At 44.7% G+C, this 72,089-nt stretch overlaps 1 pseudogene; it reads right to left on the bottom strand.

The window, feature by feature from the left end:
• Positions 1–45,194: 45,194 nt before the first annotated feature.
• Positions 45,195–54,571, bottom strand: LOC141580150 (serine/threonine-protein kinase PAK 4-like; annotated as a pseudogene).
• Positions 54,572–72,089: the final 17,518 nt, after the last annotated feature.

Raw genomic sequence — 72,089 nt, 5'->3', positions numbered from 1 at the left:
GGGGAGGCTGAGGCAAGAGAATGGCTTGAACCCAGGAGACAGAGGTTGCAATGAGCTGAGATCCTGCCACTGCACTCCAGCCTGGGTAACAGAGCAAGACACTGTCTCAGAACAATAGAAAAAGATGAGTCATAATTGTGTGTGTCAGTTTCATCAATTTTTCTGTAGCCACCTATGCTTTTATGTAAAGCAAATGAAAAAGCAGCCCCTAAAATATGTCAGAGTGAAGAAAATCACTGTTTTGTGTGTTCACTTGGAAGTGTTTGTAGTCATCCAAGGCTGCTTTCACAGTCTCAGTTTTGATATTGGAGCCGTTTCTCAGGTTTACGGGCAAGTGACTGTAGCTATTCCACTTGGTGGACAAAGCAGAATGCATTATCAGGCCATCTTCGGTGCCGCTCACAGAATTGTCACCCGTGCCTGGCAAGTGGCTGAGTTCTAGCCGAGCCTCCCTGCCGTTCTGCTGCCTCACAGAGACTCCTCTAAGAAGTTATGCAGTTTTGTTCAGGGCTGTGCTAGATCCCACTTCCTCTGGAGTTGGTTATTCAGTTTTCAGAATTGCCCAGGCTTTGCATTTTACCATTTTACTTTGTTTTTCTTTGGCCATTTGGGTATTGGTGATGGAACAGAGAGATAAAACATGCACATAGAGTGAATTCCTGTTGGGTTCCTGCCACCTTTACAATCTCACTCCAGTCACAAAAGATGTTTATGGAGTAACTAATACAGCTATTTAGTGTTGGACAAATGCATGATTGATTAAAGTAGTTCTCTCTGTCCCAAGCTCACAACCACTAACCTGATATTTATAGTCTGTCTCCAAAACTCCTCCTTCATCTTTTTAAAATTACTGTAATAAGTATGGACTCTTAAATGCCTGCTATATGTTTTTGCAGATTTGGTCACAGATTTATTTTCTTTTATTTACCTTTTTTTTTTTTTTTTTGAGATGAAATCTTACTCTGTCACCCAGTCTAGAGTGCAGTGGTGCATGATCTCGGCTCACTGCAACCTCTGCCTCCCAGGTTTAAATGATTCTCCTGTCTCAGCTTCCTGAGTAGCTGGGATTGCAGGCGCGTGCCACCATGCCTGACTAATTATTATTATTATTATTATTATTTAGTTTTTAGTAGACATGAAGTTTCACGATGTTTACCAGGGTAGTCTAGAACTGATCCCAAGTGATCCACTTACCTTGGCCTCCCAAAGTGCTGAGATTACAGATGTGAGCTGCTGCACCCGGCCTGATCCACATTTTTTTTCATTTGTTAAATAATGTGTTAAATATCATAAAGAAAATAGATGTTTAATCCATATGGCCATAAATAAAATACCTATATATTTATAGACATACAAGATGTATTTTTTCTTAGTATCATAAGATCTCACTAACCAAGAAAACCAATGTGAATTAGGGAAAAGATACAATTACAGAATTCCTATTTTATTACCTACACATCAGCTTTTTTTTTTAATTTGTTGCATTTTAGGTTTTGGGGTACATGTGAAGAGCATGCCAGATTATTGCATAGGTACATACATGGCAGTGTGGTTTGCTGCCTTCCTTTCCATTATCTATATCTGGCATTTCTCTGCAATGTTAACATGTTTTTAAAAGTTGGTTAATGTCACATAAAATTGGAATTTGGGGCTTAAAAAATCAGAAAATCTGGCAGCATTCCCAGTGACTAACGGCTGTCTCCTTTAGACAAGATAGTAGATTGTCTCCAAATACACATCACCCCCCATACCCACCTTTTTTGACATACAACTTGCTGCCTACACTAATTGCCATTACCTGCTTGGCTCTTTGGGCACTGAGGTTGTAATTCCTGCTTCATTACTCAGCTGTCCACTTCTGCTGTGCTCTTATGCAATTTGTGTTTTTTGTTGTTGTCGTCTTGTTTTTTTCCTGAGATAGAGTCTTGCTCTGTTGCCCATGCTGGAGAGTGTAGTGGTGCAGACCCTCACTTTGTCGCCCAGGCTGGAGTGTACCCGTAGTGGTGCAGTCTTGGCTTACTGTACCTTCTGCCTTCTGGGTTCAAGTGGTTTTCATGCCTCAGCCTCCCAAGTAGCCGAGATTATAGGTGCATGCCACCATGCCTGGCAAATTTTTTATTTTTATTTTTTGAGACAGAGGTTTGTTACCCAGGCTGAAGGGCAGTAGTGTGATCTCAACTCACTGAAACCCCAGCCTTCTGGGTTCAAGCATTTCTCTTGCCTCATACTCCAAAGTAGCTGGGATTACAGGCACACACCACCACATCTAACTGATTTTTGTATGTTTACTGTAGATGGGGTTTCTCTATGTTGGCCAGGATGGTCTTGAACTCCTGACCTCATGATCTGCCCACCTTGGCCTCTCAAAGTGCTGGGATTACAGGTGTGAGCCACTGTGCCCGGCCTAATTTTGGTATTGTTACAGAGATGGAGTTTTACCATGTTGGCCAGGATGGTTTTGAACTCCCGACCTCAGGAGATCCTCCTGTCTCTTCCTCCCAAAATGCTGGGATTACAGGTGTGAGTCACTGTGCCTGGCCTCCTACTGTGCTCTTTAGAACAGGATGCTGACAACCTTCTTTGAGGTGGAATGGGCTATGAGTCCGTGGAGATGCCACTGAAAAACCTATGGTCTGAAGCTTCTCCCCATCTTTTAAAATGAAAAATTTAGGTAAGCAATTTTTCAACATATTTTCACATGTATTTTGCAATAGGTGTCTTATAAGGTAACCACATTTGGATTTATGTGCTATTTGGAAGCCTTAGGGCTTTCTTTACTTCTGCTAGGAAAGGTGTTTTTTTCTGTTTGTTTGTTTGTTTGTTTTGTTTGTTTGTTTGTTTGTTTTTTAAATAATTTCAGTGAAAGACTGGACTTTTCCTGTGGTCCTTCAGAGGTGGTCACAGTCCTCTCGTGGCCGAGTTTGCAGTATTGAACCCTGGGCACAGCTTTGCCATGAAAGGTCATTGAGAAACCATCAGATCCTATAATTGGTGAGTGGTGGAGCCAGCATTTGGTTGGAGAACTTTGGATTCCAGTGTAGCATTGTGTTATTCTGATACTGGGTTACCCTTTCAGATTGAAATTCGTCATTCCATTTTACTGTTTGCTGGGTGAGTGCAGTAGTGACATGATTTTCAAAAGTGTACTAATTGTCTATTCTTTGTCTCAAAAAAAAACCTTTTTGTAGTATTTGATGGACATGGCCATCTTTTTCTTTTTGAGAAATTATCTGGGCATGGTAGTGTCACTCTGTTGCCTAGGCTGGAGTGCAGTGGCACAGTCATGGCTCACTGCAACCTCAACGTCCTGGGCTCAACCTATCCTCCTTCCTCAGCTGACTGAGTAGCTGGGACCTCTCTGACAGGTGCTACAACACTGGCCAATTTTTTAAATTTTTAGTAGAGATGAAGTCTCTCTCTTTGTTGCCAGGATGGTCTCAACCTCCTGGTCTCAAGTGATCTTCCTGCCTCAGCCTCCCAAAGTGCCGGTATTACAGGCATCATTTTTATGTACTTTAGAAAAAGCTTATTCTCTGTTTTTCAGTACATTTTATAGTTTTATAAAGTTTGATTGAGTCTTCTCTTTTGTCTTCCTAGTTTTAATCCTTTAGACTTTCTTCATTTACAGATATCTTTTGTTGTTTTAATTGCTTCAAGCTTATATCATCTCTTTTTATTTTTAGGTGACATAACCAAATTACATATGTGTATTTCGATAATAAATGTGACCATATTCCAGCCACCCCCTCACACACCCCGGGTTCTGAAATGCATCTCTGATGTGGCCACAGTGATGTTTTGTTTTACCGACTTAGGTTTGCACTCCAGTGTTTAAGGAACTGCCTACCATAATGCTTCCTTGAATATGGTATCCCACACAGTACTGTTTTATGTGATGTAAATACGGTAAATAAACAATATTCCATGGTTAAATGATTTTTGGAAAATGCGGAGTTCAGCAAAGTTAAACAGGTTTCCTTTTGGGTGCCTTTGGGGGTGCCTGTTAGCACTGTGACTGTCTAAGAGCCATAGTAAAAGAGGCCAAAGTTTTTTGACCACGGCATCTGCTAGGACTAATATGACTTTTCTTTTCTTTTCTTTTCTTTTCTTTTCTTTTCTTTTCTTTTCTTTTCTTTCTCTTCTCTTCTCTTCCCTCTTCCCTTTTCCTTTCTTTCTTTCTTTTCTTTCTTTCCTTTTTTTTTTTTTTTTTTTTTTTTTTTGATGGAGTCTGGCTTTGTCGCCCAGTCTAGAGTGCAGTGGTGGGATCTCTGCTCACCACAACCTCCTCCTCCTGGGTTCAAGAGATTCTCCTGCCTCAGCCTCCTGAGTAGCTGAGATTACCGGCACCCACTACCATGCCCAGATAATTTTTGTATTCTTAGTAGAGATGGGGTTTCACCATGTTGGTTAGGTGGGTCTCAAACTCCTCACCTCGTGATCCATCTGCTGTGGCCTCCCAAAGTGCTGGGATTACAGGCATGAGTCACTGTGCCTGGCCTAGGACTGACATTGCATTGGAAATATTTTGGAAGAAATTGAGCTACTATGATTTTCACATCATTTCTTTGTATAGGTAGAAATGGTTCATTATTTCTCAAGGTTTCTAACATGGCATGTTGCTGCATTGTTCCATTCAGTTTTGCAGAGACTAAGTGTAGAGAGAGTCCAGGATGTCCTGGTTGAGACATTGAAGACTTAGGAATGCATTGATTGATTGCTTGGTTGACTGAGACAGGGTCTTGATGTCACCCAGGCAGGAGTGCAGTGGCTCACTTCAGCCTTGACCTCCTGGGCTCAGTTGATTCTCCCACGTCAACCTTCCATGTAGCTGGGATTACAGGTGTGAGGGACCACACCTGGCTAATTTTTAATTTTTTTTGTAGAGACATGGTCTCACTGTGTTGCACAGGTTGGTCTTGAATTCCTGGACTCAAGTGATTCTCCTACCTTGGCCTCCCAAAGTGTTGGGATTACAAGCCTGAGCCACTGTGCCTTGCCTAGGAGTGCTGTTAAGTCACTGTCTGATTCCTGATAGGAGGAAGATACTATCACTGATTAAAGGGAATATCCCTGACAAAGTTTTCAGTTATACCTGTGTGCTCAAATCATGGTGCAATTGTGAGTTATTTCAGAAAACAGTTGCAGGGTACGTAGAGGAATGGGGCAGGACAGGCTCCATCTGGGTAATTGATGTGAAAGGAGAAAGGGGCCAGGGAGACGTGGACTCCCAGGCCTAGGACTCCATTCAGTCTACTGAAGGTCAGGTGAGTTATGAATATTGCTCACGTGCCTGCTGAACACGTGTGGGAGAGTTTTATTCAAGGGAGACAGAATCTAGGAGGAGACTTTTGTTTGCGAACCTGGGCTGGTATGCAGACCTTCTGCTGAAACCTGATGGAGTTAAGCTTTGAACAGTTCGGCAGATTCTAACTTGTCATTGTGGGGCTTGTTTGTAGCTGGGGTTTGGCGACTGTTTTTACACTAAATCATTCCTGTCATGGCTCTCAAGTGAAGCAGTCTCAAGTATAAGCCTTGCTGGTATTTGTGTAGAGTGGCTGTGCCCCTGGTGGGAAGGATGTAGCAGCTTCACCTGTCTGCCACTCCTGAACCTCAGATCTTTGTTGACAGTGATGCTCAGAGAAGAGGATGATATGTTGTATTTTATTTTATTTTATTTTATTTTATTTTATTTTTTTTTTTTGAGACAGAGTTTCGTTCATTACCCAGGCTGGAGTGCAATGGTGCAATCTCGGCTCACCGCAACCTCCTTTCAAAAGGAAGGTCCAGAGTCAGATAGATTTAGGTTAATCATTACCACCTACTTCAAGCTAGGAGCATTTATTTTTTTTATTTGTTCATTTGGAAATAACATTACTTATTTTATAGGATTGCTTAGAATAAATATAGCATGGAAGTGTATATAGTGTAATGAGATAGTATATGGTGTAACTCTTCACCTTCATAACTAGGTGCATTTTTGGTCTAAATATATGAGACAGACCTGGTACTCTTCGGAAGAGCCTTTGTGGAGCCTGTTCTTGGAGTCAGCAAGCCAGTTTAATAGTAGAGAACAAGAATTGTGGAAATAATTCTGAAGCAATGAGATTTACCTCTCTCTGTTGGTTATACTTAATATTTGCACAACTGTTTAATTGAAATTATATGACTTTTTATTTTAACAAAAGAAATGATTTTTCAGCATTATGGCAGCCTTGCCTTGCCGAGAAGAAACTGCTGCAAATATGTTATTTGCCCATTAAAGGCGAGAACGTCAGTAGTGAATTTATACACATTTAATTAAGTATTACTTCTCAAATGCTTGAATTGATTTTGGGAGACTTTCCAGTAAGATTTGCTAGAGAATAGTGGTGATATTTATTACATCAGTTGTAAGAATTAAGTTTTATTGGGCCGGGCGTGGTGGCTCAAGCCTGTAATCCCAGCACTTTGGGAGGCCGAGGTTGGTGGATCACGAGGCTGAGAGATCGAGACCATCCTGGTCAACATGGTGAAACCCATTCTCTACCAAAAATACAAAAAATTAGCTGGGCATGGTGGCACGTGCCTGTAATCCCAGCTACTCAGGAGGCTGAGGCAGGAGAATTGCCTGAACCCAGGAGGCGGAGGTTATGGTGAGTCGAGATTGTGCCATTTTGTGCCATTGCACTCCAGCCTGGGTAACAAGAGCGAAACTCTGTCTAAAAAAAAAAAAAAAAAAAAAAAAAAAAATGCGTTTAAAACTGAAGACATCGGTTCTTACAAACTGATCTGCTGTGTGTTGGTTCCTTTTGGTAGTTGCATCTATATTTAGATTCACCAAGTTAGAAACATGCTTCTTCTAAAAGCTGCGTTTGGACATTCCAGAGTGGATGGGAGAACAGGCTGTAATGTGAAATATCTGGCTCTAAAACAAAAACGGAGCTATCCAGCAAAATGGTTGTCAATGTGTGCATTCAACTTACAGAGTTAAACTGTTTTGTTTTTCAGCAGTTCAGAAACCCTTTCTTTGGAGAATGCAGAAACAGTCATTTCCAGCCCTAGAGACGTATATAAGACTTAGCAGTAAGAATGCGTTTAAAACACAGAAGACCCGCTTCTTACAAACTGACCTGCTGTGTGTTGGTTCCTTTTAGGAAGTTGCAACTATGTTTCGATGCAGCGAGTTAGAAACAGATTTCTTCTAAAAGCTAGGTTTGGACATTCCAGAGTGGATGGGAGTACAGGATGTAAAGAGAAATATCTGACTCTTAAACAAAAACGAAGTTATGCAGCAGAATGGTTGTCAATGTGTGCATTCAACTTACAGAGTTAAACTGATTGGTATTTCACCAGTTCAGAAACCCTTTCTTTGTAGAATGTAGCAACAGTCATTTCCAGCCCTCTACTGGCATATAAGAGTTAGCAGTAAGAATGCGTTTAAAACACAGAAGACCCGCTTCTTACAAACTGATCCGCTGTGTGTTGGTTCCTTTTAGGAAGTTGCAACTATGTTTAGATTCAGTGAGTTAGAAACAAATTTCTTCTAAAAGGTGAGTTTGGAGCACTTTTTCTCAACACGTAAACTGCAAGAACAACAAACTTTTAAAAAAATTCTTCTTGGCATTTTCCCTTATTACCCAATTTCCAAGTGACCTGCATATTTCTGATGGCTCTCCTTTTCCTTTCTCATTTTTTTCTCTTAAGCCTTGCCACTGAGAGATAATACATCAGTTTTTTAGAAAATTGTCAGCAGCAGCAAAGTTTCTGTTTATCATATGTTGCTTTAGTTTTGTTTGAGTTTTAAGAGAAAACTTATTTTCAGGGCACATTTTCATTCCTGTGTTGTTTTACGTTAATTAGAAAAAAAAAAAACCAACCCCGTATTTTAAAAAAAAGTTGAAAAGCTTTTACCTTTAGCATGGGGAGAAATGCCAGATATAGGGGAGGGGAAGGAAGGCAGCAAATCACACTGCCATGTGTGTACCTATGCAACAATCTTGCATGTTCTTCACATGTACCCCCAAACCTAAAATGCAATTTAAAAAAAAGATGTCTAGAAATAAGCTGATAAAAAAAAGAAATTCACAAATATTTTCCAAAGAGTATTTTAAAAAGCTGTTCTCTGTATTGCTTCTAAGTATCAATATTTAAAATACGATTTTAGACCATTATTTCAGAATTATTAATTTGCTTGCATTCGGGGAATGTTTGAGCTTCTGAATATAAAAGTTGACTCTTACCTATGTTAAGGTTAAAAGAAATGTTTTGAAAAGAAAGTTAATTGATCTGTACCTTGTCCAGTGCTTCGATACTTACATCACAAAAAAGTAGTTTTTCTGCCAGTAATATAGTCTCATTATATACAGCATAATCGGCAGAATGATGGTAAAAGTCTCTTCCCGGCAATGTGCAGCCTTTCCATATTAGATCAAGAAATAGAGTGTAAATTCTAACAATTCAAAATACACATTCCACAGGTTTCACTAACTACTTATATTTAAAGAAGATAAATTTATTTTAATTCTATGTATAAAAATCAAACCCATGTCATGCTGAAAGAGTTGGCTACTATACGCCTGTATCAAAGGCATGCTGATTTGTTTGTCACAAATGTCAACCTGGCATCTTCTGTTTGCCACGAGAGTGACCGGTTCCACACAGCCACTAGCAAAGGTCAAATGTAGAGCAGCAGTTCTACGAGAGTAAGAGGACTTTTTAGAAAATTGTAGTGCAATATCTCAAAACATACAGTTATTCCCATGATTGTAAACATTGAATAGCATATTTTTCCTCTTCCTTCAAAACAAAAACTTCATTTTTTCTGAAGAAAGTACAGTATTTGCTAGTTCTTATTGCTCACTACTGTAATGAAAACAGCAGCCTATTTGAATAGAAAGAGCTTGGTCTTTGGATTCAGTTCAAGTAGGGCTTGAGTTGTACTTTAAACTCTGCTATTGCTTACCCTTTCTGTGCCTCTGTGGGCAGCAATAGCCGCCATTTTGTGATCTGTTGAGGTTTGCACAAGCTAAGTTTCAGTTCCTGTTTTCCTGTTGACAAGTTTCAGTCTTTGCTTCCTCACTGATAAGTTTCAGTAATGTTTCTGTTTCTCCTCTGAATGTTTCAGTTTCAGTTCCTGTTTCTCCACTGAATGTTTCAGTTTCTGTTTCTCCGCTGAATGTTTCAGTTTCAGTTCCTGTTTCTCCACTGAATGTTTCAGTTTCTGTTTCCTGCTGGTAAGTTTCAGTTTTTGAAACTTAGGAAGGCCGGAATTTCCCAACTGCAAGCTTCCTTTGCCCCGCCTCCCTGCCTGGCCTATTTAAGCTGTGAGCTCAGCAACAATAAACGAGACTTGATTAGACTCCTGTCTTGTCTCCATTCTTCGCGTCTCCTGCCCATCCATCCCCACTCCTTCCCTTCGAGCTCCTGTTGTTGTCCTGCAGGTCGGGACAGTCTGGCGCCCAACGTGGGGCTCGAAGTAAGAGGGACACAGTGAGGGACGTCATCGAAGCTGGCCGGATTGAAGGAAGAAATCCAGAGGAGGAGTCACCGCAGGAACCTGCTGCGGCCTTGCTCTCTGGTAAGTGGACGACGATTTTATGGGTCAGGAAATTAGTAAGCATGAGTTGTTTGTAGAAGAACTCAGCATAGCATTAAAGGCACGAGGAGTAAAGGTGAAAGTAAACCGGTTAATTAAATATTTTGATTATATTAAGGACGTTTGTCCCTGGTTCCCTCAAGAAGGAACCATAGATCAAAGATGTTGGAAAAGAGTAGGGGATGCCCTAAAAGATTATTATGATGCTTTCGGGCTTCAAAAGGTCCCTGTAATTGCTTTCTCATACTAGAATCCAATAAATGAGGTCATTACCCGAAAACATGACGATCCAGTCATTGCTAATCTCATAACCCAGGGGGAAACTTGCCTGAGAGACTCATGTAAAATTTGTCCGATAAAAGTCCCCCCTTTAAAGAAAATTCGTTAGTTTTGGAAAAACCAGAACCCAAAGAGGGCAAGGAGAAAAAGTCAGGGGAAGCTGACTTAATGTCATTTAATAGCAACTCTGGTAAAGAGAAACAGAAACCCGCGGAGAGCGGTGGGTCTGTGTGTTCCTTAGAGAAATTTGCTTAACGTGTAGCCGCAGGCCTTAAACAAAAATTAGCTAATCCAAAATATTGAAAGAGGATTGTATGGCTAGCCAGTCGAGCCAATAATTCAGAGGACGAAGGCATTGATTGGGATGATCTTGAGGATGAAGCGGCTCGATACCAAAATTCTGTGATCTGAGTTGGATATATTTGAAGGTATTTTGAAAGTTACGTTCAAGGCTAACACCTGAACTTTGTGTAATGTATATAAGACCTTGTGTTTATGAACCTTTCAGCTAGTTTGCTTTTTTTTTTCCCCTCACATGCCAAGTAATGTTCAGGTTTTGAATGTTTTTGTATCAGTTTTTTCCTTTGTAAATGGCATTAACATTGTTCTTGAGGTCTTGCTTAATCACTTTTGTTGTCCTGAGAACTTGAATTTACAGTGCATCAGATTTGTTGCTAATTTTGTCTGTAGATAGTCTAGCTTCAGCTGTTTATGGTGATGCTACATTTTCGTTTATAAATATGTTTGTGGTATAAAAAAAATGAATGAGTATAACCAAGTTTGGCTGGAATTAATATCCCTGGGCACCCTGGAACAGGGTGGTGTATATTTGTGTACAACCCGGCCTCCCTTCCCCTGTAGCCATACCTCTGGGATTCTACAAAGTTATTGTAGACCTAAAACACTGTTTCTTTACTATTCCTCTCCATCCAGAGGATTGTAAGTGTTTCACTTTCAGCCTTCCCGCAATTAACTTTAAAGAGCCTATGAAGAGATATCAATGGAAGGTTTTGCCTCAGGGCATGGCCAACAGTCCCACCTTATGTCAGTCATATGTGGCCATCGCCATTGCTGAAGTTAGAAAAGATTGGAAGGATGTATACATCATCCATTATATGGATGACATACTTTTAGCAGCAGCAAAAGAGGAAGTGGTCTTGTCTTGTTTCAAAAGTCTACAAACTGCCCTTACTGCTAGTGGATTAGTCATCGCCCCAGAGAAGGTGCAACTTACTGATCCCTACACTTACCTAGGATTTCAGTTAAGTGGAACTCGCCTATTGACTCAAAAGGTGCAACTCAGGCTAGACTGTTTAAAAACCCTCAATGATTTTCAAAAATTATTAGGAGACATAAACTGGCTGTTACCTTATCTAAAATTATGCAAAGCTGATCTCAAGCCCCTATACGATACATTGGTAGGGGATCCCAGTCCTACTTCTTTAAGACAACTCACCCCTGAAGCAAAATCAGCTATCGATTTAGTTAACCAAGCTATCAATAACCAAACCATCACCTTTTTCGATATTGACAAACCACTCCAATTTATTATACGTCATACCTCATTATCTCCCACAGCTGTGTTCTGGCAAACTGCTCCACTTATGTGGATCCATCTTCCTAATATGCCCACTAAAGTCATTGAACCTCACTACCTTATGATAGCCAGTCTAATTACCAAAGGAAGAACCCTAGGCAAGGAATATTTCGGACAGGAACGTAACAACATTGTCCAACCTTATACCAAACAGCAGATCCATTGGCTCATGCAAAATACTGAAGCATGGTCCATTGCACTTGCCTCTTATACTGGCAAACTCGATAATCATTATCCTCCCAATAAGCTTCTAGATTTTGCCAACAGACATGATTTCGTTTTTCCTAAAAATACCAGACTTCATCCCCTTCCAAATGGAATTACCATTTTCACTGACGGGTCATCCACAGGGCTTGCAGCCTTTGTTACCCCAAACCAAACTATCAGCTTTCAATCCCAATCTTCGTCTGCCCAATTAGCAGAGCTACATGCAGTTATAGCTGCATTTTCCATGTTTCCCAATGATCCTCTCAATGTTTATACAGACAGTGCATACATTGCTACCTCTGTCCCAAAGTTAGAAACAGCCCCATTCATAAAACACACCTCAACTGCTGCAAAACTATTTTCTCAACTACAAAAGCTATTAATTTCCAGAACACAACCTTTCTACATTGGGCATTTACGTGCTCATTCAGGCTTACCCGGTCCAATAGCCTCTGGAAATGCCAAGGCAGACCTAGCCACCCGTGTGTTCTGTTAGTTCAACTCCCTAACACCCCTCTAGCTCAAGCACAACATTCGCACAACTTGCATCATCTTAATGCTCAATCCTTAAGACTACTCCATCACATAACTAGAGAACAAGCCCGATAAATAGTAAAGTCCTGCACACAATGTGCACCTCACTTACCGGTCCCACATCTTGGAGTTAACCCTCGAGGCCTCCTACCTAATGCCCTTTGGCAAATGGATGTCACCCACATCCCAGAATTTGGAAATCTTAAATACGTTCATGTCTGCATTGATACTTGCAGTGGATATATCTTTGCCACTTTACAAACTGGAGAAGCCACAAACCATGTTATTGCTCATCTTTTAACTGCCTTTGCATCCCTGGGGTGTCCACGTAAAATCAAAACTGACAACGGGCCTGGTTATGTCAGTACAGCCTTCACTCAATTCTGTACTCACCTAAACATTCAACATGTTACAGGCATCCCGTACAACCCCCAGTGACAAGGCATAGTAGAAAGAGCTCATCTCACCATAAAAACCACTCTAAATAAAATTAAAAAGGGGGAATGGTACCCCCATAAGGGATCACCAAAAAACCTTTTATCACACTCCTTATTTATTTTAAATTTTTTAACAATGGGTCAAGAAGGACACTCCGCTGCCGATCGACACTGGCATTTTGAATCCAAAAGCCATTATGCATTGGTAATGTGGAAAGATCCCATGACGGGTGCATGGCATGGCCCGGACCCGGTCCTGATTTGGGGTCGAGGATCGGTGTGCATTTATGCCAAGGAAGCCGATTCGGCCAGGTGGCTTCCCGAGAGACTTGTAAAGCAAGTAGATACCAAAAAATCCGAAAAACCAACTCCACCCAGGGACGACATCGAGCCCTGAGGATCTTCTATCTTTTCCCTTTTTAGGAGTCAACAACATGGTATTATATATCCTGATTGCTTTCCCTCCTTGTCTTACTGTCTATCGGTCCTGTTATACTCAGCAAACTCAGGAGCTTCTCAAGATCACAAATTGAGGCCATAAAGATGCAGCCCATTCAGGTCCATTACCACAGGCTGGAGATGGCAGACTTAGAGATGGAGCTTGATACCTTTCCTCTCAGGTCACCTGGTGAGCTGAACCGGTTAGCCAATGATGGGCAACTGAGGAGCATGAGTAAGGACACTCCGCCTAAGATAGAGAGGAAAATGTTTTTCCCCTCCCCATGACGGATAAGGAGTCAATGTTCTCTCATGTGGGGTCCTCTGACCTAAGACAGGCACGGTTCCCACGGGCATAACTACCACTCAACCTAATTTCTAAATAAAATAAAAAAGGGGGACCTGTGGGCAGCAATAGCCGCCATTTTGTGATCTGCTGAGGTTTGCACAAGTTAAGTTTCAGTTCCTGTTTTCCTGTTGACAAGTTTCAGTGTTTGTTTCCTCACTGATAAGTTTCAGTAATGTTTCTGTTTCTCCGTTGAATGTTTCAGTTTCAGTTCCTGTTTCTCCGCTGAATGTTTCAGTTTCTCCCTTGAATGTTTCAGTTTCTGTTTCTCCGCTGAATGTTTCAGTTTCAGTTCCTGTTTCTCCACTGAATGTTTCAGTTTCTGTTTCCTGCTGGTAAGTTTCAGTTTTTGAAACTTAGGAAGGCCGGAATTTCCCAACTGCAAGCTTCCTTTGCCCCGCCTCCCTGCCTGGCCTATTTAAGCTGTGAGCTCAGCAACAATAAACGAGACTTGATCAGACTCCTGTCTTGTCTCCATTCTTCGAGTCTCCTGCCCATCCATCCCCACTCCCTCCCTTCGAGCTCCTGTTGTTGTCCTGCAGGTCGAGACATGCCTCAACTTCTTCATGAATAAAGACAACGATAATAGCTATCTCATAGGACATCATGATGCTTAAATGAAAAACTATGTAGTCTTTAGAATAGTTGCTACAGCAACAACTTAAAAATCATTAGATTTTTTTGTGTTTTGAGAGAAGGTCTCCCTCTTTGTTCAGGCTGGAGTGCAATGGTGTAATCATACCACGCTGTAGCCTGGAACTCCTTGGTTCAAGCTGTCCTCCATTCCCAGCCTCCTGAGTAGTTGAGACTACAGATGTGCAGCAGCATGTCCAGCTGCTAATTTAAATTTATACGTAGAGTAAGAATCTCACTTTGTTGCTCAGGCTGGTCTCAAACTCCTGGCAGTAAGTGATCCTCCCACCTTAACCTCCCAGAGTTCTGAGATTACAGGTGTGAGCCACTGCACTCAGCTAGATGTTATAATTCTTACTATTACTACTACTTATCAATGACATTTTAATTAAGTAAAATAATACAATTATACCTACTTTGTAGGGTGACTTAAATAGGTGACATTTTAACACCTCCAATATTATAATGCCACCTATAATTCGTGATTTATTACAACTATAATTGGCAGTATTTTAAAAATTATTTTATTGATATATAAAATAATGGGGCATCACACAATCCATGAGACCTTACGTTTAGTAGAATATGGTCGATTCAGCAGGTCTAGGGCAGTTCTAGGCAATAAGTGGCACTTAAATACATTTTAGTTCTTAAAGATCACTGAAATAACAATAACACATTTTCTAAACAATTTAATTATTTGATTTTCAAATAACTTGAAGTCAAAGGAATCTCCTGATTCCAATGAATAGGTATGACTCATATTTACAGAATATATGCAGATCAGACTTTCCATTAATTAATATTAGTATTTTTAAATGATAAACTTTTGAAAGGGCAGTTAAAGGTTATCTTCTATTTTCTAACTTCAGAAATTCATTTGTTTGAAAGGTGGGAGATAAAGTTTAAATGAGAATAAGTATCCCCATTTTAAATCTCTCAGCTTGTGCAGGCAGGGCAGGTAAACATAAAGTTTGAAGGATGGAAGGGTCCTGACAGACAGTAGAATATGTCTGCTATATAATAGGTACTCAGGTTACATTCGATGAATAAATGGAATGAAAGAACGGATAAACACAGATGGGGAATTCAATATTTTAAAATAATATACATTTAACAAAAATATATTTCCTATAAAGCAGCATTTTTGCAATAGCAATTACTTATATTTTTTATTTTTATTTTTAAAGAATACAAGTAAAATGAAATGATTAATCTATCATTGTTTACAATAATGGAATAAATCTATATATGTGAAAAATATATGTACATATTATATACATAAAATCTGGAAACACAAATAAAAACATTCCCTTTTTATTTCTGAAGAGGAAAAGTGTTCAAATATGACACACAATAATGACAAAAAATATAAAGTGAGAAATTATTTTTATCTGTACAAGATTCATATTCCTCTCTCCCCAAGGATGATTCCATTAATAATTAACTTTTACTAAAAGTGTTATACATGCTCACTGTAGCAATTATAGATAAGAAAAAGAAAAAAAAAACTTTACTTAAAATAGAAAGCCCGAGAAATTACAAATTTTATATTTTGTCCACTTTTTTGCTAACACAAGACCATGATATGTTGTGTGTATGTGTAATCAAACTGATTTTTTTTTCCTTGCTGGCTATAACAAAATACATCTTCGCACATTAACATTATTCTGTATCTATTGACACATTCAGTGGCCACCTATTATTCCATCCTATGGATGCAACAGAAATTTATTTATAGAATTTATTCTATGGGTTCTTTTTAAAATAAGTGCTGCAAAAAACAAAGTGCATGTATCTGTACTTCCTAAGGGTGTTTTAGTATAATGGAATACTGAGTACCAGCTCAGCCATAGAGACCCCCATCCAGGTGGCGCTGAAGGAATTGAGAAGCAGACATCCAGATAGAACAACTAAGTGAGCTATCCAAGGGACCACCAGCCTTCCAAGCTGACAGCCTCAGGGGGCTGACAGCATTCGAGGCTGTGGGCCTCAAGCAGACTCTGACCCATGCAATTATTCTCTCTGAACAGGTGATGATTATGAACAAACAGATGTTCAGTCGTTTCTCATAACACAAAAATATACCACGCAGGCAGCTGGTACCCACTTACCACTGATCACAGACAAACTGAAAGTATTCTCCACGAGGAAGCCATGGGGCAGGGTCAGATGTTCCATACTTAAAGAAGTGTTTTAACCAGTGTATGACATTTATATATTGTCCTGCCACTTTTGAATGCCCCAAGTCATTTTCTACTCAAAGTGGGGAAGGCAAAAAGGTTTTCCTTGCCATCTTTCTTCCCATCAAACAATAGGTTCTATCATACACTCGGCATTTTGCAATATTCATGCACTTAGCATTTCACAACAACTTAACATTTGTCAACAATGGAATTGATGGGTAAAGGGTATACACATTTTTAAAATGTAGTATTTGCCACCAATTATCTATTTGAAAAGTAATAGGTAACTTAAACTGTAAGCAGCAGTACAAAACCCTCACACATACTGAACAGAAAACAGTTTCATTCCTCTTTTAATTTAAATCCTTATACCAGGGACACAAAGGATTTTTTCCTATGTACATAAGTAACTTATAGATCTACAAAAAAGTACTTTGCCCACTTTGAGAGTTTTATTTGATTTGAAAAATATTCCCTGTAAAATGAAGATGCTCTTTTTATCTAATGTGTGTGTATATATAAATTTTTATCTAATTTGTATATATAACTGATATAACATTTTATCTGTAATATATGTTATATATATCAGTACTCTCTAGGTATGATATATAAGGAATTCCCTGTAAAATGAAAACACACTTTTCCTCGGAATATATATAATACAGTAAACACTTTCCAAGTATATATATTTTTTTCTGATGTGCAGGCAGTTTTAATTTTTAGTTTGCTAAATCAACCTTCGGAATGCCTGTCTGTGAGGTAATTCTTAGGAAGGTCTTTGTCAACATAAAATGTACCTGTAAAATAAGCATTTGTGTTTTCTTCTGGTACTTTTGTAACTTGCATATGTAAAAATTTCAACCTGCATTCCATCAGGAACTCATGTTTGTGACAGAAAATTTTATTAGTCTTCAAAAAGCAGGCATGTTTTCATAAGTAATCAATCCTTTCCCATTCATAACTGTTATGATCAATTCTTACATATATCTTATATAATTTCAGCGTTTCTGGATTTCCTGTACTATTCCATGCATTTATCTGTCTTTCCAGCTGTTAGTAAACAATTGAAGAAATTAGTAGCACATTTTCGTATCTAGAGAAGCAAGTGTTTTTTTCACTCAATTATGACATTTTTTAAAATGTCATCAGAATACTACAAGACAGCAGGTGTCATGCAACAATGTTAAAACCCCGATATTTTCATTCGGTTTATGTAAAATTGATAAACACAGAAAGGGCTCACATTTTGAGAAAAACGTGTCTTTCCATCGAAGAACACAGAACCCACTCCCACTTCCAAGTCTCCCTCTGAGAACCTTCAGTAAAGAACCGATCGACACAGGTGGATTTCGATGTCAAACGGGCAGTTTTACCTGAGAACTCTTCCCTTACTGAAAATGACTCCCGGGATTTTTGAGAGGGGAGTGAGTTCTCTCATTAGGAACCTCCTATAATGTATAAAGCACCGTGTTTTCAACGTGAACGTTAAGAACAGCAACAACAAAACACTGCATCTGCTTCACTTAATGAGTTCCATCTTCCGCCTTCTCCACCAAGTGCTGCGGCCGGGAATTAGGAGGGACGGAAAGCAGCCGAGGCTCCGTTGGGCTCCGCTGCTCCGAGGGGTCCCCAGGGCTGCGGGGAAGCCGCGCCTCGGGACCCTCCCAGCCCGGGCTGAGCGCCGGTACCTGAGCGGCTTGTCCGGGCGGCTCCACCTCTGCAGCGTCGCCCCTGACAGCCGCCCTGCGGATCCTCCGCGGTTCCGCGTCCCGGATTCGGTGCGTGGACGCAGTGTAGACCAGGTCTAGGAAGCCCAGGACCGCCTGGCCCCTGCGGCTCCGAGGCGAGGAACTTCATGGCGGTGACTTCTCAGATCCCCAACCACCCGCTCCTGGGCAGCAGCGGGTCCCTGTCACCTTTTCACCGCCCACACCCCAGCCCCAAATCCCCGATCCAACCCCCGATCCGCAAAGCTGATTTCTAGTCCAGAATCCGCGATCCAGCCGGGTCCACCACAGCCGTCAGCAGCGAGCTTGCAGCCTCCGACCTCTCGGACCGAGCGAGCGGGGCGAAGCCTTTAGGCGCGCGCCCGCGCCTCGGTGGCCCCCAGGCTCCGAAGTCACTCCGGTGCACGCGCAGGCGGGTGGGGCTGCAGCTCCGGGCAGGCGCCGCTGGGCCCCGGGGTCTCCTGGGCTCGCCCGGGCGGCCCCAGGACCGCAGGCGCAAGATCGCAGGCGCGCAGCCCGCCCGGCCCTAGGAGGATGCCCCGTCTCACGGCGCGGCGCCCCACTCCCCCTCGGAAGGGAGATTGGGTCTGGCATGGGCACTCCAGGCCACGGAACGGCTTAGCGGATGGCTTGGCTTCAGCCCTGAGGCTCTGGCCCCGGGTTCTGCCTGGCAGGTGTCCGGCAGCGAAGAGAGTCAGCGGTTGCTCCTTCCCCGACCCGCCCTCACCGCTGCCCACGTCGTACGCGCAGGTTGCAGGTGCAGCTCTGGCACTGGCGCGGGATGGCGTCAGGGTCGCGGAGTGCACAGCCCAAATGGCCTGAGGGTGAGCTTCTCTTGGAAACCTCTCCGGGTCCTGGGCCCCTGCGCTGGGCACTCTGAATCCACACCAATGAGACTGAGTGGCTGCTGGCGGGGCGACTGCCTGACTTTGCCGCCTGGGCGCCTGGCCGCAGGATCCCTGCTGCTGGGGGGCTCGCCTGATCTGGGGTGCCCAGCCACTTGCTGCCGGCGCCAGGTCTAGGCTGCAGGGGCAGCTCCGGCGTGGGCGGGGGCTGGCGGGCCTGGTACCTGATCTCCTCAGGGTCGAGTGCATTGCCTGCTATCTGAGGGTCTGCTCTGCCTTGGCCTCCTCCAAGAGCTCACGGTTTACTGGGCAGCAATTTAGGAATGCCTAAATGGAAGGAAATATTCTTTCTCTGTCTTTGAGAAATAAGTGGTGTGTGTGTGTGTGTGTGTGTGTGTGTGTGTGTGCGCGCGCGCGTGTGTGTATTCATAAAGCAAATAAAATATTACTTTTGTTCCTGACCCCTCAGGGGGGAAAAATTTAAGAATCGGTGTCACATTTACAACCTGAGGTGTTGTCTCAAGTAAATCCTGAGGTTTGGGCCTCACAGGCTCTGGGAAACACACTAAAGACCACCCCGATTCAAATCCAACTTCAGCCTCATGCTCCTCACCTTCGGAAAAGACAATACACTTTAAGGCAGGGAGCAGGAGAGGAAATTCAACCCCTTATTGCCAAATTCTTGCCATTTGACTTATTAAGACCATGAGAGTTTCCTTACGATCCCATGTTACCAGATCAAAAGCCTACAGATTTGTCAGAAACAGAGCATTAATAAATGCAGTTGTTGTCTCCACACACCCCATCGTCCCCAATTCTTACCCAAGTCTCGGGGGATGCAAGCTGGTTTACATTCTTAGATATGAAAGACACATTTTTCTGCATCCCAATGCATCCAGATTCACCATATGTTTGCCTTTGAATGGACTGATCCAGATATTCTTTTAGCCTCCAAACTAACCTGGGCAGTCCTCTCTGAAGAGTTCTGGGTTAGCCCCAATTATTTGAAAATGTTCTGGCTAAGGACTTAAGAAATTCACAAGTGCAAAGGGGCACAGTTATTCAGTATGTAGATGACTTGCTCATTGCTAACCTGACTAAAAAAGACTCAGATAATAATACTGTTAAATGGATAAATTTCCTGGGAAATGGCAGCTATAGGGTATCACCATACAAGGCTCAGATTATGACTCAAAGACCCAAATATTTGGAATCAGTCTTAACCTCTGGAACCGATCAACATCCCTTGAAGGAAAAAAAAGTTTTTTTAGTCATCCAAGAGTCCCAGTCCAACAAATGACTGTGGGCCTTATTAGGGGACAGTTGGGTGCTGCAGCTTATGGGTGCCCAGATTTGGACATCTAGCCAAGCCTTTATATAACACTCAAAGGAAAATATTAGAGCTCCTTGAATGTAATTAGAACCGCAAGCTAACCTTCAATACTCACAAAGAGAAATGAGGCTCTGCTGCAGCCTTGGGTGTCCATAAGTGAGATGAACCATTTTTCTTTATGTGGCCAAAAAGCAAGGCATAGGCCTTGGGTAATCTTGTCCCAAAACTGGGGAACATTCCAAGGCCAGTAGCCAACTTTTCTGAGCAGATAGACTGGGTGGGCTCAGGGTGTCCTAGATTTCTTAGCGCTGTTGCTGCTACAACTTTTCTAGTAGGCAAGGCTAATAAGCATTAGGACAGCACCTAAAGGTTTTTTGACCCCATACCAAGGGAAGGTGGTTCTAGAAGCTAAGGGCACCAGTGGATGATAGGAGAACATTTATTAAAGTCTCAGTTCTTATTGCTAGACACTCCAGACATAACCCTTGAAGTCTGACAAACTCTAAACCCAGCTACTTATCTGCTAAAGCACACAGGTGCTCCCAGCCTTCCCAGCATACAGGTTGTATTAATCTGTTCTCATGCTGCTAGTAAAGACATATATGAGGCTGGGTAATTCATAAATAAAAGAGGTTTATTGGACTCACAGTTCCACATGGCTGGGGGAGCCTCACCATCATGGCATAAGGCAAATGAGGAGCAAAGTTACATCTCTTACATGGCAGCAGGCAAAAGAGCTTGTGTAGAAAAACTCCCCTTTATAAAGGGGAGTAATCCCAACACTTTGGGAGGCCAAGGCAGCAGGTGGGTCACCTGAAGTCAGGAGTTTGAGACCAGCCTGGCCAATATGGTGAAACCACGTCTCTACTGAAAATACAAAAATTAGCCAGGCATGGTGGTGGGTGCCTGTAATCCCAGCTACTCAAGTGGAGACAGGAATATCCCTTGAGCCCAAGAGACAGATGCTGCAGTGAGCTGACATCATGCCACTGCACTCCAGCTTGGGCAACAGAGCAAAAATATGTCTCAAAAAATAAAATAAAAATAAAAATAAAAATAAAATAATCATATCTCATGAGGCTTATTCACTGTCACAAGAACAGTGTGTGAAAGACTCGCTTCACTCCCCGATTCAATTACCTCCAACTGGGTCCTTCCCAAGACACATGGGAATTATGAGAGCTGTAATTGATAAGATTTGACTGGAGACACAGCCAAACCATGTCACAGGTTATGAAACAAATTTATTCTATCAGGCCAGACTTGAAATGAGCTCCTTGACAATCCCAAGGAAGAGTGGTTAACAGATGCAAGTTGTTTTATGAATCAGGAAAACAGGATGGCTAATGCTGTGATTAGTCAGCACAAGTTAATCAAGTCACATGCCTTGCTGACCTCGACCTCAGCTCAAAAAGCTGAGTTAATTGAACTTACCAGAGCCCTGTAGTCAAGGAAAAATTTAAAAGTTAACATTTACACTAAGTATGACTTTTGAGTGCTTCATGCTTATGCTGCAATTTGGAATGGGTAGGGACTCTTGACCACAAAGGGCTTTTCCGGACAACATCACTCAGATTTTGAGCTTGTTAGAGTGCTGCTTGGCTGCCAGAGAAAAGTGACTATAATTGATTGCAGAGGACATCAAAAGAGAGATTGACCATGTGAAAGAAACTGTCCTTGCAGATGTGATAGTCAAGGTCACTACACTGAAGCCGACGGGCATGCTGGTCAGCGTACCTGGAGCTGAGACAGAATGCTCCAAAGAAGAACAAAAATGGGCCAGGGATTCCAGTTTAGTCCAGAACCCCTCTGGCTGGCTGACTCATGGTAATACATTACTAATGCAAAGTACTAATCATAGGAAAATAGTTAAACACTTCCATGATTATTTTCACCTTAGAAGGGATTCTTTGTTTCAGTTAATGTCTCATTGGTTTTTGGGGATAAATCTTTTCAAGACACTAACACGGGTGACTCTGCCCTGAGCTCTGTGCCTGAAATAACACAAACAGCCAGCAATTGTCTCCTCCTCTAGTTTAACCTGTTCAACACTAAGAAACCTCTCCAGGTGAGGACTGAAAACTCTAATTTACTCAGGCACCTTTCTATAGGAAATTAAAATATTTGCTAATGCTTACCGATACCGTCACTGGGTTAGATCAAGGCATTCCCCATCCTATCTGAAAAGTGTTTACAAGAAGATATAATTCCTCAGTTCGTATCATCTAAAAGCGTGCAAAGTGACAATGGCCCATCTTTCACAGCAGGCATATCCCAATACCTATTCTCAGTGTCAGGAATCAAATATCACCTTCACTCTGTGTGGAGATTGCAGTCCTCTGGAAAGGTGGAAGAACGAATCAAACTCTAAAGAAGGCTAATGAAATCAGAAGCCTGGCTATCTCTAACACCCATAGCTTACTATGGGTTTGAGCTGCTCCAAAGGAAAACTTATAATTAGATCCTGTTGAGTTAGCACACAGAAAGCCTTTTCGAATCACAGATCTCCTAAGAGATGAAAGGACTCATCCATTACAAAAGTATGTCATCAATCCAGGACACATGCAAAGGCACTCTGTGAATGTGGAAACGAAAGTCTTCCCCTCCACATGGGAGGAAAATTCAGTTTCAGCTCAGCTAGGGATTTAGTCTCACTAAAGACATGGGAGGAAGTTCTTCAGCTGCCCAGCTCTCCCCAGCGTGGAAAGGACCACAGCAAGGCCACCTGAGCTCTCCAGTAGACATTAACCTCCAAGGGAGTCACAGGCGGGCACACCCGTGTAAAAGTCAAGCGGTTTCTTATTCTGGGAGCCCAATTCAAGGCTGGGGGAGGAGGGTGTGGGGCTGTTTAAGCATTGGCAGACTGCGGACTGAGTCGTTGTGCGTTTAATCCTCCTCTTCACCTTTCTTTTGCTGGCCTAGCGGGAGATTGGCCTTGGCCATGCGGGAGATTGTGTTTACCCAACTCGGAAAGTGCAGGAACCAGATCGGCACAAAGGTTGGCAGCTAGGGCTCTGAGGGCCCAGCTCGGGCCTGCAGGGTGGTCGGTGAAGATGTTGGCAGTGGAAGGGGTGGTGCCTCTGCATTGCAGGCTGCCGGGGTGAACACCAAGGGACCCAGTGGCCTGAGGAAGGGGGATGGAAGTGGGAGAAGGACTGGGACAACTCCCGCTTCCTGAGCTCCATGACTCAGCCCTGGGCTGTCTGGCCTCTTGCATCTCTCGCAGTTCTGGGAGGTGATCTCTGATGAACATGGCATTGACTCTGCTGGCACTTACCACAGGGACAGTGACCTGCAGCTGGAACTCATCAATGTGTACTACAACGAGGCCAGCGGTGAGACCCCAGTCTGTTCCTGACTGCCCTCCTGGGAATACCAACCCTCTCCTCACCCATTCCCTTCTGTTAAGGTGGCAGGTATGTGGCCCGTGCTGTGCTCGTGGATCTGGAGCCAGGCACCATGGACACAGTGCGTTCAGGGCCCTTCAGGCAGATCTTCAGGCCAGACAACTTCGTCTTTGGTGAGCTGTGGATGAGGACTTGGGTGTGGCTCCTTAGCCAGGGCAACTCAAAGTCAGCAAGTGCCCCAAGGTCATCTCTGTGGGAACTGTGTAACTGGGGCCCCTGAACACCCTCCCATACTCTGAGTCATGCAATCCCCCTCTCCTAAAAGGGATATGGGAAGAATATCCAGCTGTCTCCTCAAAGTGAGTAGCTGCTGATGCAATCTCCCTGCAGGGAGCTGAGGTGGGAAAGTGACTATGGCCTTTTCTGGGACCGGGCAGGAGCCACCTGCAGCGAGTCTGTTGTTAGGCCGTCTCAGGTTTGGCTCCTGATCTAGGTTCTAACAGGCAAGGCTGCTGTCTTGTGACTTTAGGGGAGAGGGTTTCATTCGCTCCACCTGCCGGGTGAATGGTGCTTTTTGCCTTGTGGCGACCACTGATGACCACATACCTGGCCATCAAGTGACTGACTACTACCTTACAGGTCAGCGCGGGGCCTCAAACAACGGGGCCAAGGGTACTACACAGAAGGCGTGGAACTGATGGAGTCGGTGATGGATGTTGTGAGAAAAGAAGCTGAGAGCTGTGATTGCCTGCAGGGTTTCCAGGTGATCCACTCCCTGGGTGGGGGGACTGGGTCTGGGGTGGGTCGCCTTCTCATGGACATAATTCGGGAGGAGTACCCAGACAGGATCATAAACACATTCAGCATCCTGCCCTCACCCAGGGTGTCAGACGGCGTAGTGGAGCCCTACAATGCCACCTTCTCCATCCACCAGCTCATACAAAATGCAGACGAGACGTTCTGCATTGATAATGAAGCACTCTACAACATCTGTTTCAGGACCTGAAAACTGACCACACCCACCTATGGTGACCTGAATCACCTGGTGTCTGCTACCATGAGTGGGGTCACCACGTGCCTGCGCTTCCCAGGCCGGCTGAACGCCGACCTGCAGAAGCTGGCCATGAACATGGTTCCATTTCCCCGGCTGCACTTAAACTGATTTGTATTTCACTGGTTCAGAAACCTTTTCTTTGTAGAATGTAGCAAGAGTCATTTCCAGCCCCATAGTGGCATATAAGAGTTAACAGTAAGAATGCGTTTAAAACACAGAAGACCCGCTTCTTACAAACTGATCTGCTGTGTGTTGGTTCCTTTTAGGAAGTTGCAACTATGTTTTGATTCAGAGAGTTAGAAACACATTTCTTCTAAAAGCTGCCTTTGGACATTCCAGACTGGATGGGAGTACAGGATGTAAAGAGAAATATCTGGCTCTAAAACAAAAATGGAGCTATCCAGCAGAATGGTTGTCAATGTGTGCATTCAACTTACAGAGATAAACTGATTTGTATTTCAACAGTTCAGAAACCCTTTCTTTGGAGAATGTAGAAACAGTCATTTCCAGCCTTATACTGGCATATAAGAGTTAGCAGTAAGAATGCGTTTAAAACACAGAAGACCCACTTCTTGCAAACTGTTCTGCTGTGTGTTGGTTCCTTTAGGAAGTTGCAACTATGTTTAGATTCAGCCAATTAGAAACAGGTTTCTTCACTGGGTGCCGTGGCTCACTCCTGTAATCCCAGCACTTTGGGAGGCCGAGGCAGGTGGATCACGAGGTCGAGAGATCAAGACCATCCTGGTCAACATGGTGAAACCCCGTCTCTACTAAAAATACAAAAAATTAGCTGGGCATGGTGGCACGTGCCTGTAATCCCAGCTACTCAGGAGGCTGAGGCAGGAGAATTGCCTGAACCCAGGAGGCGGAGGTTGCGGTGAGCCGAGATCGCGCCATTGCACTCCAGCCTGGGTAACAAAAGCGAAACTCTGTCTCAAAAAAAAAAAAAAGAAACTGGTTTCTTCTAAAAGCTAGGTTTGGACATTCCAGAGTGGATGAGAGTACAGGATGTAAAGAGAAATATCTGACTCTAAAACAAAAACGGAGCTATCCAGCAGAATACTTGTCAATGTGTGCATTCAACTTACAGAGTTAAACGGATTTGTATTTCAGCAGTTCAGAAACCCTTTCTTTGGAGAATGTAGGATCAGCCATTTCCAGCCTTATAGTGGCATATAATTGTTAGCAGTACGAATGCATTTAAAACACAGAAGACCTGCTTCCTACAAACTGATCTGCTGTGTGTTGGTTCCTTTTAGGAAGTTGCAACTATGTTTAGATTCAGCGAGTTAGTAACACAGTTCTTCTAAAAGCTGCGTTTGGACATTCCAGAGTGGATGGGAGTATAGGCTGTAATGAGAAATATCTGGCTCTAAAACAAAAAAGGAGCTATCTAGCAGAATGGTTTTCTTTATTCCTTTATTATTTTTTTGAGAGGGAGTTTCGCTCTTGTTACCCAGGCTGGAGTGCAATGGCGCGATCTCGGCTCACCGAAACCTCCGCCTCCTGGGTTCAGGCAATTCTCCTGCCTCAGCCTCCTGAGTAGCTGGGATTATAGGCACGCACCACCATGCCCAGCTAATTTTTTGTATTTTTAGTAGAGACGGGGTTTCACCATGTTGACCAGGTTGGTCTCGATCTCTCGACCTCGTGATCCACCCGCCTCGGCCTCCCAAAGTGCTGGGATTACAGACTTGAGCCACCGCGCCTGGCCAGCAGAATGATTTTCAATGTGTGCATTCAACTTACAGAGTTAAACGACACCTCCGGGACAGATGAATATGGTGGGTGCAAGTTCGGCGGTGAGGCGGGTACTTTGCTAGAGCCGAGGAGTTCAAGACCAACCCAGGCAACAGGCTGCAGTGCATTCATCCGGCCAAGGCCCATGGCAGCCTCCACTTCCCGACCTCAGGCAATCCTCCAACCTCGGGCTCCAAAAAAGCTAGGACTACAGGCGCCTGCCGTCACGATGCCTGGCGAACTTTTTTTTTTTTTTTGAGACGGAGTTTCTCTCTTGTTACCCAGGCTGGAGTGCAATGGCGCGATCTCGGCTCACCTCAACCTCCGCCTCCTGGGTTCAGGCAATTCTCCTGCCTCAGCCTCCTGAGTAGCTGGGATTACAGGCACGTGCCACCATGCCCAGCTAATTTTTTGTATTTTTAGTAGAGACGGGGTTTCACCTTGTTGACCAGGGTGGTCTAGATCTCTCGACCTTGTGATCCACCCGCCTCGACCTCCCAAAGTGCTGGGATTACATATTTTTAGTTTTTATTTTCTGTAAAGTCGGGGTTTCACCGTGTCGGTCAGGCTGGTACTGAACTCCCGAGCTGAGGTGATCCACCCGCCTTGGGCTCCAAAGTGCTTGGATTACAGGCCTGAGCCACTACCTCAGGCCTTCCTATTGTTTTTAAATTCTCCTCTGTTGTGTCCTTCCTAAGTCAGTTAAAGTAGATTGAATTTTTTTCCCTTCTCATCATGCATCTCAGTTTTCTGTGTCTCCGCATTCCTAATATTATTTGATTTGGTGTTAGACATTGCCCGCTGTAACTCACTGAGCACTGGGCTTTTGGCATTTTGTGTTAAAATTGTTTTAGACTCGTTTGATATTCAATAAAATGACTTAAAAACAAGTGGCTTCTTTTCAAGCTGGCTTTTTAATTTTTTGAAGCAGGATAAGAGCAGCTATTAGTCAGTGGCTATTTTTTTCCACTATGGTTGTAATATGCCTTTTTTTTTCTTTTGAGACTGAGTTTCACTCTTTTTACCCAGGCTGGAGTGCATTGGCACGATCTCGGCTCACCGAAACTTCCGCATTCTGGTTTCGGGCAGTTCTCCTGCCACAGCCTTCTGAGTAGCTGCGATTACAGGCACGTGGCACCATGCCCAGCTAATTTTTTGTGTTTTCAGTAGAGACGGCTTCTTACCATGTCACCAGTTTGGTCTCGATCTCTTGACCTCGTGATCCACTCACCTCAGTCTCCCAAAGTGCTGAGATGACAGGCGTGATCCACTGTCCCTGGCCTGAAATATGCGTTTTTAAATAATAAGTCTTATTTTTTAGAGTTGTTTCAGATTAATGGCAAAATTTGAACAGGAAGTACAAAAGGTTTTCACATACCACTTGCCTCTATGCATGCCTAGCCTGCTAGACTATCCATGTCTCTCTCCAGAAAGGCACATTTATTACCATTGATGAACTTACATGCTATTATTACGCATAGTTCATGGTTTACACTGGGGACGATACTCTTTTGCCTATTGTAAGCCAGTGGTCTCCGACAGTTTTGACTCCAGGGACTTGTCACCCAGAAGACAGTTTTTCCACAGATGAGGTACGAGTAGACGCTTGGGTTCAGGGTGATGGTTTCAGTATGAAACTGTTTCACGTCCGATCATCAGGCATTAGCTAGAGTCCCATAAGGAGCATGCAACCTAAATCTGTAGTGTAACCTAGACCTCTTGCATGTACAGGTCACAACAGGGTTTGTGCTCTAATGAGAATCTAATGCCATCGCTGACCTGACAGGAGGTGGAGCTCAGGCGGTAATGCTTTCTCGCTGCTGCTCACCTGCTGTGTATGGCCGGGTTCCTAACAGGTCACGGAGCATCGTTGGGGTTTGGGGACCCCTGTTATAAGCAATGCTCCCTTTATTAAAAGGGTTTTTCCCTTTAGCTGATGGAAACACCAGGTGTTGCAAGCTCTGCGTGAGCTACAGAGATGATTTCTTTGGAGAAGTTCTTCTCCCTGCTTTGCATCATTTCCTCAAATACATGTACTAATCAGCACTTTCCTGAAGATTAAAGACAGGAATCCAAGGCATTCTCTGTGTGCAGCAATGTTCTCTAGTCTGTCCTGTGATGTCACCACCCTGACTTTTTCAAACTTACTACAGGCTCTGCCTGGGTCCTCCCCCACTGCTTTGCAGTTCAAAATCTCAGGTGATAAACTGGAGTAATCTTGGGGCTCACCTCTTTTATTTTCTCTCTCCCAGGGATCTCTCTACTGTACCGCACTATATGCAGTGTGGAAGCTATAGTTGAAAATCGTGTTTCCAGTTTTCCAGTTGCTTAAGGTGGAGGACAAATCTGGTCTCTATTACTCCAATTTGGCCAGAAGCAGAAGACTCCGTTCAATCTTTGTGGTCAGAAAGAAGAGTATGGCAGAAGGCAGCTTGTTAGAATGGAAGGTCCCTGGGCTAAGAATCAGAATTACCTGGGCTCTAGTCTCAGCACTGCATTGACTACCTTTGTGCAAGTGATTGATCCTTCTTGAATTTCTGTTTCTTCATTTGTAAAGTGGGTCAAATAATCATTCCACAGCTGTTGTAGAGATCAGTTGAAATAGTATCCTGCCGGGTGCGGTGGCTCAAGCCTGTAATCCCAGCACTTTGGGAGGTCGAGGCAGGTGGATCACGAGGTCAAGAGATCGAGACCATCCTGGTCAACATGGTGAAACCCCGTCTCTACCAAAAATACAAAAAAATTAGCTGGGCATGGTGGCACGTGCCTGTAATCCCAGCTACTCAGGAAGCTGAGGCAGGAGAATTGCCTGAACCCAGGAGGCGGAGGTTGAGATGGGCCGAGATCGCGCCATTGCACTCCAGCCCGGGTAACAAGAGTGAAACTCCGTCTCAAAAAAAAAAAAAAGAAAGAAAGAAAGAAAGAAAGAAAGAAAGAAAGAAAGAAAGAAAGAAAGAAAGAAAGAAAGAAAGAAAGAAAGAAAGAGTATCCTAACGTTTATAAGTGTATTTCTCTTTCAGGGTTATTTATCTATTTATTTTCAGGTCCCAATATACTGTCGAAATCTTTTCGGGTTACTTTAGGCACTGGACATAGTAGAAACTTACTGGAAAGCTGATTTATACTAGAATTTTTTTGTTTTTTGTTTTTTGAGATGGAGTTTCGCTCTTGTTACCCAGGCTGGAGTGCAATGGCATGATCTCGGCTCACCGCAACCTCCGCCTCCTGGGTTCAGGCAATTCTCCTGCCTCAGCCTCCTGAGTAGCTGGGATTACAGGCGCTCGCCACCATGCCCAGCTAATTTTTTTTTTGTGTATTTTTAGTAGAGACAGGGTTTCACCATGTTGACCAGGATGATCTCGATCTCTTGGCCTCATGATCCACCCGCCTCAGCCTCCCAAAGTGCTGGGATGACAGGCTTGAGCCACCAGGCCCGGCTTATACTAGAATATTTTTTATAGAATTATCCCTAATTCTCATGAAAAAACTGAAAATAAAAAAGAATTACTCCCAAGAACATCTGAGGAAATACAAGGCACAGTAGGGACACACTTCAAGGCGCCCTGGCAGTTCTCTGGTTTGGAGCAGAGGTGGGACAGGGTGTTTGTTCCCTCAGAGACTGGAGTATTTTCTGTGTGAGAGTAGCAATGGGACAGTCATTTTCTGGCAACCAGTCTGTGGCAGGAAGAAAAGTTACAACTGCAGAGTCCAAAGGGCAGCCGGGAAGTATTCTTTGAGGTGGGGAACAAAAGACATTTTAAACTTTTTGCTCTGCTTCAGGTAGCTGATGTCACAGTGATGATTCACCACATCAGGGACACCCTATCCAGTGGGCTTAGGCAAGCCTGCAGGCCACTTCACTGAAGAAATAAACCAGCCGGGCATGGTGGCACGTGCCTGTAATCCCAGCTACTCAGGAGGCTGAGGCAGGAGAATTGCGTGAGCCCAGGAGGCGGAGGATGCAGTGAGCCGAGATCGCGCCATTGCACTCCAGCCTGGGTAACAAGAGCAAAACTCCGCCTCAAAAAAAAAAAAAAAAAAAAGAAGAAAGAAAGAAAGAAAAAGAAATAAACCAGGAGGTGTGCTCGCCGGTGCTGGGCTTGGCGGGTGGCGGCAGCGGTGGTGGTGGCAGCGTGCACAGAGGTGATTGTGGCTTCCCTGGTGAAAGACAGTGTGGTGGTTCCTCAAGGACCTAGAAAAAGAAATTCCATTTGACCCAGCAAACCCATTTCTAGGTATATATCCAAAGGATTATAAATCATTCTACTGTAAGCACACATGCACACGAATGTTCATTGCAGCACAGTTTACAATAGCAAAGACCTGGAACCAATCCAAATGCCCATCAATGGTAGACTGGACAGGAAAAATGTGGTACATATACACCATGGAATATTATGCAGCCATCAAAAACAATGAGTTCGTGTCCTTTGTAGGGACATGGATGAACCTGGAAACCATCATTCTCAGCAAACTGACACAAGAACAGAAAATCAAACACCGCATGTTCTCAATCATAGCTGGGTGTTGAACAATGAGAACACATGGACACAGGGAAGGGAGCACTACATATTGGGGTCTGTTGGGGGAAAATTGGGGGCAGACAGCGAGAGGTGGGGAGTTGGAGAGAGATAGCATGGGGAGAAATGCCAGATACAGGTGAAGGGGAGGAAGGCAGAAAATCACACCACCATGTGTGTACCTATGCAACAATCTTGCATGTTCTTCACATGACCCCCAAAACCTAAAATGCAATAAAAAACTAAGTAACTAACTAACTAAACATATAAATAAATAAAATTGCATGAGGCTGACTGGCCTTAATGATGAATGTTAAAACTCGGTATCTGGTGGCCTCTGATTGCATCCTGGTTCTGCCACTTATGGGCTGTGTGACCGGGAGACAGTTTCTTGACATCTTTGTTCTTGACTCTTCAGCTGTACAGTAAGAATATTACTGCCTAAATCTTAGGGTTTTGGTAAAATTAAAGCAATTAACTCAAATACAGGTGTGAGAAGAGTGTCCAGCATATAGAGAGAGCACAGAAAATCATTAGCTCTGGTTATTTGTAAAGTGTTTTAGATCAGGACCAGTGGTAAGCCTGGGAACAACAAGGTGTCCACACCAGGGGGTTGTAATTTTTGTTCATTTTAATTGACAGTTTGGGACTCTAATATTCGATGGGTATTTGTAATACTGTCCTTGGCAGATTCTCACACAGTCTCACATGGCAGGAATATAAATACTAAAGGAAGCTCCCTCATCTTGTACTGCTCTTTACCACCCTTGTAACACCAGATAATAAACACTTAAATGCTGAGTTTTTTTCTGTTTTAAGATTAGAGAAAGAGGCAAAGCGTTTTCTGATCTACTTGTTTAATAAATTCTTTTTGCCAACTAATTTTTTATATTCACTTAATAAACTTAAAGGTAGTTCAAAGTATATGTTTATATAACTTTTATGTATAAGTGAAAAAAGTCATTTATCTTGAGAGAATTTAAACAGTTGCTTTAGAGTCTGTCTTTTAAAGTATTAACTTTTTGAATAAAGCCGAGTGTAGCAGCTCACGCCTGTAATCCCAGCACCTTAGGAGGCTGAGGTAGGCAGATCAGCTGAGGTTGGGAGTTCAAGATTACCCTGACCAACATGGAGAAACCCCATCTCTACAAAAAAAAAAAAAAAAAAAAAAAAAAAAAAAAAAAATTAGTCAGGCATGCCTGTAATTTAGGTGGTACATGCCTATAATTCCAGCTACTCAGGAAGCTGAGACAGATGAAACATTTGAACCCAGGAAGCAGGGGTAGCAGTGAGCCAAGATCGTACCATTGCACTCCAGCCTAGACAACAAGAGTGAAATTTCTTCTCAGAAAAAAAAAAAAAGAAAGACAGAAGAAAGTAAGAAGGAAAATAAAAGAAAAGAAAGAAAGAAAAAGAAAGCAAAAGAAGAAAGTGAAAGAAATAAAGAAATTATATTGCTCTGAAAAATAATAATTAACGTATTTTACTATTGAGTGGTAGGTTCAAACTACTCATGATATCAAAGTTTACTTACCTACATCACTAAATAAGCAAGCTGTATGTAATAAAAATATATGTATATTTTTCCTGAAATTATACAATATGAAGAAATATTTATTTCTCTTGCCCGATTTGTTAAATTTTCTTAGAAAAACACATGTACTACCAGTATATTTGGTTGAAAAATCAAAATTGTGTACGTTTGTAGGGTGCAGTGTAATGTTTTGATATATATATAAAATATGGAATAATTAAGTCAAGTTAAGTAACATATCTATCACCTTACTTACCTATAATTTTTTTGCAGTGAGACATTAAACTTACCGTTAGTTATTTTGAAATGTACAATACATTATCATTGACTGTAGTCACCCTACTGTGCAATAGATCTCAAAACGTATTTATCCTGTCCGTAAAACTTTGCATTCTTTTATCAACAACAGTCTTTGGTAACCAATTATTCCACATTGTACTTTGTTATTTCAACTTTCTTAGATTCTACATAAAAGTGGAATCATGCAGCAGTTTTCTTTGTGTATCTGGTTTATTTTACTTAGTAAAGTATCCTCTAAATTTATCCATATATATATATTTTTTGAGTTGGAGTTTCGCTCTTGTTACCCAGGCTGGAGTGCAAGGGCGCGATCTCGGCTCACCGCAACCTCCGCCTCCTGGGTTCAGGCAAGTCTCCTGCCTCAGCCTCCTGAGTAGCTGGGATTACAGGCATGCGCCACCATGCCCAGCTAATTTTTTGTATTTTTAGTAGAGACGGGGTTTCACCGTGTTGACCAGGATGGTCTTGATCTCTTGACCTTGTGATCCACCCACCTAGGCCTCCCAAAGTGCTGGGATTACAGGCTGGAGCCACCGCGCCCAGCCCAGTATTTTTTCAATTGACGTTGTCTCTCCTTTTTTTTTTTTTTTTTTTTAAGACAGAGTTTCGCTCTTGTTACCCAGGCTGGAGTGCAATGGCGCGATCTCGGCTCACTGCAACCTCTGCCTCCTGGGTTCAGGCAATTCTCCTGCCTCAGCCTCTGAAGTAGCTGAGATTACAGGCACGCACCACCATGCCCAGCTAATTTTTTGTGTTTTTAGTAGAGACGGAGTTTCACCTTGTTGACCAGGATGGTCTCGATCTCTTGACCTCGTGATCCACCCGTCTCGGCCTCCCAAAGTGCTGGGATTACAGGCGTGAGCCACTGCACCCGGCGTCTCCCCATTTTTAAGGCTGCATGATATTCTACTGTGTATGCTATTATTCTAAATGTATACATCACATTTAGAATAAAATCGTAATTTAAATACATATTCATTTATTGGTTGGAAAACTCATGTGTAATGAAAAAATATTTGTGTGGCAACATGCATTAACATAATTTAGCATATTAATGTATCGTTAATAATAGCTAATTTGTACTGAGCACTAACCGTAATACTATATATATATTAATAAATTTTGTTCTTACAGTGATATGGTCTGGCTGTGTCCACACCCAAATCTCATTGTGAATTGTGGTTTCCATAATCCCTATGTGTCACGGGAGATACCTGGTGGGATGTAATTGAATCACGCAGGCAGTTACCCTCATTCTGTTCTCATGATACTGAGTGAGTTCACATAGGACCTGATGGGGTTTTTGGTTGGTTGGTTGGTTTGTCTTCTTTCATTTGTTTTCATGGAGTCTTGCCCTGTAACCCAGGCAGGAGTGCAATGGTGCAATCTTGGTGCCACTGCAACCTTCACCCTCTGCGTTCAAGCAGTTCCCCTGCCTCAACCTCCCTAATAGCTGAGACTACAGGTGTGCCACCATTTCTGGCTATCTTTTTGTATCTTTATAGATACAAAAGGTTTTACCGTGTTGTCCAGGCTGGTATTGAATACCTGATCTCCTGATCCACCCACCTTGACCTCCCAAAGTGACAAGATTATAGGTGTGAGCCAACATGCACAAAGGATTTGATGGTTTTATAAGGGACTTCCCCCCTTTTGCTAAGCACCTTTTCTCTTCCTGCCACCATATAAAAAAGGATGTGTTTGTTTCCTCTTTCTTATGATTGTAAGTCTTCTTAGGCCTCTCAGCCATGCTAAGCTGTGAGTCAAATTAACCACTTTTCATTATAATTTACCTAGTCTTGGATATGTCCCTCTGGCAGTGTGAGAATGGGCTAACACATACAGTCACTTAATAACAAAGGCATTATTATTATCCTCAATTTACAAAGAAAGAAACCAAGGGAGAGAGAGAAAGAACTTGCTCAAAATAGCACAGCCAGTATTAAAACACAAGCAACTTTGACTCCAGAGATAATAATCTTGAATATAACAAAAAAAAAATGCATACAACATACACACATCACTCTTCTCTGAATTGCTTTAACATTGAAAGACTGGAAATTGCAAATCTAGTTCCTCAATTTAGGGTAAATTAACAAAAGTTTTATGTTTCAGTTTAGCAAGTTATTGTACGAAACTTATAGGTAACAGACATCATTAGCTGCCAAAAAAAAAAAAAAAAATAGTATGACTAGATTCAGTAACTATCTAGTCATGCAAATGATAGACCAATTAGATCAAGATCCTAATAGGGGTCTATAAAAAACATTTATGTGAAAAGCTGTGACCCTCCCCCGGACACCTTTTTCTGTCTCCTTACAGATATACCAATTTTTCCTGAATGACTCAGGGGAATACCAGGAACTGAGAATGCTCAGTGTTCAGAGTTGATTACCGGGAACAGAGTTCACACATTTCTTCTATATTATAACGAAATGTTATGAATCTTACTCTGCCCCAGAAAGGCTTCTAGTAAAAATATTGGTCATGTATAACCCTCTATTTGGATTCATGGGAATTTTCAACATTCCATTCAACTCAGAGACATGAAAATGTCAACCAAATTTCATAAAACATATTTGAATGAGATCAAGACTTTCTTAACTCAGTATTTTATTTCATCAGTAAATTTACGGAAAAATAAGAAATGTGTGTACTTTGGGGGAAATTACAGTGTTTGCCACATGGGAACAATTCAGACAAGTGCTCTTCGTCATCACTCATTTTTTTTTTTTTTTTTTTTTTTTTAAGACAGAGTTTCGCTCTTGTTACCCAGACTGGAGTACAATGGCGCGATCTCGGTTCACCGCAACCTCGGCCTCCTGGGTTCAGGCAATTCTCCTGCCTCAGCCTCCTGAGTAGCTGGGATTACAGGCACGCGCCACCATGCCCAACTAATTTTTTTTTTGTATTTTTAGTAGAGACAGAGTTTCACCATGTTGACCAGGATGGTCTCGATCTCTTGACTTCGTGATCCACCTGCCTCGGCCTCCCAAAGTGCTGGGATCACACGTGTGAGCCACCGCGACTGGCCTTTGTCATCACTCTTAAAGTAGCAATAAGATCACATCCATTTCCTGGCAGCAGCTGGCCTGTTTTTCACTGACGTGAAGTGCAGAAGGCATTGAAACAGTGAAGAAAGCTGCTATGAATGGAATACAAATATGAAGTACAATTGGTAATAAAAAGTATCATTTGTTATTGTACAACTATAGATAAGAATATTAGTATGAGCTAAAAATATTTTTACTGAAATTGACAGAAAAACTTTATTCACAATATTTCTATTTCAAATAATTTTTAGCTCTTTATTTGCTGGCTTTTTATCCAATATTACTTGAGCTCAATACAAATCAACAAAATGAATTTTAATTTTACTGCAAGAATTTTATTCATGTATATGTTAAATTTACTGAAAATATGTTGATACTCCGTAGAATTTTATTCATGTATATGTTAAATTTACTGAAAATATGTTGATACTCCGTAAAAAATTTATACTTTTTATTTGATAGAGGCTCGCTCTGTTGCTAGGCTCGAGCACAGTGGCACAATTAAAACAAAGTTGCATCTAGACAAAAAAAAAAAAAATGTGTAAGAGTGGCCATATTTATATCAGACAAAATATACTTCTAGAAAAAAAAAATTAGTTCCAAGAGACAAAGAAGATCACTCTGTAATAATAAGAGGATAATTTTTCAAAAAGATATAACAATTAGGCTGTCGCAGTGGCTCATGCCTGTAATCCTAGCACTTTGGGAGGCCGAGGTGGGTGGATCACCTGAGGTCGGGAGTTCAAGACTAGCCTGGCCAACATGGTGAAACCCCATCTTTAAAAAATAAACAAATAAATAAAAGATATAACAATTAAAAATATATGCACCCAACTTTGGAGCACATAAATGTATCAACACACGTGAAGAGAACTTTAGAAAAAAACAGACAAATATGAAAATAGTAGAGAATTTTGTTACAATAGATTATTCAGACAGAAAGCTAAAAAAAAAAATGGTATGTTTGCAGGCCGGGCGTGGTGGCTCAAGCCTGTAATCCCAGCACTTTGGGAGGCTGAGGCGGGTGGATCACGAGGTCAAGAGATTGAGACCATCCTCGTCAACATGGTGAAACCCCGTCTCTACTAAAGGTGCAAAAAATTAGCTGGGCATGGTGGCGCGTGCCTGTAATCCCAGCTACTCTGGAGGCTGAGGCAGGAGAATTGCCTGAACCCAGGAGGCGGAGGTTGCGGTGAGCCGAGATCGCGCCATTGCACTCCAGCCTGGGTAACAAGAGTGAAACTCCGTCTCAAAAAAAAAAAAAATGATATGTTTGCATAGCGCTATAGAACAGTTGCACCTACTGGACATATATAGAATATTTCATGTAACAGTATGAGAATACACATTCTTATCAAGCACAAATGGAACATTATCCATAACAGATTATATGTTGGGCCAAAATAAAGCCATTTCAAATTTTAAAATATTAAAATTATATCCACATTTTTTTGTTTTTGTTTAGAGACGAAGTCTCACTATATCACCCAGACTGGAGTGCAAGGGTGAGATCTCAGCTCACTTTAACCTCCACCTCCCGGGTTCAAGCAATTGTCCTGCCTCAGCCTCCCAAGTAGCTTAAATTATAGGTACACACCACCATACCAAGTTAATTTTGTATTTTTAGTAAAGGCAAGGTTTTATCATGTTGGTCAGGCTGGTCTAAAACTCCTGACCTCAGGTAATCTACCTGCTTTGGCCTCCCAAAGTGCTGGGATTACAGGCATGAGCTACCATGTCCCAATGTTTCACCTTTTAATATTACAATTTTTTTTTTTTTCTTGAGACGGAGTTTCACTCTTGTTACCCAGGCTGGAATGCAATGGCGCGATCTCGGCTCAACGCAACCTCCGCCTCCTAGGTTCAGGCAATTCTCCTGCCTCAGCCTCCTGAGTAGCTGGGACTACAGGCATGTGCCACCATGCCCAGCTAATTTTTTTGTATTTTTAGTACAGACGGGGTTTCACCATGTTGACCAGGATGGTCTCGATCTCTTGACCTCGTGATGCACCCGCCTCGGCCTCCCAAACTGCTGGGATTACAGGCTTGAGCCACCGCACCCGGCTAAAATTACAATTTAATACGCCGGGCGAAGTGGCTCAAGCCTGTAATCCCAGCACTTTGGGAGGCTGAGACGGGTGGATCACGAGGTCAAGAGATCAAGACCATGCTGGTCAACATGGTGAAATCCCATTTCTACTAAAAATACAAAAATTAGGGGCCGGGCATGGTGGCTCAAGCCTGTAATCTCAGCACTTTGGGAGGCCGAGGCGGGTGGATCATGAGGTCAAGAGATCGAGACCATCCTGGTCAACATGGTGAAACCCCATCTCTACTAAAAATACAAAAATTAGCTGGGCATGGTGGCGCGTGCCTGTAATCCCAGCTACTCGGGAGGCTGAGGCAGGAGAATTGCCTGAACCCAGGAGGCGGAGGTTGCCGTGAGCCGAGATTGCTCCATTGCACTCCAGCCTGGGTAACAAGAACGAAACTCCACCTCAAAAAAAAAAAAAAAGAAAGAAAAGTTTTTTTTCAAAAAAGTAAAAAGCCCTTTATACCTCATTGATAAAAAGCCATTGATAAAAAGCCATTTATAAATATATACACAAATAAAAATATGTACATATATACATAATAAAACCATACATATTTATAAACAAATGAAATTATATAAGTATATACTATATAAATACAGAAATATATAAATTTATACACAATATTTATATGTAAATATTTCTAAAATATAAATATATAAGTATATAAATTTATATATAATATATACTTACAAGATACATAAATATAAAATCTATATTTATATATAAATACAATATATAAATAAAGAATTATATATGTATATTTATTCCCTTATTACTGATTCTCCAGTGTTAGTTAACAGAAAGCATTGAAATTATAGTCTGTGCAAACATATTATGTGTACGTGAATTCCATATACAAAGTTTTCAGTTTCCAAAGTGGCACCATATGTGTTATTTCACTGTTAAATTTTTTCACTTTACAACATATTTTTTGACATTTTCTAAGTCAGTAAATTAAATTTTTCCGGTTATTTATTGCTGCGTAACAAAAATTCATCCCAGAACGAAGTTAGTTAACACAATAATTGATGACTGCCTCTTGTAGTTCTGTGGACCAAGAGTTCAGATAGTGCATGGTGTGAGTGGCTGGTTCCTGCCCTGCAGAATCTGTGGACCCCTCTGAGAAGGCTCTCACAGCAGGGGCTGGAAAAGCTGTGGACAGTCTCTCAAAGCCTATCTTTCTCTTCCTCTCTCTTTTCCTCTTTGAAATCACACCTTTGTGCTTCATTCTGGGCAACAGAGTGAGACTGTCTCTAAACAAACAAACAAACAAATAAAATTCTAAAATAAAAAAAAAATAGATCTTTCTTTATCTTTAGGCTCCTATGAAGCTGCTGAGTGAGGCACAGTGTCTTTAAATATGTAGAAGCTGCCAGGCATGGTGGCTCACACCTGTAATCCCAGAACTTTGGAAAGCTGAGGTGGGCAGATCAGCTGAGGTCAGGAGATCAAGAGAACAGTATGGCTAATGTGGTGAAACCCCGTTTCTACTAAAAATACAAAAAATTAGCCGGACGTGATGGCCTGGAATCCCAGCTACTCAGAAGGCTGAGACAGGAGAATCCCTTGAACCCGGGAGGCGGAGTTCGTAGTGAGCGGAGATCTTACCACTGTACTCCATCTTGGGCACCAAGAGCGAAACTTCATCTCAAAAAAAGATACGCGGAAGTCTCTTTGGTATGTCCTTACACATGTCTGAGGCCTCAACAACGGATGGTACAGCCTTATTCTTGAGTTCATACTTCCCAGGGATCAGATTTTCTGCCTTAGATTTGAAAGGTGTTGCCTGGAGACACCACAGTGAGAAACAGCGTCCGTTCTCACCCAGCAAATCCTGGTTCCTTGCTATTCCATCTTAATTCCACTGAGAAACCGGAATCGCTTCTTTAATTAATGTCTCTCTGCTTGTCTTTGCTCATAGGCATCTTGAATAATCCAGCTGGCCTTTTCTATTTCCCACTCGGAAATCGCCGTAGTCAGATCCATGAGGTGATGAGTTATCCTTACCATCGGTCATATTGATTTCTTGTTTTTTTTTTTTTTTTTTTTTTTTTTTTTGAGACTGATTTTCACTCTTGTTTCCCAGGCTGGAGTGCAATGGTGCGATCTCCGCTCACTGCAACCTCCGCCTCCTGGGCTCAGGCAATTCTTCTGCCTCAGCCTCCCGATTAGTTGGAATTACAGGCACGTGCCACCATGCCCAGCTAATTTTTTTGTATTTTTAGTAGAGGCGGGGTTTCACCATGTTGACCAGGATGGTCTCGATCTCTTGACCTCGTGATCCACCCGCCTCGGCCTCCCAAAGTGCTGGGATTACAGGCTTGAGCCACCGTTTTTCAACTTGACAAGAACGAACCCGTCCAGGGTGGGCTGAAACGCCAGCCAGGGAGGAGGCAGGGGAAAGAATGCCATTCTAACAGGACGGTTAAAGCGCCCTGGGCTGCGAATTGGGGTGGAGGGGTGAAGCGTGTGGTTTTCATGGGGCAGAGCTGGGTTTGGGGTGGGCCAGGAGGTGGGACCAGAAGAGGGACAGGGAAGGGTTTATTGTGGCTCAAGCCTGTAATCCCAGCACTTTGGGAAGCCGAGGCGGGTGGATCACAAGGTCAAGAGATCGAGACCATCCTGGTCAACATGTGAAACCCTGTCTCTACTAAAAATACAAAAAAGTAGCTGGGCATGGAGGCGCATGCCTGTAATCCGAGCTACTCAGGTGGCTGAGGCACGAGAATTGCCTGAACCCAGGAAGCGGAGGTTGCGGGTGAGCCGAGATCGGGCCATTGCACTCAAGCCTGGGTAATGAGCGAAACTCCGTCTCAAAAAAAAAAAAAAAAAAAAAAAGATTGAAACTGGACCCCTTCCTTTTACCATATGCAAAAATCAACTTAAGATGGATTCAAGGCTTAAACCTAAAACCCACAGTGTTCTTGGGGCTATAAAAACTAGTGAAGCAAACCTAGAAGATACCATTGTGGACATAGGTCCTGCAAAGATTTCATGACAAAGATGCCCAAAGCAGTGATAAGAAAAACATATTGACAGATGGGACCTAATTAAAAACTAAAGCGCATCTGCAAAGTGAAAGGAACTAACAAAGTCAACAAACAACCTACAAAATGGGAGAAAATACTTGCAAACTATACAGCTATCAAAGGGCTGATATCGAGAATCTATAGGGAACTTAGGTGAAGTCTTGCAGCAGCTGTTATTCTAGAGCTAGTTTCTTCCTGCTGCCAGGAAGTTGCCATCCATCTGTGTGCTTTCTTGTACTCCCTAGGTGTTCAATGAGTTTTCTCACTCAGGATCTTCAGAGCTTGTCTATGTTCCAGTTCTTTCTTACATCCAGAAATTGTTGGACTTACACCTCTCCACTAACTACTCTCCTCCTAGCTGCATGAGATTGTGGTCTTTTTATGCACATCTTAGTTGTCAGCTAGGAACTTAAAGAAATCTTTATGAAAAATTGCTAGCTTTTTATCTGTATGCCCCTTACCTCTCCAGTTCTCTGCCCCCCAAAATGTAGCTACCTAAGCCTCCATGAGCTCTGATCCCTCAATTTACTGAGAACGCTGTGTTCTGTTTGGTTTCCTTCTCCTTTACAGTGAGGCTGAAAATATCTCCATGTCGAAAGCTGGATAGTCTCAGGACACATGTAATTTATTCTCTTCTCACATGGATCACAGCCCTGTACTATCTGTTGTCCAATTACAGGAAACGCTTATTTTGTACATTTGTTTAGTTTCCAATTGTTAATAGTGGGAGGGAAACTGACTTATTATGTTGTTTGGTGCAAACATAATTGAGGTTTTTGAAATTACCTTTTTTGTTGTTTTTGTTTTTGAGGTGGAGTCTTGCTCTGTTGCCAGGGTGGAGTGATCTCAGCTCATGGCAATGTCCACCTCCTGGTTTTAAGCAAGTCTCCTGTCTCAGCCTGCCAAGTAGCTGGGATTACAGGCACCCGCCACCATGCCTGGCTCATTTTTGCATTTTTTAGTTAAGACAGGGTCTCAGCATGTTGGCCAGGGTGTTCTGAAACTCTTAACTTCTCAAGTGATCCAGTTGTTTTGGCTTCCTAAGTGCTGAGATTACAGGCACGAGTCACTGCATTCTACTTCCATTACTTTCAATGGCAAAAACTGGAATTACTTTTGCACCAACCTCATAACATGGAAGCAAAAATTGCTCAGTTTTGATTTTAGTGGTCATGTTCTCTGCATTCAGAATTTAGTGGATAGCTATTTGATTTTAGTGCACCAAAGATGATGCCAATCATTGTAAGTTGTACTAGGTTTTTAAATTTTTGTTGACATGTTGTCTGTCAGGCGAATTATTCCTTTCAGAGATGTATGTGTGTATGAAAGAGAGGGGACCTGGCTGCTTTTAATATTTAGTCTTTGTGTTTAAGAAATGTAATGTTGGCCGGGTGCGGTGGCTCATGCCTGTAATCCCAGCACTTTGGGAGGCCGAGGCGAGCGGATCACGAGGTCAATAGATCGAGGCCATCCTGGTTAACATCGTGAAACCCCATCTGGATAGCTCACCTCACAACTGCCAGCGGCTCTCCTGGGCAGCACTGGGAAGGTCAGCCATCAAGTCTGGAACTGCTTGTCGGAAAGGAGGCTGGGGCTATGAAAGGGGTTCCCAGCTAATTACAAACAATGCAGAGAGGACAGGGTGTAAAGCCTGTCGCTTATCTGGGCTATTTTCTTTTTCTTTTCTTTTTTTTTTTTTTGAGAAAGTCTCACTCAGTGGCCAAGGCTGGAGTGCAGTGATGTGATCACAGCTCACTGCAGCCTCCAATGTCTGGGCTTCAGCAACCCGCCTGCCTCAACCTCCTGAGTAGTTGGGACAATCGGCATGTACCACTATACCTGGCTCATTTTCTTTCTTTGAGACAGAGTCTCACTCTGTTGCCTAGGCTGGAGTGCAATGGCATAATCTTGGCTCACTGCAACCTCCGCCTCCTAGGTTCAAGCATTTCTCCTGCCGGAGCCTCCCGAGTAGCTGGGATTACAGGCGTCTACCACTATATACAGCTAATTTTTGTATTTTTAGTAGAGACAGGGTTTCACCATGTTGGCCAGGCTAATCTGGAACTCCTGACCTCAGGAGATTTCACCCACCTTTGCCTCCCAAAGTGCTTGGATTACAGGCATGAGCCACTGCACCCGGCCAATTAATTTTATTCTTTTGTAGAGACAGGGTCTCACTATGTTGTCCAGGCTGGTCTTCAACCAGTCCTCCAGTTTCAGCCTCCCAAAGCATTGGGATTACAGGTGTGAGCCACCATGCCCAGCCTCTGAACCATTCTCATAAATCCAGGGAACAAAACCCTTAGCCAGATGTGCCTCCAAGGAGGCAGTAGACATGCAGAAGCAGAGACAAACACAGCTCTGCAGGAGGGTTTGCAAGGTGAGTGACGGAGCCAATGCAGGGCACTGGAGGCGTGCAGATGACACAGCCCAACCTGTGCCCCTTAGTACCGTGGTCTTCGGCCGCCGCTCCACGTCCACCATGTCAAGCAGGGGGAAGGCCATCTGCAGCTCATCCATGGTAAGAACATTCTGGAATCCCAGTCTGGAGCGAGCTCAAGGAAGTAATGCTGGACAGTTTTGGGGGAAGATGCCTTTCTGAATGCATCACATCACAAGTGAAGGGAACACAACCTAGTCCTGATCAAGCCAGGCAGGAGGGCAGCAAGCAGAGCCCAGCAAGGATGGCACAAATCCTGCAGGTGCTGGCGAGCAGGCTGCAACTGCACAGGTAAAGAGGGCAGCTCCTGGGCAACCCACCAACAGTCACCAGGCACATGACAGGTACCAGGTCCTATGCCAGACATGGCCCAGAGGGCAAAAGCACATAAAAATTTCTGTCCCCAGCTGAGTGCAGTGGCTCACACCTGAAATCCCAGCACTTTGGGAGGCTGAGGTGGGAGAATTGATGGAGCCCAGGAGTTCCAGGTCATTCTGGGCAACATAGTGAGACCCTGTCTCTACAAATAAAACAGTCAGCTACACATGGTGGCATATGCCTGCAGTCTACTCAGGAGGCTCCTCAAGAGGCTGGGGCAGAAGGATCAGTTGAGCTCGGGAGGTCAAGGCTACCATGAGCTACGATTGCACCACTGTACCCCAGCCTGGGCAACAGAGTGAGACCCTTTCTCAAAAAAAAAAAAAAAAAAAAAAAAACTGTCCCGAGGAGCCCAGCACATTCAGAGCCCATCAAAACCAGTGTTCTGAGAACAGTGCTGCCAGTCAGTGCTGAGTTCAGAAGAGACTCCTCAGTGGGCTGGGGAGTCCAGCAGAGGGAGGAGGGCTGGAGCTAAAATCTTGTAAGATGAACATGAATCAGCAAGGAAGAAGAGACCCTGGGGAGGGCCAAGCCAGCTTCAGTCTATCTCCTCTAAGATCTGCCTCCATCTTCCTGTCCTCAATTCCAACTCGCAGTGTTAACTGGATGTGGTTTTGGATTAATCTCAAAATGAATTTCCCCCAAATCCTGATTCTATCAGATTGCCCCATCAGTAATAAAGCCTGCCCTGCCCTCCACTGCCCTGAGACTCCTCAAGTTAACGTGCAAGGTTCCAGACACCCTGGCACCACCCCTCCTGTTCTCATTCCTCTCCCTATCCCATTCCAACCTCCTATTTCCCCTGCCTGGGAAACCTTAGCTATCTGCTGGGCTCCACTGTACCCCTCCAAGAAGCCAAGGCAATTCCTGACCCAGGGATACTCCACTGCCCCCCCCAAATACCTGTGGCACACTCTTGTGAGCTTATGAGCCTTTAATCATACGCCTTGGTAAACGCTCCTTTATTGCACATGGTGTTATTCTTGCCTCCTCAGGCACAAGCCCCTGATTCATTCATAAGCCCTGCGCCTCATCCTGTTCCTCGTCCTGTTCAGTGTGTGGCACACCTCTGGTACAGAGGACAGGCTCAGCATCACCCAGCTGCTTGAGAACAGGGGCCTGGTATTCTGCAGGCTCCCAAAACAAGCTCCCTGTAACTGCTTCACTAGCACTGGCTAATACGCTGACTGAGCACCCCAAGGAAGAGACTAGAGAAGGGGTTCCCAAAACTAGTTACAGAACCACTAGGAGAGGTATTTTGGTTTTTTAAAAATACAGATTCCTGAGTTTTACCCTAGACCTAGTCAACCAAGGCTCCAGTGCAGAGACCCTGGAATCTGCATTTTATGCTCCCCAAAGGATTCTGATGCAGGGGTAAGAAGACTGGCTTTTGGAAACCACCAGACATGAGGACCGATCACACTCAGGAGCTGTCCTCCCTCCCCTGAGCTCGCAGCATCACCCATGCACCCCAGCACCCAGCATCCCTCACTACAGTTCCCACTCAGCTAAGGGAGGGAAGACTCCAGCCCTGCCCCTTCCCTTCAGACAGAGTAAGACCAAAAGGTTACCGCCGGGCATTCTCCACCACAGGCCCCTGCCCAGACACCAGCCTCTGCTTCTCATGGTACTTTGAGAAGAGCTTCACGGGGCTGTGAGACAGAATAACCTGATCTGCATCCACCTGTGGGACAGCCAGGACAGGGGAGGGCAGAGGAAGACAGAACCATTGAGGGAAATAATGAGACAGGTGACAGGCCCTTTAGCCTAGGGAAGGGAAAACCCACTCAGAAAAAGAACGGACACAAAGCCCTCTCTAGCACCCAGCAGCACTTCTACAATGCACCTTTCCAGATGTGAGAAGAGCCCGTCTCATTTGGTTCTTGCCACACACAACAAGAGGCCAGAAATGTCACAGATGTGGGTTCCGGCCACTTGCCACCTCGTCAGGTGGAGCTATATTTCCCAGGCCCCCACCTGGAAGCCACAAGGCTCACGTGTGCTCCCTGTCACTGTCACAGAAATCGGTGTTTTACTTTCTATTTTCAGACATGATGTGCAGCCCAGAGGTCAGAGCTGGGCTCCAGAGCCAGACCGCTGGGGAGCTCTACCACCTCCCAGTGGGGACTCCTGGGTGAGTCACCTCCCACAGGATCCCCCCATCTCCCACCTTCATGGCCTCTAGGGCTCTTGGGGGCAGTGGCCTGAGTACTGCAGACAGCAAAGGTCAGGCGGGGCTGGGAACCGGTGGCCCTGAAAGCCTGTGCCCTGGGGTCTTGCAGCCCAGGAGCATCTTGGGTTGGATTGGAGAGGAAGGCAGCCCTGCTCTGGGGCTGTGAGGGGCCACAGCCTACCTCTACAACAACCAGGCCCCCCACACCTTCTTAGGAACTGTAGACCCCTTTATGTTTTTGTTTTTGTTTTTGTTTTTGGGATAGAGTCTTGCTCTGTAGCCCAAGCTGGAGTGCAATGGCGCAATCTTGGCTCACTGCAGCCTCCACCTTCCAGGTTCAAGCAATTCTGCCTCAGCCTCCCAAGTAGCTGGGATTACAGGTGACTGCCACCATGCCCAGCTAATTTTTTGTATTTTTACTAGAGACAGGGTTTCACTATGTTTGTCAGGTTGATCTCGAACTCCTGTCCTCGTGATTCCCCCGCCTCGGCCTCCCAAAGTGCTGGGATTACAGGCGTAAACCACTACACCTGACCCACTTTCTGAATTTCGAGGATCTCTATGGGTCTTCCTGTCTCCAGTGAACCCCCCCCCCCACAACCATGGGAGGACAATTTCAGGTGGTCTACAGTTGTCGCCCCCAAAATATATCTGCAGACATCCTGAGATTTCCACGGACTGACGGTGAAACAGCTCTCTCTGCCTCTGCCTAGACTGACAGTGCAGTTTTATTTTCCTTGGGGGAAGGGATGGAGTCATCCAGTTCTGCAGAAATTTCGTTGGAGTCAAGGGCCCTTTCCTACAGAAAGTCATGTCCACCCTGCATTATCAGTGCCACAGCCTGGGGTTCAGAATCTCAGTCCAAAGAATGAGAGATAGGGTTGTGTTCATACCCCAACCTGGGTGCTGGGCAGGCAGTGGCTTTTCAGTGGAGGGAGAAGCCTGTGGTGAAGGCTGCGCTGTCTGCCCAGAACCCTGCCCCTGGGCCCAGCATCCAGTGCTAACGGAATAGCCCCCACCAGCCTGTGCCCTCCCACTTCACAGATCCCTGACCAGCCTGTGCCCTCCCACTGCACAGAGCCCCCACCAGCCTGTGTCCTTCCACTGCAGAGCCCCCACCAGCCTGTTTTCTCCCACTGCAGAGCCCCCACCAGCCTGTGCCCTCCCACTGCACAGAGCCGCCACCAGCCTGTGCCCTCCCACTGCAGAGCCCCCACTGGCCTGTGTCCTGCCACTGCAGAGCCCTCACCGGCCCGTGTCCTCCCAGTGCAGAGACCCCACCACCTTGTGTCCTCCCACTGCACAGAGCCCCCACCAGCCTGTGTCCTTCCACTGCAGAGCCCCCACCAGCCTGTTTTCTCCCACTGCACAGAGCCTCCACTGGCCTGTGTCCTGCCACTGCAGAGTCCCCACCAGCCTGTGTCCTCCCACTGCAGAGTCCCCACCAGCCTGTGTCCTCCCACTGCACAGAGCCCCTACCAGCCTGTGTCCTGCCACTGCAGAGCCCCCACCAGCCTGTTTTCTCCCACTGCACAGAGCCTCCACTGGCCTGTGTCCTGCCACTGCAGAGTCCCCACCAGCCTGTGTCCTTCCACTGCAGAGCCCCCACCAGCCTGTTTTCTCCCACTGCACAGAGCCCCTACCAGCCTGTGTCCTGCCACTGCAGAGCCCCCACCAGCCTGTGTCCTCCCACTGCACAGAGCCTCCACTGGTCTGTGTCCTGCCACTGCAGAGCCCCCACCAGCCTGTGTACTCCAAAAGCACAGTCTCCACCGGCCTGTGTCCTGCCACTGCAGAGTCCCCACCGGCCTGTGTCCTCCAAGTGCAGAGCCCCCATCAGCCCGTGTCCTCCCAGTGCACAGAGCCCCCACCGGCCTGTGTCCTCCCACTGCACAGAGCCTCCACTGGCCTGTGTCCTGCCACTGCAGAGCCCCCACCAGCCTGTGTACTCCCAAAGCACAGTCTCCACCGGCCTGTGTCCTGCCACTGCAGAGTCCCCACTGGCCCGTGTCCTCCCAGTGCAGAGCCCCCACCAGCCCGTGTCCTCCCAGTGCACAGAGCCTCCACCGGCCTGTGTCCTGCCACTGCAGAGTCCCCACCAGCCTGTATCCTCCCACTGCACAGAGCCCCCACCGGCCTGTGTCCTCCCACTGCACAGAGCCTCCACTGGCCTGTGTCCTGCCACTGCAGAGCCCCCAGCGTCCTGTGTCCTCCTACTGCACAAACCATCCACTATCCTGTGTCCTCCCCCTGCAGAGCCCCCACCGGCCTGTGTCCTCCCCCTGCAGAGTCCCCACCGGCCTGTGTCCTCCCCCTGCTGAGCCACCACAGGCCTGTGTCCTCCCACTGCAAAGAGCCTTCACCGGCCTGTGTCTTCCCACTGCAGAGTCCCCATCAGCCTGTCCCCTCCCACTGCAGAGTCCCCACTGGCCTGTGTCCTTCCCCTGCAGAGACCCCTCCAGGTTGTAACCTCCCACTGCAGAGAGCCCCCACCAGCCTGTCCTCTCACTGCACAGAGCCCCCTCCAGCCTGTGCCCTCTCACTGCAGAGTCCCCTCCAGCTTGTGACCTCCCACGAGCCTGTGTCCTCCCACTACAGAGCCCCCAACAGCCTGTGCACTCCCACTGCAGAGCCCCCACCAGCCTGTGTCCTACCACTACACAGCCCCCACCAGCCTGTGCCCTCCCACTGCAGAGCCCCCAGCAGCCTGTGTCCTCCCACTGCACAGAGCCCCCAAAGTGCTGGAACCCAGCTCTGGGCTGCATCAGGGATGAAGTCCCGGATCCTCAACACAGCCCTAGAGGGTCAAGCCCACCTACCCTCAAAAGGGGTGGTGAGAGACAGGGAAGCCCCACCATGAGAACCCTGACCCCCCACAGCCCATCACCTGTCCCCTCACCCTGCTGTCATGGGTTAGCAGGATTGAGTCACTCTTGATGTCCAGTTGGATGACATCCTGGTTGTGGAGCACCAACAGGGCCTGGAGCACAGCCAGGCATGGCCGAGATCTGCTCCTCATTCATCCTGCGGGTGGGGGTGAGCAGGTGGGTGGACAGCTCCCCAGGGGCAGAGGGGAATTAAACCCTGCCTTGGGCTGGGAGGAACTTGAGACAGCTTGACCCCACTCTGAAGCTGGAGGAATGGAAGGCATGACCCCATGCCCAGGGGGTAAAGGGGGACACCGCACAGCTGGTTTGGAGATGTGGCCCCACCCCAAGTGGTCTGCAGGGGACCTGGTCATGTCACAGGAGGAGTCTGAGGCCCCAGCAGTACCTGGTGTGGGTGACAATGTTGGTGAGAGAGTCTCCTTCCAGAAACTCCATGACCATCCAGAGCTTGTCCCCCACCAGGCAGCTGTAGTACATCACCACGTTCTCATGCTCATAGTCCCACATGATCACCACCTGTGCAGGGGCCAGATCAGCGGTAAAAGTGGCCAGAGTGGAGCAGAAAGGGGCAGGAGGGCTGCCCAGACCTGCCTCACACCCAGCCACTGCCTCCCCTTGGGTCCCCTTGCAGTAGTTCTACATCGAGCTTGTGCCCATGGGGCCACCTGGCCTGCCCTCCCCTAGTACTGCCCCAGCCACATGGCCCTCAGAGGCAGCCTAAAACCCACACCTCCCTTCTGAGTGCTCCCCTGGGACAATGCCCATCTCAGGTCAGTCCTGGGTTGGTGCTGAAGGGAGGTGGGAAGAGCATTTGAGCTCAGGGCTGAGACCCTGGACAAGCAAGTATTGGGCAAGGATGAGAAAAGAGGCGTGCATGTGAGGGCAAATGAGGAACCTAGGCTGGAGAGCTCCTGGTGCAGCTGGGTGCTGAGATGCATGGCAGGGCGAGAGGGGCCTCATACACCGGGCAAAGTGGGCTGTGCTGAGGACTTGGTGGTTGCGTGGAGCCTGGGGTGGGGCCTAGAGTGGGAGACAATGGACTGTGCAGACATAGGGAGAAGTTGCCGGCCCAGGGCTGACAGACTGGGGTGGGACACGGGGAACCCAGGAGGGGAAGGTCTGGAGGACACTACCCTGGAGTCCAGGTGGGCCTCAATGGGTGTGAGGGGGCTGGACGACACTGGGTGGGTAGTCAGTGGGCCGAGGAACCCTGGGTCAGAGGCTCAGGGACAGAGATGTGGGTGAGGATGCTGTGAGGACAGGCAGGGACCTACCCGGGGTGGAGATGGCCTGGGGGTGGGAAGCAGTGAGGGGAGCAGGGGGGCTTGGCGCAGCACAGAGGAGTGCAGGGAGAGGAGGGAGGGCACGGTGGGAGCACAGCAGGGAGAGGAGGTAGAGCGGGGGCAGGGGAAGCAGGGAGGGAGGATGGCAGGAGAAAAGGAAGGGCAGGGCAGGAGGGTGGCAGGGAGAGGGTACAGCAGGGCAGCAGCTCTCGCACCTCTCTGAAGAGCAGCTCATGCACCTGCTGCTTGCACAGGTCCATCTCCTTGATGGCCAGCAGGTTGCCCGAGCTGCGCACGGTGGCAATGAACATAATGCACGTGGAGCCGTCGCCTATTTTGAAGTTGTCCATGTAGGATCAGGGGTCGCCTGGGTCCACCACCAGCTGCAAGGCAGCCCGGAAATGCTCATGGGATATGTGCTGTGGCTCCCGCTGTGGCAAGCGGGTGCCAGGGGGCCCAGGAAGAGCAGGGGTGATGAGAGCAGCAGGGTCTCCGGCTGGAGGGACCAGCTGGGGTTCTGAGGCGTGGGGGTCTAGCACTCCAGTGCTGGGGGGTACCTTGGGCTCAAGCGGAAGGCCAGGAGGAGGAGGAGAAGTGCTGGTCGGCCAGGCCACCTGTTGATGGCCCATTAGGGGCCACGTCTTGAGGCTCTACATGAAACAGAAAACAGAGGTAACTGTCAGTGAAGGGTGCCTGGGCCCAGCTCTGCTCCCTAAGTAGGGGAGAGGCCCAGTGATGAGACAGACACATTGGTGGTCAGGATTAGATGCACAATGGGTCTGGCAGGGCTGGAAGGTGGCGATGGGAGAGCAACAGTTAGGGGACCTTGGAGGCCCTGGGGTGGGGGATGGGTTACCCTTGCACCCCGGCATGGGTGGTTGGTGTCAACCCTCTCATAGGTGTTTAAGGGCCAGTCAGCTGCCAATTTCACCCCACTGGCCAAACGAACGGGCTGAGGGGTGCCGATGTCAGGCCCAGAGAAAGGGGGTCCCCTGAGTCCTCCCTGGAAGACTTGGGCCTTTTCTCTGGCCCCACTTGTCGCCTGTCACCACTGTCGCCATCTGCCTCACTGTGACTGGTGATCGAGCCTAGACTGCCTGCCTTCCCCAGGACCACTCTGGCCATGGTGGCCAGCTCCTCCATTATTCCATTTTCCCAGCTGGCACAGGCGGGCGCTGGAGGGCTGTCTCTCTGAAGAGAGTTGGAGCGTGTCACCGACATGTTCTCAAACTCGCCCAGAAGCAGCATGAGGGCCCCATTTTTGGTACCTTTGCTGCCCCACATGATAGTCTGGGGTCCCGGGCAATGGTGGGTGGGGGTGCAGCAAGAAGTGGGGGACACAGAATGGGCATCCAACACAGGGACATGATGGCATGACACACACAGAGATAAGAGAGAGACAAAATGAGATACTGTGGAGTAAGGATGGCATGGGCGGTGGCCCGTCCCCCTCTGGGATGCCGCTGCAGGGTCAGAGGAGTGATGGCTATGGCCAGGCTGCAGCCTCCCTGGGCTGGGTGGGATCCCAGAGAGGCACCCCTTGTTTTTCTCCTGTTCCCCAGATGGGAGGCACAGTCGTGCCCTGTGGGGTGGAAGGGAAGGAGGGCAGAAGCTGACTCACCCCATAATCAGGCTGAAGGCTACAAATTACAGGATGCTGTGGCCAGGCTTGGGCTGGCACTTCCTCCCCTGTGGGAGCCAGTGTTCATGAGCCCCAAAACCACACTCTCTGCTCCCACAAAGGACAAGGGGTGGAGGACAGGGAGAGTCACAAAGGCCTGGCCCCAAAGTAGAGGTCAATGGGGTTCCAGGAGCCGGGTGCCAAATACAAACCCATGTGGAAACCAGGCAGGGCATCCAGTGCATTCCAAGTCTCTACCGTCCCCACTCTCCATGGTCTGAGTTGTGTCATACACGCCCACTCTGCCCTTGCGCCAATCCCACACACACAGGTGTTCTTGCTGCTCCGCCCCCTCCTGCCCTGTTGGCTGCTCCTTCTGCTTGGAACATCAACTCCCAGGGTCCCTGTGGCTCTCTCTGTCCACTCTTTCAGGTTTTTGCTCAAGCTTCCACTGGCCACCCATCTAAAATGCCAGCCCCTGCCCTGCCTGTTTTCCACCTAGATCACCTGACAGCGGCTGACATGGAGCACGCAGGCATCTGTCTACTCCTGCCTCTGTCCAGTGCATGCTCCTGGGGGCAGGGATTGTTTTTTCCTGTCTCCTTCGGGTCCCACTATATCTCAGCACCTATAAGCATCTGGCGCACAGCAGGGGCTAAGTGAACTTTTGCTAAACCATGGATTGATGAGGTGGTTGTGCAGGTGCCACAGTGAGCTGAGAACAGTGGTCCTGCTGACAGGGACCTTCCCCAGGCTGCCAGGCATCTGTAGCTGGATGCCTGCCTCTAATATGCAGGAAACACTGATCCCCCAAAACCTGTGGCCTTCTGCTGCCCCGTCTCTCCTGGTCATGGCTGTCTGTTGGAACCCGGACCCTACCCAGCGGCCCCAGAAAAGCAAAGTGGACACAAGGCCAGACTTTGCTGTTAGAACAGGGGGTTGAGGCTGGGTACGATGACTCAACCCTATAATCTCAACACCTCTGGGGGGCTGAGGTGAGAGGACCACCTGAAGTCAGGGTTCAAGACCATCCTGGCCAACATTGTGAAAAAGTCTCCACTAAAAATAGCTGGGCATGGTGGTGGGTGCCTGTAATCCCAGCACTTTGGGAGGCCTAAGGCAGGAGGATCACCTGATGTCAGCAGTTCCAGACCAGTCTGGCCAACACGATGAAACCCCTGTCTCCACTAAAAATACAAAAATTAGCTGGCCATGGTGGTAGGCACCTGTAATCCCTTGGGAGTTACTCCAGATGCTGAGCCAGGAAGGAGGCTGAGACAGCAGAATTGCCTGAACCTGGGAGGTGAAGGTTGCAGTGAGCTGACATCGCAGTGGCACTGCACTCCAGCCTGGGAGATAGAGCAGAACTCTGTCTTAAAATGAAACAAAACAAAAGCCAGGGGGTGGAGAGGGCCCTGGGAGACCTGGGTCCTGGCCCAGGGCAGCAAACACAAGCACCCATGGGGCTCCAGGTCAGCACTGGCCACGAGGCACTGTGTGTGAATTCAGGTGCCCTATTTCCTGGTGGACAGTCACAGCCAGGCCTCTCATCTGTCGAGCCAAGCAGGGGCTGGGATTTTGGAGACACATGCCAGTGGCCACAGAGCCAGGCAGGTCCTGGAGCAGAGGGGATCGCGTGCGGCCTGTGGCCCACAAGAGCCAGGGCCACACCTGTGGAGGCAGCTGCCACTCAGCTCCAGCTGGTCTGTCACCAGAATCCAACAGTTTTGAAAAGTGAAGTCTGTCACTTTTTAAGTGGTGGCAAAGAAGTCAAGGCATTCAAAAGCGTCCTGCGTGGGCCACACGGGCCCTTCCATGTGCCTCCAAATCGAGACTGTACTTGTGTCTATGGCCAACTTGTGGGTCTTGGCACTCCTCCCTGCCAGGCTGGGCTGGGCACCGGGAGATGCGAGTCCAGGCACATCCATCTACACCCCCTGGAAACAAACCTGGCGAGCTTCCCCTGGCCTGCAACCCTTCCCAGTCCCCACCGACCATGGGAGAGAGTCCAGGCTGTAAGGCTGGTTTCCCGAGGTCCAGCACAGTTTCCTGCCAGGCCAGCCTCATGCCGCCCACAGCCAGACACCAGGTCTGCAACTCTTATAATTTCACATGGAGGCAGGAGAGGGATTAAGAGCATGGGGCTTGGAAACAGAAGTTGGTTCAAATCCCAACCTTGCCATTTTGCTCTAGATGGCAAGAAAAAAAAACCCAAAACCAAAAAGTCCGCAGTGTTCCACAGGGGTGATTTCCTACATGAAAGCTCAGCTTCCCCTCCATTCTGCCTCCTCCTCATCCTCCTCAGCCACGGTGTCCCCTCCTCCCAGAAGCTTGCCTGGACCCCTGGTCTGGTTCAGTTACCTCCTCCAGGCTCCTCGATCCAAGTCCTCAGCACTAGGGACTGTCACCCTGTGGGAATGGGTCCGTTCCCCACTGCCAGGAACTCTGGGAAGGCTCAAGGGTGGGATGAGTGTGGTCCAGGGACAGGAGCATACTGCCCAGGGTATGAGGCTCAGGTTGGAGGCTGGTGTGGGGACTGTCAGACGGGTCAGGGAAGCCTCAGGTTGGGTGGCATGGGGTTCTCAGAACTTGGAGGCAGTAGGTGGAGGGTTGGAGAAGGGCCAGCCTGGGACCCAGGATCAGGGTGGAAGCTGGGATTACATCTCCGTTTCCATGTAATTGAGAAGGTATTGGTTATAGGGTCGACTGTGCGGTGAGGGCCAGGCCACTCGGGGTGGGGGGCGAGCTGGAGGAGGTGGTGGTGGGTGCCGCATACCTTGGGGGCCATGGGCTGGATGGAGGTGATGCAGGTAGGGTCGATGAGGTGCTTGGGCTGGCGAGCCGACTCCTCCATCAGCCTCTGCCACTGGCGTGCAGCCCAGTGAGCTTCTGCTCATGGTGATTGAAGCCCATGTGCACGCAGTGCTCAAAGTTGGATGGTGCACAGATTGCCACCTGCTTCTTCCTCTTCTGAAACATGGTTCCGGGGTCTCAGTGCGGACTGCGCGAGAGAATCAAGGTGGCTGGGTGGCAGCAGTGAGCCGGCCCACATCTTCCTCCTCTGCCCCAACCTGTCCCTTCGACTCTCATGTTCCGCCGGGATCCACAGGAGACAGCAGCCTCCTTCCTGTCTCCCTGCTCACCCCTTACCCCATCTGCATGGCAGACGCAGCCAGAGGGCACTTTTGATTGCAGACACAGTGAGAGGGGCCATGTCCCCTTCCTCAGAACATTACTGTCTGTGTCTTACGGGCCCACAAGACTCCGTCGCCTCTCTGTTCACATCCCCTGGAGGCCAGGGCCTTTGCAGGGACTGGTCCCTCTGCCTGGAGCTCACTTTCTAGTGTCTGCACAGGGCTGCCCCTCCCCTCCTTCAGGTCTCAGAGCAGCAAGGACTCCTTTCCTGACCACCCCAACTTCGAGACCAGCGTGGTCAGCATGGTGAAACCCTAGCTCTACTAAAAATATAAAAATTAGCGGGGTATGATAGGATGCACCTGTAATCCCAGCTACCTGGGAGGCTGAGGCAGGGGAATTGCTTGAACCGGGGAAGTGGAGGTTGCAGTGAGCTGAGATTGAGCCACTGCACACTCCAGCCTGGGCGACATAGTGAGACTCCATCTCAAAACAAAACACAAAGGGGCGAAGGGGAGATATGCTGGTCGAGGCGTCACACAGAGAGCCGGGAGAAAGATGGGATGGGGAGCCAGGCAGCCAGAGTTTCACTCTCCACCACATGGTACCGTGACCTTGGGCAAGTAACCACCTCTCTGTGCTGTGGATGAACCACCACAGGGCTGCTGTGAGGGGTAGTGGGTGACTGGGAGCAAAGAGCTCGGGGTGAAGCTGGGCATATGTGGGGGGCCTGTCTGTGGGGGCCACTGTGATGGCTGGGGCAGTCCTCGCAGTGCCTGTGGAGGAGGGGCCCAGGTCCTGCTCTCCTGGTAGCCCCCATCCCAGCTGTTCCAGGCCTGGGCTCTGGGGTTGCACATACCTGGTCTGATGCTGGTGAGATAGAAGTGCCCTCAGGCAGGTGACCTCTTCTCTGGGGGTGTCAGGTTACTTATCTGTAAAATGAGAAGAATGCATCTATTCATTCATTCGTTCATTCATTCAGTAAGCAGTCAGCAATGGGCTTCCTCTGTGGCCACTGTAGTCACCCAGCCAGCCTTTGACCTCATGGGAAGTTCTCGTGGGGCACAGACCTGTCCCCATGCAGCAGTAGCCCAGAGTGGTCAGGGCTGAGTGGTGGGAGCATGGGACCCTGGAGGGATGTCAGGGTGGGCAGCAGGGAGGCTTCCTGGATGAGGGGAAGCGTGGACAGCAATGGATGAGGGCATACGCAGGTGTAGTTTCTGTGTTGTTCTCAGCTGGCTACCCCGCACCTGGCATGGCACCTAGCCCTATGCCTCTAGTGAGAGGATGGAGGATGTGCAGATCCATGTGGCCCCTCCACACCTGCTCCTTCTTCTGGCTCAGGTTGCTTCTCTGGTAGCAGCTGGGAAGGTGAGGCCCTGAGATAGGACCATCGATGGGAGCCAGCCAGGGGAACTGGTTTGGCAGCGGGAGCCCCAGTGGAGGCAGGTGGGGACCGAGCAGCCAACCTGTCTCAATTGGTCCCAAGTGGACACTGGGTGGTCAGAGCCAGGCCTGACCAGGGCCCCCAGGGTTGGCCCAGTTTCCCTGCTTCCCCTGGGGCCTGGAATGGAGGGTAGGCAGGGGGGAGGGGCTCCTTTGTCTCTGCCCAGCCTCTTCTCTGAGCCCAATGCCAGTGCCCTCACAGTCTTCTAGGTGTGCCCAACCCCTGGTGGCCCTAACCTATTCTCTTACTATTTTCCAGGCCCAGCTCCTAGGGTCATCCACACACCCCGAGTGTCCCCATCTCTCCACTCTGCCTACTGTCACTCCAGATCTGCATCCTATGTCCTCCGGCCTCTCTGTCCTCTCATAGGTCCCTCCATCCCCTTTGTCCCCCATGACCTTCATCATGAACTTGTGGCCATGCCCATCCTGCTCCCTCCTCCACTTTGGGGCACTAGGCAGTTCCCATAGCCAGAGGAACAGGATCAGCCTGGTGACCCTTCGATAAACCCATAAGGTGGAGAGTGGGGCAGATCCAGAGATTCAGGATGCCTGGGACTGATGGGAGCAGCCTGGAGGGTGGGCGGCCAACACAGTAAGCAGCACAGGTGCCCGGGATGTCCTCTGAAGCTTGGGCTCCTGCCCTCCCACCCATATACGCCCAAGAGAAGGGGGCCAGGGACACACTTCCAGATGTTTGCTTGGCGCCACCCCTTCCCTCTGGGCACTGCACAGAGGGGAGGATAAATAGAGGAACTGACTGTGTTTATTAATGACCAGGCAGGGGTCCCACCCTGGCCCCTTCTGGGCAGCTCTGAGCCCTGCTAGTTCCCCCAGCAGGCGCTCCCTTCCTACCCTAAGCTCCTGACCTCCCGGGGGCCCACAGAGGCAGTGCTGGGCCTGGGAGGAGCAAGAAAAGCTGAGCAGAAAGGCTGCAAAACAAAAACAAGGCTATCTAGCAGAATGGTTGTCAATGTGTGCATTCAACTTACAGAGTTAAACTGATGTGTGTTTGGAGCAGTTCAGAAACCCTTTCTTTGGAGAATCTAGAAACAGTCATTTCCAGCACTATAGTGGCATATAAGAGTTAGCAGTAAGAATGCGTTTAAAACCCAGAAGACCCACTTCTTACAAACTGATCTGCTGTGTGTTGGTTCCTTTTAGGAAGTTGCATCTATGTTTAGATTCAGCGAGTTAGAAACACGTTTCTTCTAAAAGCTGTGTTTGGACATTCCAGAGTGGATGGAGAACAGGGTGTAAAGAGAAATATCTGGCTCTAAAACAAAAACGGAGACATCTAGCAGAATGGTTGTCAATGTGTGCTTTCAACTTACAGGGTTAAACTGATGGGTGTTTACAGCAGTTCAGAAACCCTTTATTTGGAGAATGTAGAAACAGTCATTTCCAGCCCTATAGTGGCATAAAGAGTTAGCAGTAAGAATGCGTTTAAAACACAGAAGACCCACTTCTTACAAACTGATCTGCTCTGTGTTGGTACCTTTTAGGAAGTTGCATCTATGTTTACATTCACCAAGTTAGAAATACGTTTTTTCTAAAAGCTGCGTTTGGACATTCCAGAGTGGTTGGGTGTACAGGCTGTAATGAGAAATATCTGGCTGTAAAACAAAAACGGAGCTATCTAGCAGAATGGTTGTTAATGTGTGCATGCAAATTACAGAGTTAAACTGACGTGTGTTTGCATCAGTACAGAAACCCTTTCTTTGGAGAATGTAGAAACAGTCATTTCCAGCCCTATAGTGCCATATAAGAGTTAGCAGTAAGAATGCGTTTAAAACACAGAAGACCCGCTTCTTACAAACTGATCTGCTGTGTGTTGGTTCCTTTTAGGAAGTTGCATCTGTGTATAGATTCAGCGAGTGAGAAACACGTTTCTTCTAAAAGCTGCGTTTGGACATTCCAGAGTGGATGGGAGTACATGCTGTAATGAGAAATATCTGGCTCTAAAACAGAAACGGAGCTATCTAGCAGAATGGTTGTCAATGTATGCATTCAACTTACAGAGGTAAAGTGATGTGTGTTTGCAGCAGTTCAGAAACCCTTTCTTTGGAGAACGTAGAAACAGTCATTTCCAGCCCTGTAGTGGCATATAAGAGTTAGCAGTAAGAATGCGTTTAAAACACAGAAGACCCGCTTCTTACAAACTGATCTGCTGTGTGTTGGTTCCTTTTAGGAAGTTGCATCTATGTTTAGATTCAGCGAGTTAAAAACACGTTTATTCCAAAAGTTGCGTTTGTACATTTCAGAGAGGATGGGAGTACAGGCTGTAATGAGAAATATCTGGTTCTAAAACAAAAACAGAGCTATCTATCAGAATGGTTGTCAATGTGTGCATTCAAATTACAGAGTTAAACTGATGTGTGTTTGCCCCAGAACAGAAATCCTTTCTTTGGAGAATGTAGAAACAGTCATTTCCAGCCCTATAGTGCCATATAAGAGTTAGTAGTAAGAATGCGTTTAAAACACAGAAGACACCCTTCTTACAAACTGATCTGCTGTGTGTTGGTTCCTTTTAGGAAGTTGCATCTATGTTTAGATTCAGCAAGGTAGAAACACGCTTCTTCTAAAAGCTGCGTTTGGACATTCCAGAGTGGATGGGAGTACAGGTTGTAATGAGAAATATCTGGCTCTAAAAAAAAAAACGGAGCTACCCAGCAGAATGGTTGTCAATATGTGCATTCAACTTACAGAGTTAAACTGATGTGTGTTTGCAGCAGTTCTGAAACCCTTACTTGGAGCATGTAGAAACAGTCATTTCCAGCCCTACAGTGGCATATAATAGTTAGCAGTAAGAATGCATTTAAAACACAGAAGACCCACTTCGTGCAAACTGATCATCCGTGTGCTGGTTCCTCTTAGGAAGTGGCATCTATGTTTAGATTCAGTGAGTTAGAAACACATTTCTTCTAAATGCCGCGTTTGTACAATCCAGAATGAATGGGAGTACAGGCTGCAATGAGAAATATCTGGCTCTAAAACAAAAACGGAGCTATCTATCAGAATGGTTGTCAATGTATGCAGTCAACTTACAGAGGTAAACTGATGTATGTTTGCAGCAGTTCAGAAACCCTTTCTTTGGAGAATGTAGAAACAGTCATTTCCAGTCCTAAAGAGGCATATAAGAGTTAGCAGTAAGAATGCGTTTGAAACACAGAAGACCCGCTTCTTGCAAACTGATCTCCTGTGTGTTGGTTCCTTCTAGGAAGTTGCATTTATGTTTAGAGTCAGTGAGTTAGCAAAACGTTTCTTCTAAAAGCTGCGTTTGTACATTCCAGAGTGAATGGGACTATAGGTTGTAATGAGAAATATCTGGCTCTAAAACAAAAACGGAGCTATCTAGCATGATTGGTTTTCAAAGTGTACATTCAACTTACAGAGTTAAACTGATGTGTGTTGGAAGCGTTTCAGAAACTCTTTCTTTGGATAGTCTAGAAATAGATGTTTCCAGTAGTATACTGCCATATGAGAATTAGCAGTAAGACTTCGTTTTACACATAGAGGAAAAGTTTCTCTCAAATTGCACTGCTGTGAGTTCGTTCACCTTCGGGATCTGCATCTATGTTTAGATTCAGTGAGTTAGTAACACATTTCTTCTAAAAGCTGCGTTTGGATATTCAAGAGTGAATGGGACTATAGGCTGTAATGAGAAATAACTTGTTCCAAAACAAAAATGGAGCTGTCTAGCAGATTGGTTTTCAAAGTCTACATTCAACTTACAGAGGTAATCTGATGTGTGTATGAAGCGTTTCAGAAACCCTTTCTTTGGAGAGTCTAGAAATAGATGTTTCTAGCCGTATACTGCCACATGAGAATTAGCAGTAAGACTGCCTTTTAAAAACAGAGGAAACGTTTTTCTCAAATAGCTCCACTGTGAGTTCATTCACCTTAGGAAGCTGGATCTATGTTTAGATTCAGTGAGTTAGTAACACGTTTCTTTCAAAAGCTGCCTTTGGATGTTCCAGAGTGAATGGGACTCTAGGCAGTAATGAGAAGTATCTGGGTGTAAAAAAGAAAAAAAAAACAGAGCTATCTAGCAGATAGGTTGTCAAAGTGTACATTCAACTTACAGAGTAAAACTGAAGTGTGTATGACACGTTTCAGAAATCCTTTCTTTGGGGAGTCTAGAAATAGATGTTTCCAGCTGTATACTGCCATATCAGAATTAGCAGTAAGAGTGCGTTTTAAACACAAAGGAAACATTTCTCTCAAATTGCTCTGCTGTGATTTCATTCACCTTAGGAAGCTGCATCTATGTTTAGTTTCAGTGAGTTAGTAACACGTTTCTTCTAAAAGCTGCGTTTGGATATTCCAGAGTGAATGGGACTGTAGGCTGTAATGAGAAATATCTGGCTCCAAAACAAAAACGGAGCTATCTAGCAGATTGCTTCTCAAAGTGTACATTCAACTTACAGAGTTAGTCTGATGTGCGTATGAAGCATTTCAGAAACCCCTTCTTTGAAGATTGTAGAAATAGATATTTCCACCCACATACTGCCATATGGGAATTAGCAGTAAGACTGCGTTTTAAACACAGAGGAAAACTTTCTCTCAAATTGCTCTGCTGTGAGTTCGTTCACCTTAGGAAGCTGCATCTATATTTAGATTCAGTGAGTTAGTAACACGTTTCTTTTAAAAACTGTGTTTATATATTTCAGAGTGAATGGGACTATAGGCTGTAATGAGAAATATCTGGCTCCCAAACAAAAACGAATCCATCTAGCAGATTGGTTGTCAAAATGTACATTCAACTTACAGAGTTAAACTGATGTGTGTATGAACCGTTTCAGAAACCCTTTCTTTGGAGAGTCTAGAAACAGATGTTTGCAGCCGTATACTGCCATATGAGAATTAGCAGTAAGACTGCGTTTTAAACACAGAGGAAACGTTTCTCTCAAATTCCTCTGCTGTGAGTTCGTTCATCTTTGGGAGCTGCATCTATGTTGAGATTCAGTGAGTTAGTCACACGTTTCTTCTAAAAGCTGCATTTGGATATTCCCGAGTGAATGGGACTATAGGCGGTAATGAAAATTCTCTGGCTCTAAAACAATAATGGAGCTACCTAGCTGAATGGTGGTCAAAAATACACTCAACCTACAAAGGTAAACTGATATGTGTATGAAGAGAGTTAAAATCCCTCTCTTTGGAAAGTCTACAAATGGATGTTTCCAGCCCTATACAGCAATATGAAAGTTAGCAGAAAGAATCCGTTTAAAACACAGAAGAAATGTTTCACTGAAATCGCACTGTTCTGAGGTCGGTCACCTTAGGAAGCTGCATCTGTGTTTAGATTCAGCGAGTTAGGAACTAGTTTCTCCTAAAAGCTGCGTTTGGATATTCCAGAGTGAATGGTACCACAGGCTGTAGTGAGAAATATCTGGCTCTAATACAAAAACGGAGTTATCTAGCAGAATGATTATCAAAGCGTACATTGAACTTACAAAGTTAAACTGATGTTTATATTAAGCATTTCACAAACCCTTTCTTCGGACAGTCTAGAAATAGATGTTTCCAGCCGTTAGAGTCATATGACAGTTAGCAGCAAGACTGCATTTAAAACACCGAAGAAAAGTTTCTCTCAAAATGCTCTGCTGTGAGTTCGTTCACTTTAGGAAGCTGCATCTAAGTTTAGATTCAACGATTTAGTTACAAGTTTCTTCTAAAAGCTGCATTCGGATATTCCAGAGTGAATGGGACTATAGGCTGTAAAGAGAAACATGTGACTCTAAAACAAAAGGGAGTTATATAACAGAATGGTTGTCAAAGTGTACATTGAACTTACAGAGTTAAACAGATGCTTGTGTAAAGCTTTTCAGAAACCCTTTCTTTGGAGAGTCTAGTAATAGAGGTTTCCAGCCATATGCAGCCATAGGAGAATTAGTAGTAAATCTACTTTTAAAACAGAATAATCGTTTCTCTCAAATTGCTCTGCTGTGAGTTCGTTCACATTAGGAAGAAACATATATGTTTAGATTCAGGACTTAGTAACATGTTTCTTCTAAAAGCTGGGTTTGGATATTCCAGAGTGAATGCGACTATAGGATGTAAGGAGAAATATGTGGCTCTAACACAAAAACAGAGCTCTCTGGCAGAATGGTTGTCAAAACATACATTCAACCTAGAGAGTTACACTGATGTGTGTTTGAAGCATTTCAGAAACCCTTTCGTTGGCGAGTCTAGAAATAGGTGTTTGCAGCCGTATAAAGCCATATGAGAATTAGCAGTAAGACTGCGTTTAAAACCCAGAAGAAACGTTTCTCTCAAATTGCTCTGCAGTGACTTCGTTGGCTTTGGAAGCTGCATCTATGTTTAGTTTCAACGAGTTAGTAACACTTTCCTTCTAAAAGCTGCATTTGAGTATTCCAGAATTAATGGGACTATAGGCTGTAATGAGAAATATCTGGCTCTTAAACAAAAACGGAGCTATCTAGCGGAATTGTTTTTAAAGTGTGCATTCAACTTACAGAGTAACACTGATGTGTGTATGAAGCATTACAGATACCCTTTCTTTGGAGAGTCTAGAAATAGATGTTTGCAAGCATATACAGGCATATGGGAATTATCAGTAAAACTTCGATTAAAACACAGAAGAGAAGTTTCTCTTAAATTGCGCTGCTGTGAGTTCGTTCACCTTGGGAAGCTGCATCTATGTTTAGATTCAGCGAGTTAGTGACACGTTTTTCTAAAAGATGCGTTTGGATACTCCAGAGTAAATTGGACTATAGAATGTAATGAGAAATATCTGGCTCTAAAACAGAAATGCAGCTATCTAACAGAATGGTTCTCAAAGTATACATGGAACTTACAGAATTAGACTGATTTGTGTATGAAGCTTTTCTGAAACCTTTTCTTTGGAGAGTTCAGAAATAGATGTTTACAGTCTACAACAGTCATATGAGATTTAGCAGTAACACTGAGTTTAAAACAAAGAAATGTTTCCCTCAAATTGCTCTGCTGTCACATCGTTCACATTAGGAAGCTGCCTTTATGTTTAGATTCAGCGAGTTACTAAGATGTCTCTTCTAAAAGCTGACTTTAGATATTCCAGAGTGAACGCAACTATAGGCTTCAATGAGAAATATTTTGCTCTAAAACAAAAACGGAGCTCTCTATGGTAGTCAAAAGGGTTGTCAAATTGTACATTCAATGTAGAGTGTTAAACTGATGTGTGTATGAAGCTTTCAGAAACCCTTTCTTTGGAAAGGGTAGAAATAGATGTTTGCAGCCGTAAAAAGCCATATGAGAATTAGCAGTAAGACTGAGGTTAAAACACAGAAAAAACTTTTCTCTTAAATTGCTCTGCTGTGAGTTTGTTCACCTTAGGAAGCTGCACCTTTGTTTAATTCTGCGAGTTAGTAACACATTTCTTCTAAAAGCTGCATTTGGATATTCCAGAGTGAATGGGACTATAGGTTGTAATGAGAAATATTTGGCTCTAAAACAAAAAAGGAGCTATCTAGCAGAATGGATGTCAAAGTATACATTCAACTTACAGAGTTAAACTGATGTGTGTATGAACCCTTTCAGAAATCCTTTCTTTGTAGAGTCGAGAAATAGATGTTTCCAGTCTTATACAGCCAGATGAGAATTAGCAGTAAGACTGCGTTGATAACACAGAAGAAACGTTTCTCTCAAATTACTCTGCTATGAGGTCAATCACCTTAGGAAGTTGCACCTATGTTTAGATTCAGCAAGTTAGTAACACGTTTCTTCTAAAAGCTGTGTTTGGTTCTCCAGAGTGAATTGGGACTATAGGCTGTAATGAGAAATATCTGGCTCTAAAACAAAAACGGAGCTGTGTAGCAGAATGGTTGTCAAAGGTGTATATTCAACGTACAGAGTTTAATCGATGTGTGTAGAAAGGGTTTCAGAAACTCTGACTTTGGAGAGTCTAGAAATAGATGTTTCCAGCCATATATAGTCATTTGAAAATTAGCAGTAAGACTGCATTGAAAACACCAAAGAAGTGTTGATCTCAAATTGTTCTGCTGTGAGTTTGTTCACCTTAAAAAGCTGCATCTATATGTAGATGAAGCGAGTTACCAATACTTTTCTAGTAAAAGTTGCGTTTGGATATTCCAGAGTGAATCGGACTATAGCCTGTAAGTAGAAATATCTGGCTCTAAAACAAAAATGGAGCTATCTAGCAGAATGGTTGTCAAAGCATATATTCAACTTACAGAGTTAAACTAATATTTGTATGAAGCGTTTCAGAAACCCTTTCTTTAGCAAGTCTAAAAATAGATGTTTCCAGCCGTATGCAGCCATATGAGAATTAGCAGTGACACTAGGTTTAAAACACAGAAGAAACCTTTCTCTCAAATTCCTCTGCTGTGAGTTCGGTCACCTTAGGAAGCTGTATCTATGTTTAGAGTCAGCAGGTTAGTAACACGTTTCTTCTAAAAGCTTCGTATGGATATTCCAGAGTGAATGGGATTATTGGCTGTAAGGAGAAATATCTGGCTCTAAAGCAAAAAGGGAGCTATATAGCAAAATGGTTGTCAAAGTGTACATTCATCCTACAGAGATAAACTGATGTGTATATGAAGCATTTCAGAAACCCTTTCTTTGGAGAGTCTAGAAATAGATGTTTTCAGCCTTATACAGCCATATGAGTATTAGCAGTAAGACTGCATTGAAAACACAGAAGAAACGTTTCTCTCAAATTGCTGTGCGGTGAGAATGATCACCTTAGGATGCTGCACCTATGTTTTAATTCAGCGAGTTAATAAAACATTTCTTCTAAAAGCCACATTTGGATATTCCAGAGTGAATGGGACTATAGGCTGTAATGAGAAATATCTGGCTCTAAAATAAAAACAGAGGTCTCTAGCAGAATGGTTCTCAATGAGTAGGTACATTCAACTTACAGAGTTAAACTGATGTGTGTATGAAGCGTTTCAGAAACCCTTTCTTTGGAGAATCTAGAAATAGATGATTGCAGCCATATACAGCCAGATGAGAATTAGCAGTAAGACTGTGTATTAAACACAGAAAAAACGATTCTCTCAAATTGCTCTGCTGTGAGATCGTTTACCTTAGTAAGCTGCATCTATGTTTAGATTCAGCGAGTTAGTAACACGTTTCTTCTAAAAGCTGCGTTTGGATATTCCAGAGTGAATGGGACCATAGGCTGTAATGAAAATTATCTGGCTCTAAAACAAAACCGGAGCTACCTAGCAGAATGGTTGTCAAAGAGTACATTCAACCTACAAAAGTAAACTGATATGTGTATGAAGAGATTTAAAATCCCTCTCTTTGGAGAGTCTACAAATAGATGTTTCCAGCCCTATACAGCAATATGAAAATTAGCAGAAATAATCCGTTTAAAAGGCAGAAAAAATGTTTCACTGAAATAGCACAGCTCTGAGGTCCCTCACCTTAGAAAGCTGCATCTATGTTTAGATTCAGTGAGTTAGTAATATGTTTCTTCTAAAAGCTGCATTTGGATATATCAGAGTGAATGGTACTAACGGCTGTAGTGAGAAATATCTGGCTCTAAAACAAAAACAGAGTTATCTAGCAGAATGATTATCAAAGCGTACATTGAACTTACAAATTTAAACTGATGTGTATATTAAGCATTTCATAAACCCTTTCTTTGGACAGTCTAGAAACGGATGTTTCCAGCCACTTAGAGTCATATGAGAGTTAGCAGCAAGACTGCATTTAAAACACTGAAGAAAGGTTTCTCTCCAAATGCTCTGCTGTGAGTTTGTTCACTTTAGGAAGCTGCATCTATATGAGATAAAGCGAGTTAGTAATAGGTTTCTTCTAAAAGCTGTGTTTGGATATTCCAGAGTCACTGGGACTACAGGCTGTAAAGAGAAACATCTGGCTCTAAAACAAAAGGGATCATATAACAGAATGTTTGTCAAAGTGTACATTGAACTTACAAGTTAAACGGGTATTTGTATAAAGCTTTTCAGAAACCCTTTCTTTGGAGAGTCTAGTAATAGATGTTGCCAGTCGTATGCAGCCATAGAATTAGTAATAAATCTACTCTTAAAACACAGAAGAAACGTTTCTCTCAAATTGCTCTGCTGTGAGTTCGTTCACATTAGGAAGCAGCATGTATATTTAGATTCAGGAGTTAGTAACACGTTTCTTCTAAAAGGCTGCGTTTGGATATTCCAGAGTGAATGGGACTACAGGCTGTAAGGAGAAATATCTGGCTCTAAAACAAAAACAGAGCTATCTAGCAGAATGGTTGTCAAAACATACATTCAACCTACAGAGTTACACTGATGTGTGTTTGAAGCATTTCAGAAACCCTTTCGTTGTCGAGTCTAGAAATAGGTGTTTGCAGCCGTATACAGCCATATGAGAATTAGCAGTAAGACTGCGTTTAAAACCCAGAAGAAACGTTTCTCTCAAATTGCTTTGCTGTGAGTTTGTTGACTTTGGAAGCTGCATCTATGTTTAGTTTCAGCGACTTAGTAACACGTTCCTTCTAAAAGCTCCATTTGGATATTCCAGAATTAATGGGACTATAAGCTGCAATGAGAAATATCTGGCTCTTAAACAAAAACGGAGCTATCTAGCGGAATTATTTTTAAAGTGTACATTCAACTTACAGGGTAAAACTGATGTGTGTATGAAGCATTGCAGATACCCTTTCTTTGGAGAGTCTAGAAATAGTTGTTTCCAACCGTATACAGCCATAAGGGAATTATCAGTAAGACTCTGATTAAAACACAGAAGAAAAGTTTCTCTTAAATTGCACTGCTGTGAGTTCGTTCATCTTGGGAAGCTGCATCTATGTTTAGATTCAGCGAGTTAGTGACACGTTTTTCTAAAAGATGCTTTTGGATATTCCATAGTGAATGGGTCTTTAGGCTGTAATGTGAAATATCTGGCTCTAAAACAAAAACGGAGCTGTGTAGCAGAATAGTTGTCAAAGAGTACATTCAACTTACTGAGTTAAGCTAATGTGTGTATGAAGCGTTTTAGAAATCCTTTTTTTGGAGAGTCTAGGAATAAATGTTTCCAGGCGTATACAGTCATATGATAATTAGTAGTAAGATTGCATTTAAATCACAAAAGAAACGTTTATCTCAAATTGCTCTGCAGTCAAGTCAATCACCTTAGGAAGCTGCATCTAAGTTTAGATTCAGCAAGTTAGTAACAAGTTTCTTCTAAAAGCTGCGTTAGGATAGTCCAGAGTGAATTGGACTATAAGGTGTAATGGGAAATGTCTGGCTCTAAAACAAAAACAAAGCTATCTAGCAGAGTGCTTGTCAAAGTGTACATTCAACTTACAGAGCAAAACTGATGTGTATGAAGCATTGCTAAAACTCTTCCTTTGGAGAGTCCAGAAATAGATGTTTAAATCCGCATACAGCCATATGAGAATTAGCAGGAAGAATGCATTTAAAACACAGAAGAAACGATTCTCTCATATTGTTCTGCTGTGAGTTTGTTCACATTAGGAAGCTGCATCTATATTTAGATAAAGCGAGTTAGTAATATGTTTCTTCTAAAAGCTTCATTTGGATATTCTAGAGTGAATGAAATTATGAGGTGTAATGAGAGATATCTGGCTCTAAAACAAAAAGGGAACTATCTAACAGAATTGTTGTCAAAGTGTACATTCAACGTAGAGTGTTAAACTGATATTTGTATGAAGCGCTTCAGAAACCCTTTCTTTGGAGAGTTTAGAAATAGACGTTTGCAGCCCTATACAGTCATATGAGAATTAGTAGTAAGACTGCGGATAAAACACAGAGAAATCTTTTCTCTTAAATTGCTCTGCTGTGAGTTTGTTCACCTTAGGAAGCTGCACCTTTGTTTAAATTCTCCGAGTTAGTAAAACATTTCTTCTAAAAGCAGCATTTGGATATCACAGGGTGAATGGGACTATAGGTTGTAATGAGAAACATCTGGCTCTAAAACAAAAACGGAGCCATCTAACAGAATGGTTTTCATAGTGTACATTCAACGTACTGATGTGTGTATGAAGGATTTCAGAAACCCTTTCTTTTGAGAGTCTAATAATAAATGTTGCCAGCGGTATACAGTCAGATGAGAATAAGCAGTAAGACTGCGTTTACATGTTCTCACTCATAGGCGGATGTTGAACAATGAGAACACATGGACACAGGGAGGGGAGCACTACACACTAGGGTCCACTGAGGGAAAATGGGGAAGGTACAGGGTGGTGGGGAGGAGGGAAGTGATAGCATGGGGAGAAATGACAGATGCAGGTTAGGGAAAGGAAGGCCGCAAAACACACCACCATGTGTGTACCTATGCAACAGTCTTGCATATTCTTCACATATACCCCAAAGCCTGAAATGCAAAAAAAGAAAAAAAAAAAAAAAAAAGACTGCGATGAAAACACAGAAGAAACGTTTCTCTCAAATTGCTCTGCTGTGAGTTCATTCACCTTAGGAAGCTGCATCTGTGTTTAGATAAAGTGAGTTAGTAATAGGATTCTTCTAAAAGCTGCGTTTGGATGTTTCAGAGCAAATGGGGCCACAGGCTGTAATGAAAAATATCTGGCTCTAAAACAAAAAAGAAGCTACCTAACAGAATGGTTGTCAAAGTGTACTTTGAACCTACAGAGTTAAATGGATGTGAGTATGAAGCTTTTCAGAAACCCCTTCTTTGGAGAGTCTAGAAATAGATGTTTCCAGCCACATGCAGCCATTTGAGAATCAGCAGTAAGACTGCGTTAAAACACAGAAGAAACGTTTCCCTCAAATTGCTCTGCAGTGAGTTCGTTCACATTAGGAAGCAGGATTTATGTTTAGATTCAGCGAGATAGTAACAAGTTTCATCTAAAACCTATGTTTGGATATTCCAGAGTGATATTCCAGCACTATAGGCTGTAATGAAAAATATCTAGTTCTAAAATAAAAACAGAGCTATCTAGCAGAATGGTTGTCAATGTGTACATTGAAATTACAGAGTTAAACTGATGTGCGTATGAAGCGTTTCAGACACCCTTTCTTTGGAGAGTCTAGAAATAGATGTTTCAAGCTGTACATTGCCGTATGAGAATTAGCAGGAAGAATGCATTTAAAACAAAGAAGAAACGTTTCTCTCAAATTGCTCTTCTGTGAGTTTGTTCATTTTAGGAAGCTGCATCTATGTTTAGATTCAGCGAGTTAGTAACATGTTTCTTCTAAAAGCCGAGTTTGGATATTCCAGAGTGAATGGGATTATGGGCTGTAATGAAAAATATATGGCTCCAAAACAAAAAGGGAACTATCTAACAGAATGGTTGTCAAAGTGTTCATTCAATGTACACTGTTAAACTGATGTGTGTATGTTGTGTTTCAGAAACCCTTTCCTTGGAGAGTCTAGAAATAGGTGTTTGCAGCCGTATACAGCCATATGAGAATTAGCAGTAAGAATGCATTTAAAACCCAGAAGAAATGTGACTCTCAAATTGGTCTTCGGCGAGTTCCTTCACTTTGGAAGCTGCCTCGAAGTTTAGATTCAGCGAGTTAGTAACACGTTTCTTCTTAAAGCTGCGTTAGGGTATTCTAGAGTGAAGAGGACTATAGGCTGTGATGAGAAATATCTGGCTCTAAGATAAAAACAGAACTATCTAGCAGAATGGTTACCAAAGTGTACATTGAACTTACAGAGTTAAACTGATTTGTGTATGAAGCGTTTCAGAAACTCTTTCTTTTGATACTCTAGAAATAGTTGTTTCCGGACGCATTGAGCCATATGAGAATTAGCAGCAAGACTGCATTTAAAACAGAGAAGAAATGTTTCTCTCAAATTGCTCTGCTGTGATTTCGTTCACGTTAGGAAGCTGCATCTATGTTTAGATAAAGTGAGTTACTAATATGATTTATCTAAAAGCTGCATTCAGATATTCCATAGTGAATGGGACTACAGGCGGTAATGAGAAATATCTGGCTCAAAAAAAAAAAAAAAAAAAAAAACGGAGCTATCTAACAGAATATTTGTCAAAGTGTACATTGAACTTACAATGTTAAACAAACTTGTATATGAAGCTTTTCAAAATCCCTTTCTTTGGAGAGTCTAGAAATAGATGTTTCCAGCCGTTTACAGCCTTATGAGAATTAGTGGTAAGACTGCATTTAAAACACAGAAGAAACGTTTCTCTCAAACTGCTCTGCTGTGAATTCATTCACTTTAGGAAGCTGCATCTCTGTTTTGATAAAGCAAGTTAGTAATACGATTCATCTAAAAGCTGCGTTTGAATATTCCAGAGTGAATTGGAGTATAGAGTGCAGTGAGAAATATCTGGCTCTAATACAACAATGCAGCTATCTATCAGAATGGTTGCCAAAGTATACATTGAACTTACAGAGTTAAACTGATTTGTGTATGCAGCTTTTCAGAAACGCTTTCTTTAGAGAGTCTAGAAATAGATGTTTACAGCCGAGAAAAGCCATATGAGACTTACCAGTAACACTGCGTTTAAAACACAGAAGTAACTTTTCTCTCAAATTGCTCTGCTGTCACTTCATTCACATTAGGAAGCTGCATTTATGTTTTGATCCAGCGAATTACTAACATGTCTCTTCTAAAAGCTGAGTTTGGATATTCCAAAGTCAACGGGACTATAGGCTGTAATGAGAAATATTTTGCTCTAAAACAAAAATGGAGTTCTCTAGCAGAATGGTTGTCAAAGTGTACATTCAACGTAGAGTTTTTTTTTTTTTTTTTTTTGAGACAGAGTCTCACTTTGTTACCCAGGCTGGAGTGCAATGGCGCGATCTCGGCTCACCGCAACCTCCACCTCCCGGGTTCAGGCAATTCTCCTGCCTCAGCCTCTGGAGTAGCTGGGATTACAGGCACGCGCCACCATGCCCAGCTAATTTTTTGCACCATTAGTAGAGACGGGGTTTCACCATGTTGACCAGGATGGTCTCGATCTCTTGACCTCGTGATCCACCCACCTCGGCCTCCCAAAGTGCTAGGATTACAGGCTTGAGCCACCGCGCCCGGCCCAACGTAGAGTTTTAAATTGATATTTGTATGAAGCGTTTCAGAAACCCTTACTTTGGAGATGGTAGAAATAGATGTTTGCAGCCATATACAGCCATATTAGAATTAGCAGTAAGACTGCAGTTAAAACACAGAAAAAACTTTTCTCTTAAATTGCTCTGCTGTGAGTTTGTTCACCTTAGGAAGCTGCACCTTTGTTTAGATTCTGTGAGTTAGTAATACGTTTTTTCTAAAAGCTGCATTTGGGTATTCCAGATAGAATGTATTTGTTGTAATGAGAAATATCTGGCTGTAAAACAAAAATGGAGCTATCTAGCAGAATGGTTTTCAAAGTGTCCATTCATTCACCTTCCAGAGTTAAACTGATATGTGTATGAAGCATTCCAGAAACTCTTCCTTTGGAGATTCTAGAAATAAATGTTTCCAGCCGTCTACAGCCATATGAGAATTAGCAGTAAGCCTGCGTTTAAAACACAGGAGAAACATTCCTCTCAAATTGCTCTCCTGTTAGTTTGCTCATCTTAGGAAGCTGCATCTACTTTTAGATTCAGCAAGTTAGTAACACCTTTCTTCTAAAAGCTGCGTTTGGATATTCCAGAGTGAAGGGTGGTATAGGCTGTAATGAGAAATATTTCGCTCTAAAACAAAAATGGAGCTATCTAGCAGAATGCTTGTCAAAGTGCACATTCAAGAGTTAAACTGAAAACCTTTTTTTTCAGAAAACCTTTCTTTGGAGATTATAGAAATAGATATTTCCAGCCATATACAGCAATATTGGAATTAGCAGGAAGAGTGTGTTTAAAACACAGAATAAACGTTACTCTCAAATTGCTCTGCAGTGAGTTCGTTCAACTTAGGAAGCTGCACCTTTGTTTAGATTCAGCGAGTTAGTAACATGTTTCATATAAAAGCTGCGTTTGGATATTCCAGAGTGAATGAGAGTATAGGCTGCCATTAGAAAAAT

The sequence above is a fragment of the Saimiri boliviensis genome, chromosome 10 (assembly GCF_048565385.1).
Source record: "Saimiri boliviensis isolate mSaiBol1 chromosome 10, mSaiBol1.pri, whole genome shotgun sequence".
Lineage (NCBI taxonomy): Eukaryota > Metazoa > Chordata > Mammalia > Primates > Cebidae > Saimiri > Saimiri boliviensis.
Note: the sequence above shows the minus strand (reverse complement) of the source record. Positions and strands in the feature narration are given on the sequence as shown.